We start from the raw sequence: 71,268 nt of genomic DNA on the forward strand, positions 1-71,268 counted from the left end.
GTGTGTGTGTGTGTGTGTGTAAGCCACAAGTATCAGGCAATTGTGACCTGCCTCTTTTTTTTTCTTTTTTTAAAAAAGCCGTCCTTAGAGCGATGTGTTCATTGTGGGTCATCTCAAAAGAAGGCCCCCTTCTTTTGCCGTGTGATTCACTCAACATTGAAGTGTTTCGCTTAACAACGGTGGCACAGAAGGCTGTAAAAATTGAGCACACAAAAATTGAGCACACAGCCTTGTTTAGCAATGAAAATCCTGCTCCTTGAATGGGGCCGCACCTGAAATAGCTCCTTCCCATCAGGACAGTGGAGCTAGTTCTCGGCGTACGACCCCAACGGAGCCTCAAATTTATGTTGCCAAGCAAGACGGTGGTTAGGGGAGCTTAGCCCCATTTTACGACCTCTCTTGCCACCGTTGTTAAGTAAATCCCTGCTGTTGTTCAGTGAGTCCCACAGCTATTAAACAAATCTGGCTTCCCGGTGGATTTGGCTTGTCAAAAAGGTCGCAAAAAATGGGGATCATATGATCCCGGGGCAGTGCAACTGGGATCACGTGACCATGGGGATGCTGCAATGGTCATAAGTGTGAAAAACGGTCGTCAGTCACTTTTTTTCAGTGCCGTTGTAACTTCGAACAGTCGCTGAATGAATTTGGGGTGACCCAAAGGGGCGTGGCACAAAGGCAACACAGTCAAATAAGCCATAAGAGTCCCTTTATTATCTCCAAACTTTGCCCCCAATGTCCAGGTTACCTTTCTGGCTGGAGAAAAACTCTCCCAGGAACAGCCTTTGACTGCAGAAAATTAAGTCTAAAACATGGTCAACACTAACTGTATCTTAAAGTCCAAACAAGCCAAACTGAAGTAATTAGCTTGGCAGGGCAGGAGCAAGAATTTCAGACTTGAAGGCACGGCAAAACTCACACAGCTGGGAAGACCACAGGAGTCACGACGATACAAGATACAAGTTGTTCCCAACAGCCTGCCGTACGCAGCTTGCCTTTTTTATACACTGTGTTCCCAGTTGCGGCTAATGAAGGGAATCAGGGCCCTTTCCTCCCCCACAAGCCACACTGCTCTTTTCTCCATTCTTCCCTGCATGCCCTAGGATGAAGAGCAGGGGGAGGATGGTGGACTGGGTCTTCCTCTGAACTCCCTCTCCCTTGCTCTGCCTCTCCCCTGCTCTGCCCAGCCGGACTTTGCCCTTCCCCAGTTTCCTCCACAGCCAATGGAGCCACACTCCCACTCCTTGTCAGCTGCTCAGCTTCCTCCTCTGAGTCAGATTCCAACAGGGGCATGATAGAATTATTGTAAGTCGAGAACTACTTATAGGACTCGAATGAATGAACGAATGAAGGATGAATCTTTTTCTCTTTGGGGAAAAAAGAGGGCAAGGATTCGACGGGAAGAGAAAAAAAAAAAGCATTTCTCATTTTGAGGCAAGGAGACTAAATTACCTCCCAGCAAGAAAACATAGGCAAAGGGAGCAGAAAGGCTATCTGCAAAACAACCTATGATTAATTTTGACATTTAAGTGACAGGGCATTTAACTGTGACACCATTTCTTCCTAGCGATGGAAATCAGGAACCTGTTTGTTTTTTTTCATTCGGAGGGGGAGCGTGCCTGGCTCAAGGGGATGGAAAACATGTCTTCAAAAAGTCTCAGCCAAAAAAATAAAGAGCACCTGTGTGTAGCCACCCGAAAAAAAAAAATAGGCAGGAAAAGCAAAAAAACAACCAGGAATCTCTCTCTTTTGCAAATCAGTGCAGCTTGGGACTGAATTGCCTGTGTGATTAAGCTAATGAGTCCACCCACGGCATGCTGCTGAGTGCAGCAGGAGCCATTAATGTTTTCCGAGCACTTAGCTTTCAAGAAAGACTCTGCTTAAACTCCCAGTTGCCACCGGGAGGCAAGACGGATGGACGTGAGTTTGCCGGGAGGAAGAGGTGGAGAACGGCGGCCGGCTGGGTAATACGGTTTTCCTGCCGGTGAAAAAGTGATGAAAGGGCTGTAGGAAAAGACAGCCGTAGGGTGGTCAAGAAAGTCCTAGAAATGGAAAGATGCTGCCTTTAAAATCATTATTCATTAAAAGTCCCTCAGCTCCAGAAAGCTACGAGACCTCAGTTTTGCTTTGTGAGACTCAATGACAGTTTCTTTTTTGTCCATTTTGAAGGGCATGGTTTGGTCCTGAGGTGTTTTGGAGCCCTAAAACGTCTACATATATTCAGAATACAGAGGAACAGAATCTGAAGGGAGCTTGGAGGTCATCTAATCCAACCCACTACACCATATTCCTGCCGGTGTTCTTCACTCCTCTACTCGTTGTAGAATACCTTATGCCACCAGACTTGAAATTCTAGAACTAGAAAACCTTGAACTACGCCGTCTTCGGTCTGATTTAAGCATGGTATATAAAATCATACATTGCAATGTCCTACCTGTCAATGAATACTTCAGCTTCAACCATAACAACACAAGAGCACACAATAGATACAAACTCAAGGTTAACCGCACCAAACTTGATTGCAGGAAATACGACTTCAGCAATAGAGTGGTCAATGTCTGGAATACTCTACCCGACTCTGTAGTTTCTTCCCCAAACCCCAAAAACTTTAACCTTAGACTGTCTACTATTGACCTCACCCCTTTCCTAAGAGGTCTGTAGGGGCGTGCATAAAGCGCACCAACGTGCCTACCGTCCCTGTCCTATTGTTTCTCTTATTCTTTTATTTTTCTTATATGTACCCATTTCATGTATTCACAACTATGTATACACTTATACTTATTATCTTGTAAACAATTGGCAAATCAAATAAATAAATAAATAAATAAATATTCCGTACCGATGGCTGTCCAATCTTTTCTCAAGCCTATCTCAGAACCTGTTCTTCTTCTCCTTTTTTCTAAACCTGGAAATCTCCCTCTAGCATCCTAGTTTAAAGTTCCCTGGCCTTGATAGCTTTAAGACGGGTGGACTTCAACTCCCCAGGATTCCCCAGCCAGCCAGCGAGGATTAGAAAGAAAGAAAGTGCAAAGGGGAAACGTTTTTTGAACCCCCAAACGTAGCCAGGATCACCAAGGGGAAGTTAGGATTTGCTCTGCCCACCTTCTGCCAGAGGAGGGCAATAGCGTATAATGAGAGAAATCACAAGGCAGAGTGAGAAAGTTAGGAGGAGAGTCATCTGCCTGGACCTCCATCTCAAAAATTCACCAACCTGCAGGAAGTTTGAAGCCCCCTTTTCTACTGCTCATCGCCTTCAGCCCAAAGCAAACCCTCAATATATGAAAAGAAAGGATTGGATACTTGAGATTCACACGCCTGTAGCAACGATGCTTTGAGTCTTTAATTGTTTAAGAAGGGGAAACTGTACTACATTGGCCGGCATTTTTCACCCCTGCCTAGAGAGTGGGCTAGTTTCTAGCTATTCCCCCCTCCCCTCAAGAAAAGGGAAAGGGTGGGATGAAAGGGAATTTCAATAATTTCTACAGGCAACTCGAGATACATTAACTTAATGGATCAACGGAGAGAAAGAGCTGTCAAAATGTCAGCGGCATTAAACAGGGATTGGCATTCCTCTGGCAGGGAAAGAAATCTTGTCTATCATATTAGATCTGATTTCATTAAAGCCAAGCCATCCATCAGGTGCCTTCAATGCCCCACTGGCCTTTTGAGTTCTCCCAGATCTCAGGCCCTGTTGCCATGGTGATCCTTGCCGCCACCTCCGGTCAGTCCATATGTCCTCCAAGTCGCTCCTTTACAAAACCACTTATTGTTCCATATGGAGGCCCAGTATTGGAGTATCGGGTCAAGTTTTTTAAACTTTGCACATGTGTTTGTCTCTGTCTTGTTGCAGATCTATCCCTGTCTGGGCTTCCTTACAGCATTGCAAATGTTTCTGATGATCCCATTTAAGGGTAAGAAAGTCCTAGGATGCCAATAGGAGAAGGAATAGGAAAGTTGGGAAGGATAAGTAGCCTCCCGTCCTTCCGAGGTGGGTAAAATGAGGACGCAGATTGTTGGGGGCAAAAGGCTGACCCTGTAAACCGCTTAGAGAAGGCTGTAAAGCGCTGTGAAGCGTTATATAAGTCTTAAGTACTATTCCTCCTTCCTCCCTCCCTCCCTCCTTCACAGTGGTTAGAATGCAGTATTGCAAGCTAACTCTGCCCACTGCCAGCAGTTCGATCCTGACCAACTGGCTCAAGGTTGACTCAGCCTTCCGTCCTTCCGAGGTGGATAAAATGAGGGCCCAGATTGTTGAGAGCAAGAGGCTGACTCTGTAAACTGCTTAGAGAGGGCTGGAAAACACTGTAAAGCGGTATACAAGTCTAACTTCTATTGCTATTCTCAGCTCTGGGCTCTCTCACACATCCCCACTCCCCCAGCCGACTTCAAAAGGGTCCCATGCAGGGGTGGGATTCTACCAGTTTGCACCTATTCACTAGAACCGATTGTTAACATTCTAAGCAGTTCGGAGAACCGGTTGTTAGAAGAAATTACTGGGCTAATCCTGTAAGGAAGGCAGGAAGGAAACATTCTGGGGTTGCTTACAGAAACTGACTCTCCGTTAACCCTTATTACATTCTTGGCAGGATTAGACTTCCTGTCTCAGGAACGTCTCTGGAGTTTTTCCCCCGCTCCTTTGCTAGTTCTTTGCTTGTGTGGAGTGACCAATTCAAAGTTACAACGACACTGAAAAAAGTGACTTATGACAAGTGATTTTTCACACTTACAACTGTGGCAGCATCCCCACAGTCATGAGAGGCCAGGCGAGAAGATGTGTGCCTCGATGTGTGTGATGTTGAGTTGGCCACAGCCAGCCAATCACATGACCACCAAGCCACGCCCACCCAGTTACATGACCACCAAGCCACACCCACCATCTAAGCCACGCCCACAGAACGGGTTGCTAAAAATTTCAATCCCACCCCTGGTCCCATGGATGTAAGAGGAGGCTGGGTGGAGGGTTACCCAAGGAGTCATTAAACAGGGGGAGTCCTAATATTTTTCATAGCTCCCTTCTCCCCAAATTCTGCTCTCTCTCTCTCTCTCTGTCTCATGTTGGTCTCCCCACTTCTTCCTAGCGCACGGCCCTCGACTCTGAAGGATTAAGAAGCTCGCCCCCCGCCAAAGCTTGCCACAGTTGGAAACAGTAGCTTTTCTATTATTTTGACACACCCCCTCTGTAGCCTCCCCCACCCCCACCCCCGGCTGGCCCCAAAGACAAAAAGAGCTCTGTTCATCGTTCAAATGCCTCTTTCCACCCCCTCAACCCCAATTCAGAAGTTTCTGAATGAACGGCGCTCTCAATTAAAAAAAATTTCCCATTGATGCCATCTGAATGGGACCCTTGTGGGGAATTTGTCCCCCTGAATGGATCCCGGGCTTTGGCGAAATCTTGAAGGGGCCAAGAGATTTCACACAATATTTATACATGGCTCTTTGTGGGCAAATTTTCCCTCCAGTGAACCGCAACCATTCGCACATCCGCTTCCCAAGGGGCCTCCTTGTTAAGTCACCTTGGTCAGCCCCGTGGGCTGCTGGAGGTATGTCCCCACTCCGCTGCCTTTCTCCCCCCCTCCCCCGGGGCCCCCCTCCCAATATCTCACACTGGAGCCTTTTCCACCCGTTCTGGGCCAGCAGTGGATGATAAAAGCCTCCATCCTCCATTCTTTATTCACGCCTTAAGTGGAGCTGAAGTGCAAACACCCCTCAATGCCCTGGACTTGAGGAAGGAAGGAAGGATTAAAAAAAAAAAACCACAGGGCTTGTTTCACACCCATCGGCCGCCCAGTCTTCTCCTTTTAGAAGAAGAGTGGATTAACTGCGATCCCTTGTACCTAGAATCTGGATCAAAAAGAAGAAGCGCCCACAATTTCCATTGAGGATGAAATGTATGCTAGCACCCTCGGAGCACATGAGTTTTGGGAAGTTGAAAGCTGTGTGTGTGTGTGTGTGTGTGTGTGTGTGTGTGTGTGGTGTGTGCAAGAGAGAGAGAGGGAGGGAGGGAGGAGGGAGGGAGATATGAGAGAGGGAGGGGAGTGATATGAGGGAGAAGGGGAGAGCGGGAGGGAAGGGGAGAGGGAGAGAGAGGGAGAGAGAGAGACAGGAAGGGAGGGAGAGAAAGAGGGAGGGAGGGAGAGAAATATGAGAGGGGTAGGGAGGGAGGGAGAGAGGGAGAGAGGGAGAGAGAGAGACAGGAAGGGAGGAAGAGAGAGGGGGAGAGAGGGAGGAAGAGTGATACGAGAGAGAGAAAGAGAGAGAGAGAGAGAGGAGAGGGAAGGAGAGGGGAGAGAGAGAGGGAGAGAGAGAGGAGAGACAGGAAGGGAGGGAGAGAGGGAGGGAGGGAGAGGGAGGAAGAGTGATACGAGAGAGAGAGAGAGAGAGAGAGAGAGAGAGGAGAGGGAAGGAGAGGGAGAGACAGGAAGGGAGGGAGAGAGGGAGGGAGAGGGAGGAAGAGTGATAAGAGAGAGAGAGAGAGGAGAGGGAGGGAGAGGGAGAGGAAGAGAGAGAGAGAGACAGGAAGGAAGGGAGGGAGAGATGGAGGGAGAGTGATAATTGCAAATGTCAGGATTTCGGCAGTTACCCCAATTAAATCATGAATCTGGAGCCAAACTTCCAAAACTTAAAAAGGATTTATTGGGAGTTAATATGTCCGGCACTGCCGTGTAGCTGATTCTGAGACACATCATTCATTGTCACTCTTGACCCTGGTTTTCCCCCACCCCTCTGGCTGTATCGTAATTCATATTCTCCAATGGGACACATCCATAGCCAATTATGCTCTCCAGTTAGAATTTTGCGCGGCAGAAACTTCAGTCACCTAGTTACTATCTTTGAAAAACTCTTTCATGGAATGCACTTTCGATTTCCAAGCTGCTGCACCTCCCTTTTTGATGGCAACTCTAAAAAGACCATAGAAATATGTTATGAGTTGACGTTAAAATTCAGGGCAAACGAAGACTGATCTCAGAGGCTTGACAGTCCTCTCCAGGGGACAATGAGATGGACAGTAGTAGAAGTCAGTTTGGCCCAGAAAGTTCTCTGAGATCTTCCACCTCTGACGTTGGTCGAAACTAAGTCCTGCTTCTCTATTGTTTAATTATGCCTGGCTTGCTAAGGATTCCATAAACACCTTGGAGCTTCATCTTTCCACTAGGAACAAAGGGAAAAAAAATATGTCCCAGCTGAAGAGAGGTCAGGGCTGATATTTGTCCTCCCAAAAATTGGACAGAAGGGTCCAAGCCATCGCCTACAAAACCAGAGATTGGTGGAGCACCCCATGATCCACACCTTCTTCTGGAATGTCCAATTGGCCAGGTCTTGACCTCTGGTTGTCCTTGCAACTTTGCCCCTTTCTCTTCTTTTTAGCATGGACAACAGGAAAGTCTGTTGAAAGGCGGAGCCTGTGACCTCTACTGACCCACAGACAATGAGGTGGATCAGTGACCCCCAACGGGTCTCTTTGTTATCCAGGTCCTGGGTAGTTGGAGAAAAGATAGAGAGGCTCTCGTGGTTTGGTTTGGTTTTGGTTTGTCACTTTTGAAAGCTTCGGCTCTTCAACGCATCGTGGAGAAGAGCAGATCAGTTTGGAAGGGCTGTGCAACATCTGGAAACCACCACGGCAGTGGTGGGATTCAAACCGTTTTATTACTGGTTCTGTGGGTATGGCTTGGTAGGCGTGGCTTGGTGGGCATGGCAGGGGAAGGTTACTGTGCAATCCCCATTCCCTCCCCACCCCACTAACCTGCTTTCCAGCTCCGTTCTCCTGGGCAGAGCAACCAAAGAAGACCCAGCCGATCAGCTGGGGCTCAATGGGAGGCGGAGAATAGATGGGGCGGGGCCAGTTAGGGGTGGGATTTGCTGGTTCTCCAAACTACTCCAAATTTCCGCTACCGGTTCTCCAGGACTGGTCAGAACCTGCTGAAGACCACCTGTGCGCCATGGGTTAGATCAGGGGTATCCAACCTTGGCAACTTTAAGACTTGTGGACTTCAACTCCCAGAATTCCTCAGCCAGCTTTGCTGGCTGAGGAATTCTGGGAGTTGAAGTCACAAGTCTTAAAGGTTGAACCTGGGTTAGATCAAGGGCCTTCAAACTTGGCAAGTTTAAGACTTGTGGGACTTCAACTCCCAGAATTCCTCCTCCAGTCATGGTAGCTCGGGAATTCTGGGAGTTGAAGTCCACAGTCTTAAAGTTGCCAAGGTTGGACACCCTTGGGTTAGATCAAGGGCCTTCAAACTTGGCAAGTTTAAGACTTGTGGGACTTCAACTCCCAGCATTCCCGAGCTACCATGACTGGAGGAGGAATTCTGGGAGTTGAAGTCCCACAAGTCTGGAAAGCTAAGGAAAGAGTTGGACCGGGTTAGGATCGGGTGAAGGATTCCCGGGGCTGAAGGCCAGACTGGGGTGCCAACAGCACAACCCAGAGGAAGCAAGAGGTTGAAGGACCCCTGTATCCTTTGCCAAAAGTGCCACTCCGACCGATCTGTGTGAAGCCTTTGCTTTTTTCCAATCCCGGCTTTTCTCAGCTCCAGACTGAAGGACACCAAGTCCTCGCCAGACCCAGGGATCTTAAGATCTCATTGTCCTCAAAAGGTGGGATGGAGGGTGGGAAACCTCCCTGGGAATTACTCTTCCATCTCTTTGCTTCTCCCTGGGCAGCCTCATAAGTCACTCCAGCAGCTGTGTGAAGAAATGGGGTGGCTTCCCCCCCACTTCACTGCCCCTATCCTAAACGCACAATAGTTTTGGCTGCCCTCCTCTTCCTGGCTCCTTTGAGCAATGAAAAGGTATGGTTGGGAAAGGCAGATTTTAAAAAACAAAACACACACACACAAAAAAAAAACCAAACTACCCTTCAGCTCTCATTATGTCCTCTACATTTCAGTTTCCAGGGAAACAGACTTGGGCACTGCATTCCTGCCTTGTCCTGCTGAGACTTTTGGCATGTTACAGTTTTCCAAGCTGCTGTTGTGCTTATGCCTTCCAGATGCCTGCGACGTGGGTTCCCAAGGCCAAAGGTGAGGCTGATGCATCCCAGAATAGATGGCTGGCGGCTGGAGGAAGGAAGGCCATCTCTTTCCTCTGGGTTTTGGGGTGTTGTTTTTTTTTTTTTTTTAGCACTTCCTCCAAAGGGAGAGAAGGAGGATGATGCCCATACAGCTTTTTGCAACACAAAACTTGCATTCAGAAAGAATGACCAGAGGAAGAGGAGGTTCTGGAAAGAAAAAAAAGGGGAAAAAAAGGCAATCTTATGCCAGATGGGGTGTATTTGGGGCCTGAAGAAAGTTGGCACCCACTGCTCTCCTAGAAGAATGAAATATTTTAGGAAATTAGAGTTCTCCACTCCTCTGCTCGTTGCCACCAGATTTGAAATTCTACACCTAGAAAACCTAGAACTACGCCGCCTTCGGTCCGAACTAAGTATATAGTATATAAAATCATACATTGCAATGTCCTACCTGTCAATGAATACTTTCAGCTTCAACCATAACAATACAAGAGCACACAATAGATACCAACTCATTCCTTCCTGCCCTTGGGAAGGGTTCCACCCCGTTAAGAATCTACTACAGTAGCCCTCAACTTATAACGGTTCATTTAGTGACCGTTCAAAGTCACAACAGCACTGGTGAAAGGGACTTAAGACTGTTTGTCATACAACCCTTGCAGCATCCCCAGGGTTAGGGGATCAAAATTCAGAGGCTTGGCAAACTGACTCATATTTATGACGGTTGCTGGGATCTCCTTTTGCGTCCTTCTGAGGAGCAAAGCCAGTGGGGAAGCCAGATTCACTTAACAACTTAACAGCTGCAGCGGTTTACTTAACAACGGTGGCAAGAAAGGTTGCCAACATTGATGTTTCACTTAGCAACATAAATGTTAGGCTCAATTTTGCTCATAAATCAAGGACTATTGCCTCTTCCCGGGTGAATATTAGACAGAGTCCCTTTGCATTTAGAGAATGACACAACTTTAAAAAAATAAAATAAAATAAAAGTTCTTTTAAAAACTGCTTTCTCGCATTTGGGGAAGGTCTTGTTGCCAAGTGACCCAGCTTGAATTACTTTCACAGCCCTGCAGCCATTTAGCAAGCAAAGTGACTGCTAAATTGCTTTGTCCAGCTTTTCTCTCTGGCTGCCCCACTGTTCCTCCCCTCCCTTCCTCCTTCTCTGGAAAACACCTTTCCAGCAGCCCCCTGACCAGATGCTGCCTTTATCATTCCTTTCTCAGCTTTTGTGGCCGCCAGAGATTTATCACCCTCTCAGTCCCCATTGCAACAGCACGCGCTAATTTGGCCCCGAGGGGTCAAAGTATCCCGCCCTCCGCTGAATACATGTTCGCATGTCTAAGCCCTCCAGCCCAAGGGTGATGAGGTCATGCTGGCTTAAAAGAACTCGTGGTTTAATGAAGTTAAAATGTATTGAAGTTAATCTGGAGACAACCAGGTTTTTTTTTTATCTGGGGCGGCGTATAAACTATTCTCCTTGTGCTTTCCCACTCTTGCATCGTAGTGTCTGAAGTTGCGTGGCTTCAGCCAACTTCATTTTCATATTGTCCATTTCCATGGTTTTGGGGTGTGTGTGTGGAAAAACCGAGAAAGGACTTTCCATCCTCATTCAAGCCAAAAGTGTGGCCAGAGACCAGGATGAGCAGACTTATTGTTACCAAGTGCTTTGATTTTTGAATTTTTGCCTCTCCCAGTTTGAGAAAAGCTGGCTCTGTTGACTTTGTAATGGAGAGACCAACAAGGTAAAGGAAACAATATTAAGACCCCACAACTGGACTGGGAAGGCGTTATAGGCCTGGGATGCCCCCAGTTGTCCACATTTGGCCTTTAGACCAAAAGTTTCCCATCTTTGATCCAGATCAATGTTTTTCAACTTTAAGATGAGCGAACCACAAGGCTGGGAAATTCTGGGAGTTGAGGTCCATACATCAGAAAGTTGTGAAGTTGAGGGGAAAAAAACAATCTAGAGGAATCCGCACTGTATACCGCACAGTAAGCGAGTCCAGAGGTATTTCACGAGAAGAGTCCTCCGTTCCTCTGCTTGCAACAGAATACCCTACACCACCAGGCTTGAGATTTTGGGCTTGGACAATCTTGAACTACGCCGCCTATGGTTGGACTTGAGAGTTTCCTGGTTGAGCACAGGGGGCTGGACTAGAAGACCTCCAAGGTCTCTTCCAACTCTGTTGACAACAAATAGACTCGTGAGACTTGAAAGGATGCTGCCATGGGTCAAGAAATGGTAGGGAAGAGGCTGTGCGCCACAAAAGCAGAGAGTCTAATTATGTTCTCATTTTTCTACAAGTTCCATCAAGTGTGTGCGTGAGAGTGGGGGGGAGAGAGGGAGGGGAGGAGTATGGCTCTTGGGAGACCTAAACTGCCCACTCTAGCTTGTCCAATTAATGGAAGGGCAGAAAAGGAAGTGGGTTGGAACCCTGTATGTGATTTGAATCAGGGTTGCACAGTAATGAGGATGGAGTGGTATTGCCAGAGATCTAGGGGATTCAATCAGACATTCATTGCCTGCCTGCCTGCCTTTCTTTCTTTCTTTCTTTCTTTCTTTCTTTCTTTCTTTCTTTCTTTCTTTCTTTCTTTCTTTCTTTCTTTCTTTTTCTTTCTTTCTTTCTTTCTTTCTTTCTTTCTTTCTTTCTTTCTTTCTTTCTTTCTTTCTCTCTCTCTCTCTCTCTCTTTCTTTCTCTTTCTTTCTTTCTTTCTTTCTTTCTTTCTTTCTTTCTTTCTCCCTCTCTGTGAACTTAGTTTTAAGGAATGATGATGATCGTTACCTTATCTTCTTATGACTATAACTTTGTGGCTTGTTATCTTATGTTTTGTATTGTTTACTTGGTATCCTAGTATGATTTATATTGATTGCTTATTTAGTATCCAGGGCTATCACTAAGTGTGGTGTCTAATGTTTCACTATGTATTTTTACAACGACTATGTTAATGATCCATCACTATTGTTGTATATACATTGAGAGCTTACGCACCGGAAACAAATATCTTGTGTGTCTAATCACACTTGGCCAATAAAGAATTCTCTTCTCTTCTCTTCTCTTCTCTTCTCTTCTCTTCTCTTCTCTTCTCTTCTCTTCTCTTCTCTTCTCTTCTCTCCTCTCCTCTCCTCTCCTCTCCTCTCCTCTCCTCTCCATTCCATTCCATTCCATTCCATTCCATTCCATTCCATTCTATTCTATTCTATTCTATTCTATGTTTTCCCCCAGAATTCCAGATCTTGATTATATTTCTACAGGCAGATGTAAGACCATCATAGAAAACCCACCGATTCCAACTTGACACCAATACCCAGGGACGGAATTTGGAAGGGACCTTGAAGGTCATCTAGTCTAACATGCTCTAACATCTCTCTATTTATTTATGACAATAAATAAATTTATCTTTATTTATTTATCTCTACTCGAGCCACTTTGGGAGTCGGCTATAATGCAGTCCCACAGATATCAATTCTGAAATAAGCTTTAAAATTAGCAGGGGGGCCCTTCGGTGTGTCCACTGCCTTCAGGGTGCCTTCTCTATTTTTGCTACTCAAGTGAGGAATTGCACCAGTCTGGTTGCAGAAGTAGGAAAACTAGTCGGGCAAGAGATGGCGTTGAAAGGGGCAGGGAAGGGAGAGGGGTTTCCATGCTGTATAAACTAATTGCTCGGAACTAAAAGGAACTCTTGAAATTTACTTAAGTTTAATTTCTGCCTGCCCTTTTCCACTCTTGCTTGCAGTAATTTAGCAACAAGAAATTTGGAATCTCTTTTCCTGCTATGACAAAAGCCTGGCTCTTAGATTAAATAATTACAATCATCCTGCAAACAATTTGCTTTGCATTCACCTAATGTGTTAAATCACAACGTGGTGGCTTAGTGTGTTTTAAAACCTGCTTTACAGGCTGGAGAGACATATAAACATTTCCATTACCGTTTGGTCATGGTTTAATACAAACCATAGCTTAGTGTGATGTATAAAGCCAGACTTTTAATATTAACTCCAGCTTTGCCAGCATCTGCTTTCCTATATGTCCACTAGAGGGCAGGGCAACCTCAATTTATCTGTAAACCAGTGTAAAGCACTTAATTTTGCTTTATGCCTTTTATTTTATAGTTCAGTTTGATATTTGAAAGGGGAAATGGGTTTGAAAATGGAGCAGGGGTCTGGAGCTCTTAACAGGGAACCCTCCGTATTGCTACAATGCTTCCCTCACCCTAAACAGCCAGTTTCACATGTTCTGTTCCAGGTAATCTTTGACATATACAATTTTTCATTCCTGGTGCCTCTCTCTCTTGCCAGATCTTGAGGAACAGGAGTGGGAAAGCTAGCGTCTCCTGAAGGAGAGTCATTCTTTAGAAGAGGGAATTTAAAGAAAAGGGGTTGGATAGATAAGTGGGAGGATATGCTTGGGTTTTTTTAGAATAAAATTTTTAATAGTTCATTTGATGCAAATCATCATCGGATAGCTGACATCCTAAAGTTAAATGTTAAATGCACTGGAGACAAATTCCTTGTGTGAACATGGCCAATAATAAAGTATTGTATTGTACTGTATCATCTCGTATTGTATCGTGTCCCATCCCATCCCATCATTCTATTATTCTATTCTATTCTATTCTATTCTATTCTATTCTATTCTATATTCTATTCTATATTCTATTCTATATTCTATTCTATTCTAATTCTAATTCTATTCTATATTCTATTCTATTCTATTCTATTCTATTCTATTCTATTCTATTCTATTCTATTCTATTCTATTAATTCTATTCCCTGTTCTATTCTCTATTCTATTCTATTCTAGTCTAGTCTCAATTCTATTCTATTCCATTCCATTCCAATTTATATTCTATTCTATTCTATTCCATTCCATTCTATTCTATTCTATTCTATTCTATTCTATTCTATTCCCTATTCTATTCTTTCTGAAGGAAGTGTCAGGTCTCTAAACCTGACTTCTGAGTAAGCCATAAAGTATTTCTTTACCGAATTAATAAACATGCACCGCTGAATTGTGCAAAGAATACAGATCAATTCTTATATTTCCTGGCGCTGCTTTCATTTGCGTGTTGATGTTTCAAGCCTCTGACTTCAAGTTGTCCATTCTGATCTCTCCACCACCACCCTTTGATTTTAATCCTGTCTTCCGGAAGTGAGTGACTTACATCCTGAGAAATCAAAGGACTGAACTGACCATAAAGATGAAAGCCCAAACAGTTTGGTCTGAACTGTTTAGAGTCAATTTAGACCTTGTTTATTTAAACTTACACGGCTGAGCTGTTAGTCTTTGCTTTAAAGAAGGACACACTATTCCTTCCCATTCCCAGGCATAGGTGTTAGCAACTAAAGAATATTCACTGAAAATAAAAATAGTTAAGACTCAGCTCTAAAGAATAGTAGGAATCTCTAAAAGGCTGATTCAGGGTTTTTAAGGGAAGAAAGACAAGACGTTAAGGGAAGAAGCTCAGAGATGCAACTTTGGGACCCTGATTGTCTCGGTTCAGCTTTTGGCATCTCCAAACTGGGAAAAATCCCATCTCAGGACTTGTAAATATAGCCTCAAATGTTACAGCGCTCAAATTATGAATACAGAAAAAACAGTCCAATGTTCCATGATGCATGGGACCCAAACACTGCTTTCATTCTTATCCTGGAGTTTTAAGATCACTGTGGATACCCTTCTTCAAAATCTTCCTTATTTTGATCCTATTTAAACAGAAATGGGTATTTTCTCTCATTGTCCCCCAACGGTGGGAAACTCTCTAAAAAGATTCAGCTGGTATCATCTGATCATCTCTTCTGTATCAGTCTGAAAGCTTCATATTGACCTAGACCTCTTAAGGGAAACTTTACTTTATGGTTTATGTTCTCTCTGTCTCTCTGTCTCTCTGTCTCTCTCTCTGTCTCTCTCTCTGTTTCTCTCTCTGTTTCTCTCTCTGTTTCTCTCTCTCTCTCTCTCTCTCTTTCTCTCTCTCTCTCTCTCTGTTTCTCTCTCTGTGTCTCTCTCTGTGTGTGTTTTTAATAAAAAGAAAAGGTTTAGCAAAAGAAGACCAAAGTTGGATCACGGTTGGTGGGATGCTTGCTATCCTTGCCCCAAATTTCCCCCACTTCTGTGGGGGTGGAAATGGGACCACAATTATCAGGGAGGGAGGCAGTTTTAGCTAGCAGACCCCCATTGATGCTGCAATGGGCGCCCAACGAAGGCCCCTAGCCAAATCCACCTCCTGGTGGGGCTGTTAATGAACTTAATGGAACCAGTTTCCCACCAATAAAGCTTCTGAACCCAGGGTAAAGCCCTAAAATATTCTTTGGATAACTCAGCAAAACTTCCCAAAAGGGAAGCAAGATGTTATAGTCATTCAGAAGGACTGGGCTTTAAAGAGAGGAAGGGTATTATCACTGGAAATCCACAATCTGCATAAATAAAGCAGACCAAGAACCAGGATTATACTGTACTATAGCAGGATTAGAAAGAGGGCTGAGAAATCTACATTTCAACTCAAGATCTTTGGAGAAGGGGATTTCTCTGAGCTCACCCCCAGCCCACAGGGTTGTGTGTGGAGAACTCAAACTAGGAAACCATGCTTACCTACACTATCTTTAACAGATGATTAACAGAGTCGGAAGGGACCTTGTAGGTCATCCAGTCCAACCCCTCCACTCCAGCAGGAGATCCTTCAACCATTTCTAGCACAGGGCAACCCACACTCTTCTTGAAAGCTTACAGTGATCCTCTCAAAACCACCACGGTGGAACAGAAATGCAAGTAAAAAAAAACAGGGCTAAGATTGGAGTTGTTTACTTCGGGGAATAAGGATCCAGAGATTATTATTATTATTATTTTTTTATTTTCCTATGGATTGTATTCAGGTAGGCTCAGTCCAAATAACAGTTTTTTTTTTTTTTTACACCTTGCTGGGCTGGATTAAAATGCAAGGAACTAAGTCATTTTTTCCCCCCCCCCACCAGGGACATTTTTGAAAGGGAGCAATTATCTGGCCAGGCCAACCAACAGCTCTCGGAGTTGCTTTGCTGGGCCCAACATCTGGAAGCAGGCCATTGTGTGAAAAACTTGCTGCTTCAGCATCCCGATTCACCCCCACCCCACCCCGCTGCCCCAGCGCCTTCTCCCGACACCCCTCTCAGGAAACAGGAGCCTGGCAGCCTGCTGAGGAACCAACCCCAACCCTCCAGGCCTGTTAATTAAAAAAAAAGGGGGAGGGGGGAGAAGTGCAGAAAATTTGCTGTAGCCTGAAGAGGTTTCTCAGGGAATGGGAGAAAAGGGGAGGGAAGGATCCAGGCAATATATAGCCCAGGGTCTCATCCGAAGGCTGGGTGGGTCTGGGAGAGAAGTTATTTGGGGGCCCGTTATCTCTGCAAAGGAGACGCCCCCCCACCGTCTCTTGGCTGCCGAGCCCCCCCCAACTCACCCTTTCAACACAACTAATTACATTCCCCTGGAAAGCCAGGGTAGCACAGTGGACTGAAAATGAAAGAAACTTCATTTAGAAAGAAGGTGGGTAGCGTTTTCTAATTGCTGCTCATATGTCAAACTTTGAACAAGGGGCTCGATATTTATAAGGTCCCCCTACTTGCCCCCTGAGGTCCTCCTGTCTCTCTCTCTCTCTCCCACATCAAATAGGAGCCCCTCCTAATCATTTTGGAGCAGCCACTTTCAAATTGGATACCTTTGCAAGATGGCGCCTGTTTTATTTATTACCGGGCTTTGATGTGGTTTAAGTAAAAAAAATAATAAAAAAAAAATCTTATTGATGGGAAGAAGTGAATTGTGGCAACAGGATGTTGGGAAAAGTTAGCTTCAGGTATGTTTCCCCAAGCCAATCTATCCAGAGGCAGACAAATTTATCCGCTACTAGCTATATTGTCTTAGTTAACGTCCATGTTCAGGAACACTGTATCTGAATATCATGAAATTGTAGCTTCCTGCAATAACACCCGTGGAGCTGCAAAAAAACTGAAGAAGAGAAAGGGAGGGAGGGAGGAAGGAGGAGGAGGAGGAAGGAAGGAAGGAAGGAAGGAAGGAAGGAAGGAAGGAAGGAAGGAAGGAAGAAAGAAAGAAAGAAAGAAAGAAAGAAAGAAAGAAAGAAAGAAAGAAAGAAAGAAAGAAAGAAAGAAAGAAAGAAAGAAAGAAAGAAAACCAAACCATTTTCTCCCATCCTAATGGGTAAAACAAATAAATTTTAGAGCAGTCAAAAACCGATCAATCAATTGGCAGCTCTTCCGAAATATTGGAAGTCAAGGGAATGAAAGCAAAACAGAAACTGGAAATAGTTTGAACTGGAGAAACTGGTTCTGGGGGGAAAATGAGGCCAAGCAACCATATCCTTCCACCCCTCCAAGTCTATTTGTGTGTGTAGGGGGTGGGGGGAACCTAAAAGGCCATCTTTCTGAGCAAATTCAGCAGCAGATCCTGCATGGCGACTTTCGCTTAGCTCCAGGAGCCCTGAGTCTGTGAAAAGGGCCTTCCCTTCCAATGCCATTTCAACACAGAGCCCGTCTTCTTCTCCTTCTCCTTTTACAACCTCGGGTTCCTGCGTTAATTCTGACACTGTTCAACTCCCGAGGTTCCTGCCGTTAATTCTGACACTGTTCAGCTCATGCCTGAAGGAATTTCTGCACCTTCTTCCAACTCACTTCCTCATTACCCTCAGCAGGATGGATGTTGATTCAAGGCAGACGGGGTTGGGGGTGGTGGGGGAAACACCAGGTTTCCGGACAGCCACGTTCCTCTTGGATGCCAATAAAAGTGGCCCCTGGGAACGCGTGGCCATCAAAGGTGTAACAAACACGGTAACTTGTGAGGTCTTTTTCGCTTTTTGCAAAGCTGCCTTCGCTTGGGGCTGGTTCTGCTTTTCTGCTTTGTGCTGAATGGAAAGATGATTAACAGAGTTGGAAGGGACCCTGTAGGTCATCTAGTCCACCCCCCCCACCAGGGAAAGCAGGTTGATCTCTTCCTTCTTGCCCCAAAGGACCTCTTGACATATTTCCATGCTAAAGGTCTGTAGATCCATCAAGATTGGAGCCAGGGGCCTTCCGTGACTTAATGCCAGCAGCCTTCCTTTTTAAGACCCAGTTCTCAAAAAAGTGAATGAAGAAGTGGAGAGGGAGGATGAAGGGAGAAAGAGAAATCAGTAAGAGAGGATGTGGGACAGAAACTGACTGATTAAAATGCTCTGGCAAAAAATGAACAGCCACCTGTGTGGGCCCTTGATGCTCTCTGAGCTTGGTTGTTTTCTTGCAGACATTTCATTACCCAACTAGGTAACATCATCAGTGCTAGAGTAAGGAATTGGGTTTGCTCTCAATTTATATTCTAGTGGCTTTCTCCCTGGGGTGGTCTCAGAAGTGCTTTGGTTGGGCTGTTTGCTGTTGGATTGTTTGGCAGTTCCTTGATGGGGTATTGTTTACTTACAAGCCAACGGTAAACAGCCCAACCGAAGAACCTCTAAGTCTACCCCAAAGCAAGTCACTAGAATATAAACTGAGAACAAACCCTGCTCCGTACTAGCACCGATGATGTTATCTAGTTGGGTAATGAAACATCTGCAAGAAAGCAACCAAGTTCAGACAACACCAAGGACCCCTCATGTCCCTGAGTTACAAATATTCTTTTCCTTCCTTCCTTCCTTCCTTCCTTCCTTCCTTCCTTCCTTCCTCCCTCCCTCCCTCCCTCCCTCCCTCCCTCCCTCCCTCTGGTACTAGCATTGATGATGTTACCTAGTTTGGGTCATGAAACGCCTGCAAGACAACAAGCCAGCTCAGAGAGCACCAAGGGCATCAACCCTGATCTACAAACATCCTCCCACATTGGAGAAGCCAACTGTAATTTGGGCAGGTTGATTCCAGCCCGACCTCTGTTTGCCCCATCATGGTTGTCACTCATACATCAGGGATCAAGGGCAGCCTGCCGGTTGGTTTAAACCAGGCCCCACAGGTGGTCTGGGCTAATGAGAAAAAATCCCGTGCATTCCTCGACTTTCCCATCGATTCAAGGAGGAAGAGCAGAGAAGGTGAAATGGGAAAACTTGGAGCAGAGCATTCTTCTCTTGACTGGGGTGAACTGGATCTCAGAAGGTTTTCTCCAAAGCTTGGCTGGTGCATTTCCTTTATTTCCCATGTCTATTTACTAAACTCTGCCTAGTGAAGGATTCAGCATGGCCATATTTAAATGAAAATCAGAGAAGACCCAATAAGATTAAAAACAACTCAAAACAGCAACAAAATTAAGCAGAGGGGAAGAAGAGCAACGGTTGTTTACACTGGAAGTTTTACAGAAGCAAGTTGCCAGTGTGGCCTTTAGCTTAAAACACTGCTTTGAAGTTTAGATATTTTTTTTAAGTCTGTATTACATTATTATATCTTATCTAATTTGTTTATTTTTCACATTTCTGAACCTTCCATCTCCCTCAAAGCGTTTATGGTCAGAGACAAAAAAGCTTCGAACCATAGATTTAGGGAAAACTTACACAAATGCTTTAGAGTAGGATTGAGGAAAACAGGTTCAAGTCTAGCTATGGTTGCTCCACAGAGATCTTCAGCAAGGCTCACCTCTAGAGAGAGTTGTTGCTTTGGAGGTAAAATGAAGAGACATGTCCATGCATGCTGATTTGAGCTGTTGTGAGGAAAGACTATGTCTACCCCGTTTCTCCGAAAACATGACCTACCCTGAAAGTAAGTCCTAGCTTGATTTTTACATGTGCATCCAATATAAGCCCTATCCCCCAAAATAAGACCTAATTAAGATTTTGCCCACTCCAGAGTGCACAGGTAAAAATTAAGCTAGGGTGGGGATGCAGGGGTGGAGCTGCCCTACTACTTACCTTTGGACAGTTGTAGCCAGGCCTCGCACATCCCGGTACCTGCCTTGCCGGCCCATTTCTTCTGCAGCTGGTAAGGCTGGCAAGGCTTTCCTGAAGGCCTCTGTAGCGGATGACAAAGCTCAGGATCGATCCAGAGCTCTTATCGGCTGCAGAGGGGTTCAGCCGCAGAAGTTCCTGAAGGCCTCTGACAGTGAAAAGGAGGCTTGGGGCTACACGCGCATGTGAGGTTAGTCAGTGGATGATATCCCCCCGAAAATAAGACCTGGTGCCTTTTTTGGTGGCCAAAAAAGAATATAAGACAGGGTCTAGGGAAACACAGGTAACAAATAACATGAAATTATAGATCTGAACTGTACCAACAAAAGGGAGCTCCGAAATCAGAAGCAGTCTATCTCCAAATGTTATATGCTTGGAATAAAAGACCTTATTCCTTGTTTTGGCCATGGTTGGGATCCCAAAGGAGGTTATTTTCAGGGGAAAACCTTTGTGGATGCTCCAACACTGGGAGTTTTAAGAAGAGATTGGACAACTGCTGGTCAGAAGTGGTGTTAGGGTTTCCTGCCTGGGCAGGGGGTTGGACTAGAAGACCTCGAAGGTCCCTTCCAACTCTGTTATTCTGTTATTTTTATTCTTGATCTTTCTTCCCTTCTGAAGTTCTTGGTGTGCAGGGGGAAAGAAATGGACCCACAGTTTGAAAAGAATTTCCCAGGAATTGGAGAGAACTAAAACCTGCTGGCTGCCAAAAGCAGGAAGAAGAAGGACGAAGGAGGGGAAATTATTGTGGTTTGTCCTTGATTGATTTTACAAACTGCAAGCAAGGGTTCCTTTAAATCCCTCCCCCCTCTTTTCTTTCCTGCTTAGACAAAATCCACTTCTTTTTTCCCTTATGCCTGCAGTTTTTCCCCCCCTTCTTTCATCCCTTCTTTCTCTCCCCGAGATTTTAATTACGTTCTTCTATTTCCATGCACAGAGCTGTCATTTTCTGGCAGGCTTGATGTAATTATATTGAGCAGAGACTTTGCCTCTGCTTTCCCAAGGCTTCAAGGGCCGTTTTTTTTTTTTTTTTCCTGATTGTGGGTCTTTCTCTCTCTCTCCACCCCCCCATACACTCCACATCAGTCTTTCTTCCAGGTATGTGCTCAGATAACAGATGGTCAAGAGGGCCATTCACTCTCTCTAATGAGCTGGCTCCTTAGTGAGTAACAAAAGGGAGATGTCTTGGTACAAAAAAGAAGAAGAAGAAGAAGAAGAGGAGGAGGAGGAGGAGGAGGAGGAGGAGGAGGAGAGAAGAGGAGGAGGAGGAGGAGGAAGAAGAAGAAGAAGAAGAAGAGGAGGAGGAGGAGGAGGAGGAGGAAGAAGAGGAAGAGGAGGAGGAGGAAGAAGAAGAGGAGGAGGAGGAGGAGGAGGAGGAAGAAGAAGAAGAAGAAGAAGAAGAAGAAGAAGAAGAAGAAGAAGAAGAAGAAGAAGAGGAGGAGGAGGAGGAGGAGGAGGAGGAGGAGGAGGAGGAGGAGGAGGAGGAGGAGGAGGAGGAGGAGGAGGAGGAGGAGGAGGAAGAGGAGGAGGAAGAAGAGGAGGAGGAGGAGGAGGAGGAGGAGGAGGAAGAAGAAGAAGAAGAAGAGGAGGGGAGGAGGAGGAGGAGGAGGAGGAGGAGGAGGAGGAGGAGGAGGAGGAGGAGGAGGAGGAGGAGGAGGTTGTTCTTAATTAACTCTTCTCACTGGCTGTGCCTCAGCCAACAGGCAGATGGGTCTGGAAACCTTCATAAACATCAGAAGAAATGGCTGCCTGGACCGATCTTGGCCAGGCTGCAAAAATTTCCTCTTCCACATGTTTTTACCCCTGAGATGATAGGGGATCCATCTGTGGGCAAGGTCATCTGTTGCCCTACGTTCACCCATTGTCTTCAGATCAAGGCCGAGTCTTCGTTCAACCAGGCTCGATTAGAAAACACATATGGGGACTGGTTAATTTCAACCCGGGACTAAGTTTATTGATTTATTGGGATTGAAACAGACCGTGCAAACCCAACCCATCTGGTTGGCTCATGACTAAACGCATTCTGCTAATCCAGAAAATGTGGGGATTCCATTATAAGTGCGCACGCAGACAAGCATCGGCAAACACCATAAAAAGGTTTCCTTTGAGGTGGGGTGGGGGACTTCCGGGAAGAAAGGACGAATGGAAGACAGCTCTCCTGAACATGAAGCCAACGACCGCAGCAGAGTGAAGAGCTGGCAAGTGGACCGACTCTTTGTAATCCCTCTGGGGACAAAGGGAAGACCGGAGATGGCCCACGAGTCCCTCTGTACAGCTCCATGTCGCAGTCTCTGGAGATCAGGGGAAACCATCTTCAGTCAAACTGCGGTTGGTGCCTTTTTGTTGGGGTTTTTATGAGAAGACAAAAGGGGGGTGGTTGGGTTTCCACAGCTGAACATCTGGAGGAACTCATGCGGAAAAAATGTTTGCTTTTCAGCAGCTGCGGAACTCAGCTTGTGGGCTTCCTTCAGGCATCCGGTTAGGCATTGTGAGAATAGGATGATGGGTTGATCCAAAGCCCAAAGGCCTCTAGTGAAGAAGAAGCCCTTTCTTCATAGAGTAGCTGTTCCACCGACTGACAGCTCCTACCTGGTACTTCATGTCATATTCTCAGGCTGGCCTTCCCTGGCAATCTTTATTTTTTTAAACAGTATATTTATACATTTTCATTTAATATACCCGTTTCCCTGAAAATACGACCTACCCTGAAAGTAAGCCCTAACTGGATTTTTTGCATGTGCGCCCAATATAAGCCCTACCCCCCAAAATAAGCCCTAATTAAGATCCCGCCCATTCCAGAGTGGACGGGTAAAAATTAAGTTAGGGTGGGGATGGAGTGGTGGAGCTGCCCTACTACTTACCTTTGGACAGGTGTAGCCAGGCCTTGCACACCTGCCTTGCCAGCCCATTACTTCTGCAGCCAGCAAGGTTGGCAAGGTTGAAGGCCTCTGTAGCGGATAACAAAGCTCAGGATCGATCCAGAGCTCAGTTATCAGCTGCAGAGGCCTTCAGAAAAGCCTTGCTGGCTGCAAAAGAAGTTCCTGAAGGCTTCTGACAGTGAGAAGGAGGCCTGAATTCAGACGAACAGGCATTTGCCCCACAACACGCCTGACATAACAATAGTTGAGAAGAAAAAGGGTTTGGTTCATTGACATTGCAATACCTGGTGATGCAGGAATTGTAGACACACAGCAAGAAAAAAAAATCACAAAGTATCGGGACTTACAAATTGAAGTTGAGCGACTTTGGAAAAAGAAATAGTGTGTTATCCCAATTGTGATTGGAGCCCTTGGATCAATACTTAGAGGGCGCCCCACTACTTATTAATCCTGAATTTATCAGACTTGAATACCCTGATTCTCCCAAAAACACCCTACTTGGAACAGCTTATATCATCCGACGCTACCTGAACAGTTCCTAGGTCCTTGGTTAGGACTCAAGCTGTTGAGCTACCAACCAGCCCCAAAGGCTGTGAATCTCACCAAAGATTAAACCACCACCACCACAACAACAATAATAATGATAATAATAATAATACCCAAATGGCATAGACTCAACAGCTCTGAATGCCAGCTATAGTCAACACTTGTTGATAGTGGCAGATTGTTCAGATTACAGCATCTTCGAACAATGCCGCCTGAACCAGAACAGCTTCAAGATTACGAGTTGGGAGGGCGGAAACTGGGGGAATTCGCACACTACTTTGGTTTCCTCTTTGAGTGATGTTAATGGAGGTGTGTCGGATCTCATCAGCATGTTAATCTTTTCGGCTTTTGCCCAGGCTTGAATACAACACAAAAGGTAACAAAATTCTCCTTCATTGCTGACCGGGCTTGTTCCTGCACTTCTGTGAAAGCCACCAAAGAATGTTGTTGACTTAATGTATTTCCATCCTGAGTCAGTGCTGCTGAATTTACGTTGCGAAAGAGACAAGAGTGGTTTTCGCTGCGGGGTCTTTTGCCTTGTGGGCACCACATCAGGGCAGAATTGTTCACAGAATCATTAGCAGCATCCTTATGAAGAATGCATCACTTTTTAACAAAAGATACCAGGATTCATTCATTCTCTCTCCGCCCCTCTCTTTCTCCTTCTTCCTCTTTCCTCATCCTACATTCCTTGTATGCTGAACACCATCCAGCAATCAGTATTAAAATAAAATCCAACTGTAGGTTGATGGGAAAGTCAGATAAGAACTTGGCACTCACATTTCAGTTTCTTCCCAGTTGTTTCACTAACATAGGCCTTCATTCTGGACAAAGTAAAATTTCTGACTCTTGGATATTATCTTTCCATCCTATATTCTAAATCTCTGGAACATTTAATTTGTATGCTAAACTCAGTCTGCTGTAGAAGTCCATCTTGTTTACAAGCTTAGTGACTTGTTTACAAGCCAAGTGACTCCTTTTCTCCTCCTTCTCTTTCCCCAATTTCAGGAGCCTGCATTCAAAATGTTTTTTAAGCTACGCCATCTTCTTGGTGCCTCTTTTTTTGGAGACTCTTCTGAAGAAGTGGCTCAAACTTATTTAACTCTAGGATTCAGAGAAGATTCAGCAACGTTGGCAGAAAGCTTTTACTTTGTGTGCAATTTGGAGAGGGGAGGGAAAGCCCATTTTGCATCTGGGAGCAGCAACTCCAATCTATGATGTTAGACCCAAGAAAGTGATCTGCTTCCACTAAGAAAACTGGAAAAGGGGCGATGAGAATCTTCTCTTTATTCCCCCTCTTACAACTTTACAAGCTCTACAGCGTCCATAAAAACTGATTTATTTAAGTATTTGGAAAGTCTGACTTTCTTGGAAGGAAACCACAGATGATTTAGTTGAGCTTCTTTAACGAAATGGAAGAAAAGAAGAAGAGAACGTGAGATCGAGATTTTGGAGTGAGAAGGATTCTACACTTTTCAGAGTTGCTGTTCAGACATCAATGAGACAAACAGGTTTTTTTTTTTTAACTTCCTCTGCCTCTCCATTAATTGGTATCAGTTTTGCAAAATGGGGCTTTTCACCTATCTAAGAATTCCTGGGGCAACTTGCTTATGGGTGAATTAGAGAGGCTATTTGTTTTTTTTTTTTAATTTTTAACATTATTTTTTTTTTTTTTTTTTTTTTTTTTTCCCCTAACCTTTTTTTGTTTTAATTTTATACCCTACCGGGGGAAAGAAAGAAAAACATATATATTGTCCTAGCGTTGAAAGTACTAAAAAAAAAGCAGGGAGAAAAAGGGCTTGGAAAGGGAAGAGCTTGCCAAGGGAAGAATGTCAAGAGTTACCCAATGCAGAATGCTCACTCCTTTTAATTTGTGAGGTAGGAAAGCCCAGGGAAGGGCTCAAAAAGATGTAGTTATGGGCTTCCTCCTTGGCAGCCATCCTTCTTATTTCTGCAGCTTTGTATTTGCCAACCTTTCAGAAAGGTCAACCCCAAAACAAGAGCAATAGAGAATCTTGGCTGAATGGGGGGGAAAAGGAGACTGAATTGGAAAACCTTAACAATGCAGCATTTGGAGCATTTCCTGGTCCTTATTTATAGCCTGTGGGTGAGATATGCCTGAGAAACCAAGCAAAGAGGTGGAAAAACTCTAAGCTTTCCCACTCACTAGCATCGCTCTACAAACTCTTTTCCAAAGAAAAGCTTTTGGCCAACATTGCCAAATCTTCTTTGAGCCCTAGAGTTAAAGACGTTTTTGAGCCAGTTGCCCAGAAAGAGCCTCCCAAAAAGGCACTGAGAAGATGGTGTAGCTTAAAAAAAGCCATTTTGAATTCAGGCTCCCAAAATTGGAGCCGTGCGTAAAAATTTGGCCAAAAGGAAAGGAGGAGAAAAGGAGTCACTTGGCTTTCCCAACAAACCATCCAAATGTTTTATCTCATTAAGCTTGTAAACAAGATGGACTTCTACAGCAGACTGAGTTTAGCAAGCAAATTAAATGTTCCAGCGATTTACGGGATTGGACTGTGGTCTTTCCCCTAGCAACCCCATCCAACCTCAGGACTGAATGGTTGGCCTGGTTGAAAAAGAGGCAGCGTCCCACTGTTTGTTCCAATGACCCATTCTAACTGGCCTCCTTTGAGGAGAAGCGTGGGTCCTTTTTCAAGAGTTCATTGGATACAGCTTTTACAAAAGATTGTCAACCGGGGATGAAAAAGTTTTTAAAAACCCTACCAAAAGAGAGAGAGAGACAGAGAGAGAGAGACAGAGAGAGAGAGAGACAGAGGGGAGCGGGTTTGAAAAGGAGAGAGGGGGAAAAAAATAGCAGAGCCTTTTCAAAAAAAAAATAAAGAATAAATTTGGCTGTGTCTGGGTTGAGCTAATCTGATTAGGCCAAACTCATGAACGGACCGGTGAAAAGGGGAGAGCAGAGAGAGAAAAAGGGGTTAGAGGAGCCATATTCCAAAGAGAAAGAAAACTAGTAATGTTGGGCAGGTTGAAACAAAACCAAGATCTCTCGGAGCTTGACGATCAATGACAAGTTGATAAATCATTTGAGAACCAAAACCAAACGTAATGGATGAGTTTTTTTAAAAAACAAAAACAAAACAAAACTCCTGCCTCTCTTCTTCTTCTTTTTTTACCCTTGCTTAAAACTACAGGTATGGAAACACAGGCTTAATGTGATTAAGGGAGGCCAAAAGGAAAGTTCTGTCTGAATATTATAGACCTTCGTAATGGATGTTTGGATAACATAGGCATTTGGGAGTTCCTGAATAATCCCCGGGGGTGAAAGGAGGGGCTATTGGGATTAATTAAATTAGCAGGACTTGATTTCTCAAGAACGGAACAGTTTGTTACCCAGTCGTGCTATCTATGTAATGGAAAATATGGGGATGATAAATGCTGTAGAGTTAAGCAAGTGGCAATTGTTTGCTGTGTTGGCTTGCTGTAGCATCACAAAAAATGCAGGAACATTTTTACCACTCTTCCATAAGCCTTTTTTGAGATTTATCAATCCATTCCCTTCCCTCCCCTTCCTTCCTTTGATAGCAAGGATAACATGATAGCAGTTCCAATATCTAAGTGCTTGCCACAGAGAAGAGGGGACCAATCTATTTTCCAAAGCACCTGAAGGCAAAACAAGAAGTAATGGATGGAAACTAATCAAGGAGAGAAGCAACCTAGAAATAAGGATAAATTTTCTGACAGAGCCATCAGTGGAACGGCTTGTGTCCAGAAGTTGTGGGTGCTCTATCACTGGAGGCTTTGAAGAAGAGATTGGACAACCATTAGTCTGAAATGGCGTTGGGTCTCCTGCTTGAGCAGAAGGTTGGACTAGAGGACCTCCAAAGTCCCATCCAACTCTACTATTTTCTTTCTTTCTTTCTTCCTTTCTTTCTTTCTTTCCTTCCTTCCTTCCTTCCTTCCTTCTTTCTTTCTTTTTCTTTCTTTCTCTTTCTTTCTCTTTCTTTCTTTCTTTCTTCCTTCCTTCCTTCCTTCCTTTCTCTTTCTTTCTTTCTTTCTTTCTTTCTTTCTTTTCCTTCCTTCCTTCTTTCTTTCTTTCTTTCTTTCTTTCTTTCTTTCTTTCTTTCTTTCTTTCTTTCTTTCTTTCTTTCTTTCTTTCTTTCTTTCTTTCTTTCTTTCTTTCTTCCTTCCTTCCTTCCTTCCTTCCTTCCTTCTTCTTTCTTTCTTTCTTTCTTTCTTTCTTTCTTTCTTTCTTTCTTTCTTTCTTTCTTTCTTTCTTTCTTTCTTTCCCTTTCCTTCAGATTAGCTCACTCCTCTGGCCTTCCAAGGTGGCCTCCCATCCCAGTAATAAACAAGGCTGCTCAGCTCTCTTGATAAACAAAGGATAATCTCCTTTAATTGAGGATTTGGTTTCTATCTGCGTGCCTTTGTTTGTTGTTGTCCTCTGAATGGTGAACATCTATGTAAGTCAATTCTTTAGTATGCATGCATTAGTAAAGCAGTATAAAACAGCAAAATAAAAATGCAACTGAGCAACTCGTTTAAATGGAGTAGTTCTGAACTGTTATTTTGCGCCTCCTGCCTTGCCTTCAAGAAACTTAACTGGGTTAACTTTTTATTTGCAGCAAACATTTCCCTGCTTTTTTCAGATGACTTAGGAGGACCAAAATCCGATCTCAGATTGACTACATGAGAAATGCTTTTGGTTTGCTTTGGTTTTTTTTTTCCTCCTTTTTGTTCAGTGCAAAGGGATATCAAAAGCTACTTAAGGCTGCCATGTGTGTCTGTGCACTGTTTTCTTTTTAAATTCTTCCACACACCGGAAGAACACGGCCTGTCCCTTAGCAAAGGAACGGTACCCTTGGAAGGACATGTAAGGAGATTTCCCCCTTGAGCCGATCTTAATACAGATGTAATTGACTCTGCTTTCTGCCGTCCGCATACAGATTGCACCGGCTCTGTTGCTATTATGCATCAACAAATTAACTGGCAACCTTTTGAAAAGGCCCTCTCTAGCCAAGAGTGGAGCTTGAGGCTGTGTTAAATCTGGACATTGGGTTTCCCTTTGATCTTGGCCGCCTTTTCAAACATGTTTTCAAGCGGAGGAGAAGTCAGCAAATAAGCACTTGGGGGAACCAGGCGGCTGCTTTTAAAGGAAGCCCACATCTGTTTCATTCAGAAAGTCAACACACAGCTAATGTTGCCTTGTCGTCTTTTCTTCCTGCCTTGGGTGGCTGCACTTTGCAACTTCCCTTTAAACTTTCCTTGGCTCGGTGGGGAGACCAAAGAGGAGAAAAGAAAATGCTGGGGGAGGAGGAGGAGGAGGAAGGGGGAAATGTGGTTTTGAGGTTTCCTTCACTTCTCAAGGGAATAGGAAGACCCGAGGCGGTTTGAGAAAGCGAGAACTCTTAATTGATAGCATTTATGACCTGTTTATGATCATGACAAAATAATTCTAGGGACAGGCTCCATTTTTAGAAAGAAAGGAATACTGTATTATATTTCTTCCTTCCCTTAAGATCTTGGTGAACTCCTTCTTAGGATTAAGATTTTGCAAGTCACTAGCTTTAAACTTGCAGTCTGTTAGTTAATATTCATATTGTCTGTGTCAGAACACAGATTGGTACAACCCAAACGATGATGTTTTTGTTCCCAAGGATAAGTGCTCTTGGCGGAGGCTGAGGGTCACCCTTGAGAGCAAATCCAGAAAAAGGGGACTCCAGAGGTAGACTCCTAGGTGGAAGTTCCTATTTTTCTTGGTGGCTAGGCTAGGAAGTATGTTCTCTCTCTACTTCTTCCCCTCCTTGTCCTCATCATCATTAGCTTTGTCTTTCTTGGATTTTGAGTAAAGAAACCTGATTTCAGTCAAACAGGCTAACAGAATATCTTCCAAAGCACCAGAGATCAGGACAAGAAACAATTGGATGGAAACTAACCAAGGATAGAAGCACCCTGGAATTAAGTAGAATCTTCCTGACAATAAGGACAATTAACCAGTGGAATAATTTGCCTCCAGAAGTTGTGGGTGCTTCATCAGAAGAGCCACTTGTCTGAAATGGTATGGGGTCTCCTGCTTGAGCAAGGGACTGGACTAGAAGACCTCCAAGGTCCCTTCCAGCCCTATTCTGATTGATTGATGACAGGTCAACTGCAAAAACATCTCATCTGTAAAATATGGAGGTTTTCTCCTTCACTGGCTATAGGTTAAGTATCTAGTTTTTTAATTATCTCCAATTAGGATGCTGCCATCAGCTCTCACTGTATATAAAAATCTGAAGAGATTCCTTCGGTACCATGTCATCACTTGTTTGCAGTATCACCACCAGCGTTGCATCTTTTCCTTCTCCTTTCCCTTCTTCTCTTCCTCCTCCTTCTCCTCCCCCTTCTTCTTTTCCCTGTTCTTCCCCTTCTTCTTTTTCCCTTTCTTCTCCTCCCCCCTCCTTTCTCCTTCTTCTCCTATTTCTCCTTCTCCTTCTTCTCTTTCTGCTTCTCCTCTTTCTCCTTCTCTTTCTTCGCTTTCTTCCTGGGTGAATTCTGACACCAAACTTTCCTTCCTTGAACATTTACACTATCTCCTGAAACAGGCCTGCATGGAGACACAACGCACAGCAGCCTTCAATTCCTGGCAGGCATGAATGGAAAGTGTCACACAACTGAATTGTGTATAAAAAAGGGGGGGAGGATTTGAAGAGTGCAGTATTTTTTATTGACATTGTCCTGATAACAGAACTGCTTTTAGTCCAAATACTGGGCTGCTGTCCTTGGTGCTGGACATGTAAAAAACATGAGAGGTCATCAAACAGGAACACACACACACACACACACACACACACACACACACCCTTTAAAAAAAATCAGTGCCACAACTTCACAACTATTGAAGGGATAAATTACAGGGAATCTTTGGTAAACTCCCTCCATTTGAACAACCATTTCTTTTTCCTTTCCTCACACGTACACACTCTCTCTCTCAAACACACCTCTGTCCACAAGAGATTGCAATGCTGACAATGATAAGAATAATTGTTCTACGGAGCAAAATTCTTCAAAATAAGGGAATTCTATCAAAAGTAAGAAGCTAATCAAAACAGCAGAACCACCCAATAAAACCATGCATCTGGACTCCCCCAAACCTGGTCTTTTTTTTTTTTTTTCTTCACTGTAAGCTTTTGAGCCTCTGCTTTAAGAAACAAAAAAGTTTGACTCTAATAAAGTTAGGCTTAAGGATCAAAGAACAGAAGTGGGGAGTTTTCTAAGGGAAAGGAGGTGTTTTGTGTTCTGAAGAACATAATCCAAACACAAATAACTCGGTTAATGGCATGTTCCTTCTTATCTGCAGGGGCCAGATGGCTAGAAAAGATGGTAGGGCATCTAAGCCCCTTGATTTCTTGAAATCAACCAGAAGAGGTTTTCTGGAATGGGAGGAAAACAGCCATGTAGTCTGGAGATATGGAACTCAGGAAGAATCAACGATGGAATGCATATCAATGAAAGAACATCTGCATTCCCAAATTCAACACCTGGTTTTTCCAAGAGTCAGGATTTGAAGAAGAAGAAAAAATCTACAATTCTAGCTAATTCTTGATCTAAATGTGCTTGGGGTGAGCACATTTGAGTTAGAAAGGATCTGAACTGGAACAATAGGCAATTGTTCCATCTAGCTAGCCATAACTTCCTAGTCCTCATTAGCTAAGGGTGGAAATAACAAAGGGATTTCTCCTTTGGGGCTCTTTCAGGGCAAGTAAGAGAGCACATCACAGGGAGAGTTGGGAAATAAACCACAGATGGCAATACTTTCGCTGCCATAAACTAAGACGGAAATACTTTCGCTGCCATAAACTAAGTTCAGAAAACTCCCAAGAGGATTTGAAAGCATTTCGACAAGGCAAAAAAAATGGACTCTCCTTCCATGGATAAAATCCAAGAACTGATTTTATGTCTTAGATCTGCTCCCTGGACTAATATGCGTTGTTTTGAATTTCATTTTTGGGAAGTAAAAAACCGAGGCCATAAATACACTAAATACCCATTCTATGAAGGCCTCGGTGCCGTTTCCTGTCACTACCATTTTCTTGACTGTTGACCCCCTCAACAGATTTTGGTTGTTAAGTTCTTTGGTCTGGATTCTCTTTCCTTACATGTTCATTTAAACCCCCATTCAGAAATAACGAATTTGTTGTCTATAAATACTAAAACACAGGTTTCTCAAAGGCCAGGAGCCGGATCGAGAGTGTGAAAATGTCTTGTTACATAAAATACATCGCTTCTTGGTAGGCTTGACTTGAGAGATTCTTGGAAAGCTTGCAGGGGACTTACTCGTAGAAAATGCACCAGGACTGGGTGCATTCATTGGGTGCAGTCTTGTTCTCAAGCCAACATATAAATGTGATCATACTTCCCATCATATAATTTTGCAATATGGCCCAAAGGTGGCACTGTTAACCTTCTCTCTTTCTCATTCTCCCTGCAGCCATTTCTCAGGCAGTAATTGTTCCCAAAAAGGAAGAAACGGAGGAGGAGGAGGAGAGGAGGAGGAGGAGGAGGAGGAGGAGGAGGAGGAGGAGGAGGAGGAGGAGGGGGGGGGGGGGAGGGGGGAAAATGTCCAGACATTCTTCCAATATACAACCACATACAAGGCTAAGACTGTTGGAGGGGGTGTGTGATTTTTTCTTCCCCTGGCTTAATCTTTGGGTTGTGCCTGCAGATTGGATTATCAGGGAGGTCTAGAATAAGAAGAGCTGGAGCGAAGGGGTCGAACCAATACATGACACAGGATCGGTGCTTACTGGTGCCCCAGTTAAGCATAAATATTCACAGGTAGGTTTTGGAGCCAACAAAATATAGATGCAACTACTGGGGTAATAGGTCTTCCTTGCTACCCCAGATGTATTTGGTTCTGCAAAACCCCTCCTTGTGCTCCTCACTTCTTAATACTGAGTATATTTTGCTACTGGTTCTGGTTGGTGGATCTCTGGGCAAAAAACATCACTTTTCTTATGAGCCCGACACCTGCCTACTTCTATGCTCGATTATGTCCTTACGAAGGCGTATTCAGAAAAATTGCCAATAAGTTATTCTCCCCGTGTAAGACATTAAAGGAATAAAATAATATATTAAAGATCCTCAAGAGTGCAATTAAGGACAGGGGAAAACTTCACTCTATCTCGCCACCTGGTGGTTGTCCTGGGTTTCACAAATCACAGTATATTTGCCCTAAAAATTGAGTTTTATTTTCTGGGTTCGTATAAAATACCAATCCACAAGGCAACTGAATTGTCTTGGTTCTCCTGACATACTAAACCAATGGAAAATTTAATCAACTGTTGAGAGGTTGACCAAATGCAATTACTAAGTTTACAACGATCTGGTTAAATCTACTGAATAAACAAGAGGCACAGTAAAAAACAAAAAAAACAAAACCATAGGACACCAGGACTTGATTTCTGCTAGTTCTAGTTAATGCCATAGCTAGCAGCAATTAACCAGAGCCATTTCCAGACCTGCCTCTAACTAAGCCTAACTAGTCAGGTTAACCGGATCCCCTGGTTTACTAAATTATTTTCTAAGTCTTCCCGGTGCATTGAACCATTAAAAAAACAAACCCAGATCAAACTGTGAGGTTGGGACAACATATACTTAGTGGCGACCCTCCACAAAACTCCCACCTAAAGTGAACCCTCGACCAAATTTATTGCCTTGTATAAACGCAATCCTCAGATCCTTTTTATTTATTTTTTCCCCCCACCCGTACATCCGCAACCCGGCCTCCCCTTTGCAAAAGCTTAATCTTCGTTCCGTACCGAAGGTTGGACAATAATAAATAATAAATAATAAGGCGCAGGGGCGGAGTTTTCCCAGGACCTGGGCTGCTGGGTTTTTTTGTTTTTTTTTTTTCCTTTCCCTTCTCCTCCTTCCCTGTCTAGCTTTGCAAACCGCCGGGAGCTTTCGCGGCTGGAGCCGTGCCACCCCAAGCGCTTCCTCCCTAACCAACTCCGGGGGCTGCCGGGTGCATGTGTGACTGCGTGCGTGCGCGGCGCAGGAAGCCAAGAAGCGCTTTTGGCACGTGCTCCGGCGAGCCGGGAGGGAAGGGAAAGGGAAGGGAAAGGGAGGAGGAGGAGGAGGAGGGCAGGAGGAAAGCCCAGCTTGCAACCGCGCGCGCGCCAGCGAACGCGCGCCCGCGCGCCCCGGCCCGTCTCGCAGGGTGGAGGCACGACAACATTTGGCGGCTGTTTTAGCCGCTGGGGGTGGGAGGGAGGGGGGGGAGAGAGAGAGAGAGAGAGAGAAAAGGCTTCTTGATTGACAGCTGCGAAGGCTGCCATCCAATGGGAAGCAGGTTGGCTTGCAGCCGTGCCCCGATTGGCTGTCAGCCTGGCAGGGCTTCGCGTGCCGGGCAGCAGCAGCTGCTGCTGCTGCTCTTTGCTGTTCCATCCCTCCTTTTTATTTATTTATTTGTTTGTTTTATTTTATTTTTTATTTATTTATTTACTCTCCCTTCCCCTGCGTTGTGTGCGCTTTTGCAAAACAGCTGGAGGGAAGCGCGAGTCAAATCCCCTTCTGGGAGCACCTCTCCTGTTTTTTTCCCCCCCTGCTTCGCGCAGCCCCCCCCCCCCCAAAAGGAGGTTTTGCTTTGGGTCTTGTTCAGCTCCCCAAGACGAGCTCTAGGGGTCCCCTCCGTGGGGCTTCACTTCTGGCTAAACCGGGAACGGCGTTGCAAACAGATGCGCGGTGCCAGGAAGGAAGGGTGGGTGGGTGGGTGGGTGCAAAGCACCGAGGTTGGTTTGCTTTGGAAAGCCGATGCCAGGGGGATGGGATTGGAACCGAGTGAAGGGGCAGGTCAAGCCAAGAAAACTAAAGGGGAGAAGAGACGATCCGTAGAAACTGTCCTGCACAAGAGCTCACTTGCCCTGGGCCAAGCGATTCGGTGGAGGGAATGTGGTATATTATTACCTGGGGGTTCAATACGACGGCTTTCCCACCGGCGCTGATGTTGAGCGGTCTTCGGTGGGCTCAGGTGGGGGGGAGGGGAGCAGGAAGCCGGCCGACCCTTCAACCAACAGCTGCACCCCACCCTCCGCCGATACCGTTCATGATTGAAAACCGGACACCTGCCCAAGAGCCGCTAGGGCGAAAGAGAGCCAAGAAATACAACCAACCTGCCCACCCAATTGCAAAAAAAAGCCAATTACCACCTAATAATAATTGGAGCAGAATCCAATACAGGGAAGGCACATCCTAAAATCGGGGTCTTCTCCACGTCCCTCCCATTTGGGGAGAACCTCTTTCTCTCCAACCCCCCCTCCTCCCCCACAAAAAAGCACCCAGCCTTCCTGATTTTTTGTTTTTAAAGCGCAATTGGGATCCAGGCATTCCAGCACGGGTAGCGCGCGATTCTCCTTAACTGGGGCACAGAGAGTTCGACCCCCGAGATGCAGCCCCTGGGGTTGGGGGTGTGGGGGAGGAGGAGGAGGAGGACTGGGGCGTGTGGGGGTGGGGAAGAGGGAGAGAGCCTCGCGCCTTCTTGGATTGCCCAAGGAGGTGCAGCCCGAGCTTAGCGATCCGTACCTAATAGACCTGCATAGTGGCGCCCAGGTACCTAAGTTCAAGAAGAAGAAGAAGGTGTGGGGGGAGAAATAGCAAAGCAATAAATTGGAGCGGAGTGGGAGGGGGAAGAGAGGGAAGGAGTGGTGGGGTGGGGGGAGACGCGAGGGGGACAACTCTTGGCGCGTGACTGACAGCTCGCGGGGGCGTCGTCCAATCGGCGAGCCCGACGGGGAGAGTCCCGCTTCCCATTGGCGGACGGGAGTGTGGGAAAGAATGTGGAGAAGGTTTCACACGAATTGGGAGCTGCCGTCGGCTATATAAACCCAGGGGGGAGCGGCGCGCTGCAGCCAAAGCAACGGGAGCCGGAGCGGGGGCCGGGAGGCGTTTTGCCACTTGCCGGGGCGCGATCGCTTCTTCCTTCTTCTTCTTTTTTGCAAAACGCCAGCTCTCTCTCTCTCCCTCTCTGTCTCGTGGAAGCCGGCCCTCTTCAATCTTGGAAAAGAAAAGCAAGCAGCTTCCCGTCGGATATACCGCCAAGTTATAGAGCCCTTTGATCCGCCTTTCCCTGGCCGGCCTTCCGCTTCCACTTCTCTTTTCTTGGAGGTGGGGTGGTGGTGGTGGTGGAAATTCACGAGATTGCCAAAATGCCAGCCGACACGATGGAAAAACCCACCGCCTCGCCGATTGCCGGAGCGCCGGCCAGCTCCAGCCAAACTCCAGATAAACCCAAAAGCGCCAGCGAACACAGAAAGGTAACATTTTATTTTTTTATTTCCCCCCCCTCTTGTTCCCACGAAATTAAAACCGATTCTTCTTTGCCCCAAAGGATGGAACCCCTTTAAACCGCAGGCGCGCGCGCGCGGATAGATAGTTCGTTAAACTCCTCTCCTCTCGATCGGGGGCTGATTGACATCTCCCCCCCCCCGCCCTTCCACGCCCCACCCGCGCGCGCTCCGAGCATTTCTCCCCCCCCCCCACTTTAATGCTGAGATTTTGAACTGCGTGAGAGATACCGGCAAGAAAAGAGAGGTGGGGATGCGCTGGTAGGGAAGGCATAGGTGAAGAAGAGGAGTAGATATATATAAAGGGTGGGGGGAGGAAGAAGGGTGCAAGCCAGGACAGCACCTGGGTAAAGATTTGGGGGAGGGGGCTGGGAACTGGACATCCAGCGCAGTTTAGGGATCTTCTTCCTCCGTCCTTCCAAGGCTTGGAACCTTGGACACCTTGCCATGCTTAGAGAATCCAACAAGTTTGCTAACCACCCTGAATCTCTGCAGAGGGGAATTAACCGGGGCTGCAGGATCTCAATTGCAAGATGAGGAGGAGCCACCCCCACCCCAATGAAGCCTACTTGGATTTTCTAACCTTTCTCTCTCTCTCCTTTCCCCCCCAAAAAAAACAGTCATCTAAACCCATCATGGAGAAACGACGGAGGGCCCGGATTAATGAAAGCCTGGGACAGCTCAAGACTCTCATCCTGGATGCGCTGAAGAAAGATGTAAATTGGTGGGGGAGGGGATACGTATTGCGTCAGCAACCCTTGAAGGGGGGGAGGAGGAGGGAGGAGCCTGGGGTCCCTACAGTTTTAGGGATACCTGAATCGGTGTGGTTGGAGGCACAGCTCACCTTTTCTTTTCCCCCCACCCTTTCCTCCAGAGCTCCAGGCATTCCAAGCTAGAGAAAGCAGATATCTTGGAAATGACAGTAAAACACCTGAGAAATCTCCAAAGAGCCCAGATGACAGGTGAGTAGCAAACCTCTTGCCAGCTAAGAGTGTATAAAGCGTTGGCCTCTGAATTGTTCTCCTCGTGAAAGCAAAGAGTTTTCTTCTCGAGAAAGAAAATAAAATTATATATTATGGAAAATCTAGCCACTGTTTTTCCACACACACAGAGATATACTCTGTTTATATACTCTGTTCTTGCTTGGCAATAAATCATCTTAGTATCTCCTGCAAGGCAGGATAGAAACCAACATGCCAAAAGGTTTTGTGGCTTAGGATTTGAAGCCCATCTTCCTGTTCCAGGGCCCTGGGGTGGGGTGGGGGGGGAAGTGTTTGGTCCTTCTCCACCCAGGAAAATCCCACAGCTGACCCGGTCTCCAAGCCAACATCTTAAAGATCTTTAGTAGGAGGATCTTTTAGTAGGAGAGAGACTGGCCAGAGAAAGCAGCCCTAAGGAAGCAATTCGTCCCCAAGAGCAAAAAAATAAAAATAAAAGAGGCTTCATTCCTGGTTCAGGTTATTAATCCTTCACCCTTTTTCCTTCCCTTGGCAGCTGCTCTGAGTGCAGATCCTACCGTCCTGGGCAAATACCGAGCTGGATTTAATGAGTGCATGAACGAAGTGACTCGTTTCCTCTCCACCTGCGAAGGGGTGAACACGGAAGTCCGCAGCCGCCTCTTGGGCCACCTTTCCACTTGCCTGGGTCAGATTGTGGCCATGAATTACCCCCCACCGCCTCCCCCTCCCCCTCAGGCCACTGGCGGACAGCCTGCGCATTTGGCGCAACCTTTGCATATCCAGCTGCCGGGCTCAGCAGCTGCAGCAGCTGGAGTCCTTCCCGGCCCGTGCAAACTCAACCCTGGTGAAACTTTGTCCCCAAAAGTCTACGGGGGCTTCCAGCTGGTACCTGCGACGGACGGTCAGTTCGCCTTCCTCATCCCCGGCCCATCCTTCCCACCTAACGCCGGACCCGTGGTTCCGCTCTATGCCAATGCAAACATGCCCGTTTCCTGCAACGGTTCAACGACGACTCCTTCGGTATCACCAGTGCAGGGGCTCACATCCTTTGGGGGCAGCTTAGCCGCCGTTTCTCAAGCCGGAGGAGAACGTCACCACGAGACTGTCTGGAGACCTTGGTGACTTCCCTCCCCCTCCCCCCTCTAGCCCCCCACACAGAAAAAGGAATCCTGACTATTTTCAACATTGGTTCCGTTGTATGGAACCTGGACCTCTATAAAGTTTTATTTTGTTGACTGAATCCCACCCTCCCCTCTTCCCTCCCCCACCCCACACACAAAAAACCTTTCATATTTATTCCTTTCCAAAGGTTGGAATGCCAATTTGTATTTTTCATCCTTTTAAACGTCATGTGAAATATTTCTTTTTTAAAAAAAGAAAGAAGTTAGTTTTGTATCAAATATTTGCCATGTGCTATGCCAAAGCTTGTTTATGACTGTCTCGAGACTTTTGTTTTTAAAGAATGCTGGAAGATGTTTGTACAAATAAAAACTTTCTTGAATTAAAACATGCTGTTGTGTCGTGGCCAGAACGAAGAGTGGGCAAGAGTTTAAAACTTTTTAAATTAGTGGACTTGGACAAATGTGATTTGGTTATCAATGCTATCTCCTTCTTTAGGGGCATCGCAGACACCACGCAATGTGTGCAAGATAGAGGAAAGTTGCAAGGATTGTGGGCTCCTTTAGCAAATCAAGAAGGCAGAAAATGCTTTGGATTCAACTAGAATGTTCCAGTTACATTATTAAAGGTCCATTTTTTTCATGGACAAATACAAAATTAGGGTGTGATTATCTCAAAGGCGTTCCCATCTGTGAAAGAAATGGGTGGGGAGCAGTCTTTATCTGTTATACTTGCAAAATCTAAAAGCCCCCCCCTTTCCCCCCCACTTAAATACTATTCAGATTTAATTGGGTAATCTTAAGTAGGCTTATAGGGGAGAAATTTGCCACCCAGTGCAATAAATGCCCATGGATGTGATGGACAAGCCGTATTTTTTCCTTAATTTGGCAAGAGCTGCTCCAAACAGCTGATAGTGCTTTCATGCTAAGATTCCTCTTTCAAATCACACAAAATTAGCTTCCAAGAAAACAAACTTGCTTCCCTTATATATAACAGAGATGAAATTTAAGCCTTGTGATGTTAGCGAAGTTGACAATTCGGCCCAAAGCTTATGCACTTAGCTAGCCAAGATTTAAAGAGTCAACTCTGTTCTCCTTCTTCAAATCTTAGTCCCCCAAAACCTTGGCTGCCCTCAGCAACTCCAAACAGTAAACGCTAATATGGGAAAAGGAAAAAAACATTTTAATTACTAGGGAATCATTGTATTAGTTACCTCTAATTGAAATTCTGTTCAAATGAAGATTAAATTCAGCTTTGGTCCTTTCAGAAAGCAGTTCTAGGCTGGCAACCACATCTGGTCTGCAAAATTGCAGACAGCCATTAGATGGCAGCAAAGGTATACACTAGCACCCCCTACTGGCCATCCCTATTTATGCAACCCAGTTCTATTAGAATATTAATTTCAAAACGGGAACTAGGGAAAAACAGTTTTTCCCCCTAGCATATACATTTAGAAAGGTTTCTAACTTAAATATTCTTTCAAAAAATGGGTTTCCGAATGAGGTCTTGAGCAACAGCTGAGTTCTTATAACTGATTTAACCTGGTTATTAAAATCCATTTTCGGACAATAACCAAAGGTGCTGGGACCATGCAATATCCTAAGCCACAATATAAGCAAGGTTAAAATAAACCACATTTATCATGTATATTCAACTGCTGTATTATTTAGATCCCTCTACAGAAGCAGCCAACGAGACGTTGCCTGTATATCTTATCTTCCTCCATTTCTCTAAGTTAAGGACCAGGTACCATCTGCAGTTGTGGGGATTAGAGGCATTATAGAAATTCTTATTTTCTAGTTGCGAAATATGCAACCTGACAGCCTGCTCTATTGACCTGGAAGGCTGCGCCAACATTGTCTTGCGCAGAACTGCCTTTCTGCAGTTTTTAATCTGAGGCATGGAAAGATGCAAAAGCAGCCTAGAAAAGCTACGGCATCCCCTCATTCTCAGAAAAGGCAGGTTTACCTTCTCTAGAAAACAGATACAAGACCTGAAAATGGGGGTGAAGGAAACCAATATCCCCTTAGCTGAGAATGGCGGGGGTTGTGGGGTGGGAAGAGACTTGGTTTTAGACAGGGGGCTCTTGTAGCTTCGTAATACAAGTGTGTGATATTTGCTTTCTCTTGGTATCAAATGAGCAGTTTCTTGACTTTGGAAAGGAATTGTTTCAGGTTGAAGACGTGGGACAGAAGGGGAGAATCTTTGCATTCAGGCCCTCTGCACAAAAGCAGCCATTCTCCTTACCACAATTCAGCTAATCCTGTGTCACAGATGAGGTTGGCCAGTATTATCATGATGATGAATTCCTGCCAGAAAGCAGTTAGGCCATTCTCCTTGTCACTTTTTTTTCCCCTCTCTCTTCCCACCCCCAACTTTCCATTCTGTAGGCCGAAAGGCACCCGTTTGGTATCAAACGAGGGAGTTTTGTGCCAAAGCGAAGGACCTGAAGATCAAGACCCAATGCTTCATCTTAGCCTGCCTACTTACCCACCACGTAAATTGGGTGCTGTTTGGAGTCATGAGCTGATTAAAAAGGAGACCCCCCACCCCCCATGGAAGCAGGCTTGGCCTCCCTGTAGCTCTGCTTTTTTTCCCCCCCTCCCTGGGTTTGGAAGAAACAGGAAAAGTAACTCTCCCACCTTATGGGATGGGTAGCTGTCTTGGCCTCTTTTGTGGAGAAGGGTAATTAAAAGATATAAAAGGTCTCATTGAATATGCAGCGGGTTCTTTTGCAAGGCCGAGAGTCTATTGAGAGTCTGGGCCCTTCTTCCTCCTTCCCTCCCATCCAACCCCCCCACCACCCCACAGTAGCCCCCTTCTCATTGACCGGAGTGGGGGGGTGGGCGCGAGATGGACTCTCTGGACTCAATAGTGTTGTAAATTCAGTCGGTTGCCTTCACAAAAGCCTTCCTCATAAATGAGAATGATTCAACCCTGTTCTTCCTCCTCCCCTCCCTTGCCTTCCCTGTCAAACCTCCCCCTCTCTCCCCTGCCCACTCTGCTCCAAACCTCACCCACACTGCAGCAAAGAAGGCAGCAAAGAAGAATTGAGGAGAAAACAATTTTACCACCCATTATGACACGCACAGCATGGGAAGAGCAGCCAAAGGGGAAGCGTCATAGCAAGCCCAGAGGAGAGAAAAGAGGGTATTCCCCAAAATGACAGGGATGGGGGAAAGCTATAAAAAAAGAGAGAGAGAGAGAGAGATGCTTAAAAGTGCAACAAAGCCCTTCCAAGGCATTATTTCAGAAAACCTTACAATAACCCTCTGAAGTAGGTCAGGTAATTATTAAACCCCATGCAGGCAATCAAGGAAGTATTCTGTCACTAAACAGAGACGGGGAAAAAGTCCCAAGTGATCCAAAGGGACCAGTCCGTGAGAACAGAACAGAACAGAATAGAATTCTTTATTGGCCAAGTGTGATTGGACACACAGGGAATTTGTCTTGGTGCAAATGCTCTCAGTGTACATAAAAAGAAAAGATACTTTCATCAAGAGTCAAGAATCACCAGGTACAGCCCTTAATAACAGTCATAAGCAATCAAATCATACCAGGAAACAGCAAATATAAATCGTAAGGATGCAAGTGACAAAGTTACAGTCGTACAATCACAAGTAGGAGGGGAGGGGCAATAAGGAGTGATGAGAAGATTAATAGTAATAGTAGTGCAGACTTTGTAAATAGTTGGACAGGGTTGAAGGAATTATTTGTTTAGCAGAGTGAGGAAATAAGCAAACTGACTAAGGTGCAAAATTGTCCTTTTTTGGGGGGGGGGGGAATGTTCTTTCCAAAAGGGAAAAGTTAAAGGAGAGGCCTAGAAGCTAAAGCAGAAATACAACCAGGCTGAACAGGAGATACAAATGCGATGGATGATTTGATCCTATCTGGAGGGGGAAAGGTTATTTGGAGTTAACAGCCACATTCCCCCCCCCCCCATGGCTGCAAGTCAGGCCCAAAGTTTGTGATGGTCTCACCCTATGGCGCACTAAATATGGGGTTTATCCTTAGAGCACACAGTTAATCACTCACAGTGCTTACAGCACATTTAATCCAAGGGAGCAGCTGTTTATTTATTTAACTGTATTTTTATCCTGCTTTCCAGGGACCCTGTTCTCCCAATATACTCCCAAGTCTCACAGCAGCGTTTTGGGGAGCCTCTTCACAGCTTTGTTAAATGTGGAAGGTGGATATGGGGAGTGGGTAGAAAAAAACCCGCCCTCTCACAATATTAGATCAGCGGGCAAATATTATTATAAGGCTACTGGAGCACAGCTGCAAAAATGTGGTTGGTCACTAGGAGGCAGCCAAGAGAGGTCAATGTGCTTAGGATAGGCCTGTGGCTGGCAAGAATGGGTGGGGGGAAAGGCTTGTGGGAAGACCTTGTTGGGAAGGGATGAACCAATTTCCACTAGACTGAACAAAAGGAAGCTATCGTTATATTATTTATTTGACAAATGCATATAGCCACCCATCGACTGAAGGAATATTGGTCTGCTGAGATCTTCCATCTAACCTACAGTCAACATTGCCAGGTTCAGGTGTAGCAAGATGCTCAGCTTTCGGTTGTGTGAACCAGGGGCTTATTTAACCAATCCTCGCTGTAGGGGGATGCCTTCCCTAGGAAGGAGCTCCTAGTCCACAACATTTAAGATTGACTGGAAATGCCAAGGAAGGAATCTATAGTGTTCTGCGTGCCCAAAGCCTCGAAACGGGTGTAAGGTTTCTGAAGCGGGTGGGCGCCAAGGTCAACGAGCCTGCTGGCAGGGGACGATGGGGATTGCACTCCACACCCATCTGGAGGCCAGGAGGTACCGGCGGTTATGTATCACCTGCTAAAGAAAAGGCCTAACCACGGTTCGGGGTTTGCTGGAAAACCTCAGCCAGGCAGATTTGCACGAGCCTTTCGGCTTTGAAGTGAAAGGAAGCCCTTCCTGAGCCAAGCTGTGCGGCGGGGCCGGCTGCCCTGGAGCTGGCGGATGCGTTGGGGTTTGGCGGCCGCCCCATGTCTCCGCCCTGCCGCGTGCATTTAGCTGAAGGTCGTGAGAACAGAGCGAGTTCTCTCGCTCCCTTCCTCCGCAGAGACTGCGCCCGGGCGCGCCGCCAAGCCAACCAGAAATTCCCTCCTGGTTTGGACTGTGTGCGGCGGCGGCTGGCTGGCTGGCTGGCTGGCTGGCTGACTGACGGGCTGTCCGTCCGCCCGCCCGGCCTCCCTCCCTCCCACCCGGCGCGGGCTCTTGGCGAGCCGACGAGCGTTCAGCCGCCCACGCGGGGCCGGGCGCTGGAGCGTTGAGGGAGTGACGGAGCCCTCGGCTGGCTCAGCCCGCGGCTGGGTGGCCCGGCCTGCTGGAGGAAGCTTGGAGGGTGGAGCGCTTGGCACAGCCACCGGAGCCGCGCTGGCCTGGCGCGCCGGATCGCAGCTCGGGGAGCCAGCGCCACGTCGGCCTGGCCAAGCTGGCAATTTGGGGGGGTGGGCGGGGGGGCGCCGAACCCTGCCTAAATTCCGGGGATTTCTTCTCCCCATGCTCCGGATCCTCGGTGCAACAGCCTGGCACCCAACCTGGGGGCGGGCTGGCGAGGAGCGGGTGTCTGCAATCAGGTTACCCCGCGTGAGGAAGGCAGCCTCCTCCCCGACCCGCGTGGGGCAAGGAAGGTTGGCCGAGGCTGGGCGTTAAGCTGGGAGCGAGCCTGGCGCGCGCTTCTCCTCCGCCTTTCTTTCTCTTTTGCAAAGGCTTCCTCGCCCCCCGGTTGCGCGGGTTTTACCTCTCGCCCCTGTTCTTGGAAGGATAAACAAAGCCGTGGGCCCTGGCCTTAAAAGAGAGGTAATTCTCCCGATTCTGTGTTTGATCCAGGGCAATAAAGCAGCCCCGAGGGGACAGGGCAGTTTGGACTGGAGGGAAGATGTCCCGCCAGGCCTTTCCAAGGTTGGCATCAGGCTGGCTTTAACCAAGAGACTAAAGCAAGAGACTACAACCCAACCACCAAGGCGCCCAGTTTGAAACCCTCCTAAAATCAGCCAAACCACCTTCTCCAATTCAGTTGGATTATTTCTCCTTGCCTCATCAGAAAAATCCTAGGAGTTTGTTGTTCCTTTGGAAACAATATATATATATATATATTTAAAACTGGAAAAACAAGGGCGAAGGTTGCTTGTAATCTGCTATGGAAAAATACCTATCCTGAAAAAATAAGGGTATCCTTGGCCATCCTCCTCATCGCTGTCGTGATAAAAAAAAGGATCATAGGGAATGATAACAAATCTACAAGTTAGCCAGCTTGCCTTCCCTGGGATTGCTGTTGCGCCTGGTAGTCAAATTGATAATAAACCAGATCCATGTTTGGTTTAGAAGGGGATTGTGCCAAGCAGGCAGAGCAATGTCCACCCACCCCCAAAAAAAGTCCCGATCCAAGAAACTCGCAAGCCGGCCTTGCAGCCGGTCCCAGCTTGCCGAGGGACGGGGCAGGCCGACTCAAGCCATTAATTTGATGAATTGAACTGAAATGCCCCCCACAGAAGCAGGCCTTCTTTCTGGGGTCAGGGGTTCACTGCACCCAAGCCCTCAAATCGGGATTCTAGCCTCCCTCCGAAAGGGGAGAGGAATGCAGCCCTTTCAAAGCAGGGCAGATTGGCGCCAAAATTCTTGCTCCGCTCCTCCCTGCGCTCCAGCGAAGGGACCCACTGCTCCAGACAAAGGATGCCGATCCCCCCTCCTCCCCCTGACTCGAGAGGCCTGTGGCCGCCCGATCCCACCAGAAGAGCCAGGGATGGATAAAATAAATAAACTAGCTTGTTTGGCTCCCCTTTAAGACGCAGGCCGGTTTGAGAGGATTTATAGGCCAAGGCAATATGCTCCTGAACTTGCAAATACATTTTGAAGGGAAACACCCTGCGTTTCTCCCCCCCTCACTCCCTCTCCCCACAAACTCCTTGGAGCTCTGTTCTTTCTGGTTATAAAGTCTGGAATCTGTCAGATTCCTTTCAAATGTGTCAAAGCCGGAGTGCCTGGTACGCTGGTGCTTTTTTTTGCTTTTTTTTAAATTGCCAGGATTTAACAACAACTTAACTAGCTTTGGGTAAGTTTATTGTAGTTACCTTTTGCTGCGTCCACAGGGCTTTCACCATCTTTTGGATGTCTTTGAGTTTTCTTGATCAGGCCACACGAGGAATATGGGAATTGCGTTAGGCTAAGATTGTGGCAGCTGAACAAAATCATGGCTTGTGAAGCCAATTCCTAGTTTAAGTTTCCCCCCACTCCCGCTTTTAACAAAAGAATCGCTGGGAGTCAAGTGGCAATATAAATGTGATTGTTTTACATTATTATTATTCTCTAGCAAAAGCGAGGACAATTACTCAATGGAGCAAGTTGCCTCCAGAAGCTGTGAATGCTGCCAACACTGGAAGTTTTTAACAAGAGATTGTACAACCATTTGTCTGTGGTGGTGTAGGGTGTCCTGCCTAAGCGGGGGGTTGGACTAGAAGATCTCCAAGGTCCCTTCCAACTCTGTTATTCCATAATTCAACCCTACTACCTAGCCTCCTAATTCAGTGGCTGTATTCACACTACTTGTTAAACCTAATGACTAAACCAACTCATGTTCCAGCTGCCCACAATTCAAATGTACTCCAAAGTAGCCCGGTGGCCTGAATTCACACAAATCTATAAGCCCCACACATATCCAGGTTAACACTAACCCATCTTAATATGCTGTACAATTGCAATAATTATTTGCTCGGCCTTGCTCCGTGAATATAATCCTTGTTCCACCTTTCTATCTGAGAAAGCCATTTCCAGTCACCCGAGGCTCTTCAATTCTATCTGAGAAAACTAGATCAAATCTAATTTGTACACCAGGCACCAATAATGTGTGTTTTTGAAGGAGCTTTTACACTATCCCCCCCTCCCTTTATTCCATTTGATTAGTAAGAACAGCAGGTTTTCCATTGATTGGCAGGAGCTCTTGGGGAATGTTCCTCAGCCCTGTATAGAAATGCAAACTATTGAATCTGGCAAAATTCTGCACTTTAACCCTTCATCTAATGACCAGGGTGTATATATGCAGGAATAATGATAAAATATTACTGACATGCTTCAACATACAGAATGCCATTCTTTAGTGTTACTGCAGGTACCCGCCAGAGATCCAGCAAATTGTTGGTCAATTTCATTTCGGAAGTTTTGATTTTTCACTAGACTAACCTTTGTGGTTTTTTAAGAGATCATCAGCAAGCAAAACATGGGGCTTTTCTGGCTTGTTTAACCCAGATTTTTAAAATGCTTTTTTTACTTCTGCTGGTGCAAAACCTCCTCCTCATTCAGCCCTCTTCATTTTAGAAAGGAGCAAGGTTTTGATAGAGAGGAAGGTTGTTTAAAAGCTGAACAGAGTAAAATATCATGGCAGAGGGCAGGGGAAATCCCCCCCCCACACGTCTGTTCAACATATGTGAGGGTTGGATGTGCCTGTGCAATTCTTCCTAACTTTTAGGAAGTTTTCTCAGACACCAGAACAAACTTTGACTGATCTGTGGGCTGCGGATGAGTTCGCCACCATCAGCTGAGTGGGACAGGTGAAGAATTCCTGCGGCATACAAAGAGAAAAAGAGACAAGAAAGCAGTTGGGCCTCTTTTGACACGTAAAGCTAATTAGCAGAGCAGTGAGGTTGTGCCAGCTCGCTTGGGAAAACAGGCTGTTCTCACGTTTATGGTTCCAAAAGGGCTTAAAGATTGTTGCTCTGTCTGGCTGTCTCAACCGCAGGCAGAATTTATCTCAAGGAGATAACAGCAGAGTCTGTCTGAAGCAAAAGGAACCAGAAACGGTGCATTTGTGGGAGAATGAATGGAAAATTAGACCAGACATTCCTCAACCAGTTCACTTTTTTCACTTAGTGCTGAAACCTGTTGTCGGCAGCTTAAGGGGTAGGAAAAAAAAATGCTGTTCATTTCACGACCCTTCTAGATGTTCTGTTTCATATTGGATCTGGCGTCTACCTGGTTACTGTTTTTATTTTCTCCAAAGCTGAAACATGTTAAAGAAAGCTCAGGGTATAGATTTGCTTTTTAGATGCAGAAACAAATCGATTTCATACTGGAAAGGAAACCATTAAAAAAGAAATATAAGTCCTTTCTTGCTTTGCTGCTCAGAAGCCTTTCTGGTTTAATAAACAATCATAACACTGAAACTGCAGATAGATAGATAGATGATAGATAGATAGATAGATAGATAGATAGATAGATAGATAGATAGATAGATAGACAGACAGACAGACAGACAGACAGACAGACAAGAAGATGGAGAAAGATTGATAATAATTAAATCGCAAAGTAACGCAAAAAGGTGCAATCCCCTTTACTCAAACATTTAAATCCATTTTTCCCATTTGACACCGCCTTTCCGATGACCCAGTCAGCAAAGTCCCTCCCCTTGAATTCACATAACACGCCATGACCCCTTTCAAAATACGTGTCCAAACTCCATGCTAAGACCCCTGCTAAACAGTTCAACGGTCCACTAAGCCACAAGTTCTTACAACTTTGTTTTCGACCCGATGCCTGTAATGAATACATACACTGCTCAGTGGTGGCAGTTTCTAACCTTTGCATTGTAAGGAAAATAGCGAAGAGATGTCCCAGCGCCCTCCAGAAGCCACACAAAATGGCAGCTGAGTTGACTTGATGGACAGCAGTCCCCCTGTATTTCTTTGGCCAATGTGTGGCCCCATTCGGCCTCAGAGCACATTCTCACACTCACACCCATCCCAGCGTACATTTTGCATGGACAATGAAGCTGCCAGCCTTTCCTCTTAATGAGAAGTTAAGATGCTATAGGAAATCGATGGTTTAAGAGCATCGCTTGGCGTAGCTCCCGGGCAAAACCCTCTGCAGGAAACCACAGAAGCCGTAGAAACCAGAAAGATTTTAAAAGCATTTACGATCAAGCCAAGTGGAAAGAAAGAGAGAGAGCGAGAGAGAGAAAGGGAGTGCCTCGTCTCTGGAAAAGGACACAATTCTTTAAGATGGACAGCCTCAGATTCAGGCCAACCTGCTCATCATTCCAGGGTTGGCTTGGCAGAGTGGGCCAGCCTGAGTTAAGAATGATATTTGCTATATTGAGATAAGGATCCAAACTGTTTTCAGCCATGGAGAAAAGTAACAATTTTGGGAAGAATTTCCCTTTGGGAGATACCCTCATCCAGGGGTGGGAACTCAAATTTCTTAACAGATGGTTCTTTGGGCATGGCCTAATTTGTGGGTGTGGCTTGGTGGTCATGTGACTGGGTGGGCATGGCTTGATGACTGGGCATGGCTTGGTGGTCACGTGACTGTCTGGGCGTGGCTTGCATGTAAATATTTATGTAAATATTGAATTTTTTATTAAAAAAGCAACTTTTATCCAAAAGTAGGCAAAGCAGGCAGGCAGATTGAGTTGCTTGCAGAATCACAGATTCACTCAGAGATCTACCTTTCTGCAATCTGCTGCCTGAATCTGAACTGAAAAATAGAAGCTTCAGTCCTAAGAAAGGTTCAGCTCTGCTTTTAGAATTTATAATTTACCTTTATTGTCATTGCATTACAATGAAATGTGAAAGCTACTCCAGCACAGTGCCCCAGACACCACATCACAATCACACTACATATTTAAAAATTAAAATAATTAATAATAATAATTGAAAACCTAGTCTAAAACCTATCTAAAACATTTAGTAAGTTAAATAGTTTAAAAATGCCACTATATACATAGGACTAGATCACAAATGCGCTGTTTGATTCAAGACAATGATTTCCTGCTTTCTAGCTAATCTAAATCGCCTACCACAGATGATAGTTGGAACAGCTGATGATCGGAGGAAAAAAAAAAGGAAAAATTAGGACAAGGCACAATGCAGGCAAGTTGGATGGCACGCATGCCAGGTAAGGAGTGAATGGGCGGAGAGGGGCCAGTCAGTGGGACGATTTTCTGGTTCTCCGAACTGCGCAGAATCGTAACAACCACTTCTATAGAACCGGTCCGGTCAGGTAGAATCTCACCCCTGCCTGGTCACACATTCCAAGCAGAAGTCTACTTCTGAGAGTCCATTTTTTTAGGCTTACTCTTGGTTGATATTTAAACTAGAATGACTTGCCGCCCACCATTTGATATTAGTAAACTTATCACAACAGATGGACATTTTGCCCAGGCATTAGCTAAAAGAGATTATTTATTCTTAGGATCCCTCAGAGTCTCCTTCACTAAGTCAAGAGTAAAATTAAGGATATGGTGGGCTTGCCTTGGGTTAGGCAAAGGCTGAGCAAACACCTGTAAAGGATTTTTCATTGCAGGCCCTGCCTGAAGCAAGGGGTTAGACTGGATGCCCTCTTAGTTCTTTTTCTCAGAAGAAATGACTGCTGGACCAGAACAGCCTTTTCCCCACTGACTAATCCTTTCCTGCCAACCCTGTTTGCTCAGAGTGCTAAGAAAACTCTGTTAGCAAGGTTTTGCCTTCCACGTGTCACAATAAGAAAGCATGCTAAAGAAGGCTCAATCCTGCCACCAAGTAGGAGAGAGAGAGAGAGAGAGAGAGAGAGAGAGAGAGAGAATAAGGTCGGCTTTGATGGGCTGTCATTGGAACCTCTGGCCACAGTTTGGGGTCCGTATCAATCACAAATACTGCCCTCAACCTGATGTCCCTGAAGGAGCATGGGATGGTTAAGAAGTGAAAACTGGCACTGGTCAGAAAACAACACCAAGGATGCTCATTGGGATATTAAAATAATAATGCAGGTTGAAGCTTTTGAACTCTTCCTTCTAAAGGTGAAGAGGAGACGGAAGGCAACACAATCTTTAATGGGATTAGGTACTCTTGAGTGGATCAATAAAGGCCAATTCTGACATCCTCTGCCACATGGTTGTCACCTTCAGAACACCAGCCTTAAAGATTAACCCATCTCTGCCCACAATTTCCTAACATGGAGAAAGCAAGGACCAATTCATTAGTGTAGAATTAAACCTGCACAACTCCCTGCCACTAGAAGCGGCCATTAGCTTCACTCCCAGCAACCGAATAAGTATTTCCTTTTACCAAGGTTGGGCAGTTTAGAGTCCAATAAGCCCCTGTAGGTGAGCCAACACTAGAGTTTTTTAGTTTAGTTTACTTTATTGTCATTGCACCTCCTCATACAACAAAATTAAATGCCATCTTCAGTGTACATTAGAACTATAAAAAATAAAACACGAACACACATCCTCCACGTTCTGTACAATTGAATTGAAAACCCCTGATATTGCATTAACATTGCACTATAGAGTAGAATTCAATATAGTTACTGCTCTGGGATTGAAGTTGTTTTTCAGCCTATTTGTCCTTGTTTTTGTTATCTCACCAAAAATTATTTTGGGGAGAGATTGGAGAGCCATTTGTGTGGAGGATTTAAAGAAGAGATTGCACAATCATTTGAATGAAATGGTATAGTCAAGTGTCTCCTGCCTGAGCAAGGGGTTGGACTAGAAGACCTCCAAGGTCCCTTCCAACTCTGTTATTCTGTTGTTGTTGTTATTCTATTCTGTTTCTATTCTATTTCTATTCTATTTCTATTCTATTCTATTCTATTCTAAATTCTATTCTATGTTATTCTTCTATTCTATTCTTCATTCCTCTATTCTATTCTATTCTATTCTATTCTATTCTATTCTATTCTATTCTATTCTATTCTATTCTATTCTAAATTCTATTCTATGTTATTCTTCTATTCTATTCTTCATTCCTCTATTCTATTCTATTCTATTCTATATTTATTCTATTCCTATTCCTATTCCATTCCATTCTATATTTATTCTATTCCAATTCCAATTCCAATTCCAATTCCAATTCCAATTCTATTCTATTCTATTCTATTCTATTCTATTCTATTCTATTCTATTCTATTCCAATATTCTATGCTATGCTATACTATGCTATGCTATTCTTCTATTCTATTCTTCATTCCTCTATTCTAGTCTATTCTCATTCTCATTCTCCTATTCTATTCTATTCTATTCTATTCTATTCTATTCTATTCTATTCTATTCTATTCTATTCTATTCTATTCTATTCTATTCCAGTCTAGTCTAGTCTAGTCTAGTTTATTCTAGTTTATTCTAGTCTAGTCTAGTCTAGTCTAGTCTAGTCTAGTCTATTCCTATTCTAGAACCAAGCCAGTCCTTTTAGAGATATCAGCAACTTGAACCCGGAAGGTCCATTTCTCGCTCTAGGAAAAAAAAAAAAAAAAGGACCGGTCCAGCCCACATCCTTCCAGATAGGATTGCAAGCCTCAAAACTTCCCAGGCCGTGGGCTTAAACATCCGGAAGGCAGCTGGCTTAGCGAGGCAGGGTGAGATAAAAGGCATGGAAAACAGGTGTTTTGGGGCTGCTGTTGTAAAACCAAATCTCCACGTCGTACTGGAGGAGAGAGGGGCCTGTCCATCCACCCCACCCGCCCGCCTGCCTTGGAATTTCTCTGCCTCTCGAAAAGGAGGTCAACTTGCTCGATCTCTCCTCTTCCCTCTCCAAACCACGCTAGTTTATTTTCTGCCATGGAATCCGAGCAGGGTTGCTTTATTTTATTTTATTTTCCTTCCCTTTCCCACAAGGGCAATGAAGAGCGTTGGAGGAGGAGGAGGAGGAGGAGGAGGAAGAGAAAGGGCATTCAGCTAATAGGCTGGCCACAGGCTCGAGGCTTGTTTCTTGAACGTAGCTGGGGGGGGGCGCAGGGGGAGAAAGTTATTCATCACTTAATTCCTCCCTAGAGATTTCCTCGGCCTCTTTTTTCCCACCACCAGGCCTATTATTTCAGTCACTGAAGGTATCCGGTTCGGGCTGTCCGACCGGGAGCCGCCTCCCTCCTCGGTGACAGAGGACACAATGCTTGAGGGGGGAAATGTCGGCCCGCCCCAGCCCGCACACACAGCCTCTTTGCCTCACACTGGAAACTCAGCCTGCTGGTGGGTGGTACGATGTCATTACAACAGCTGCACGCTGCCGGCAAGCCGCCACCCCGCTCCCCCTCCCTCCCGCTGTATGGGGGTGGCGCGGCGGCAGGGGAGGAGGAGGAGGAAGCCAACCAACCAACCCTACAGTTGACAGGCAACCAAAAGCAATAAGGAAGGTGGTGGGGAGAGAGAGAGAGAGAGAGAGAGAGAAAGGCCGCTTGCAGAATTTATTTTAACGCGCTTGCAGACGGATTCCTCCTGCCACCCTTCCAAGGAGTTTAAGAGTCTGGATTTATTTTACAATTCTGTGTGCAGATGGGATTAGTTACTGGCTGTGTTCACACAACCCCCCCACACGCACACACAAAACCAGCTCAGGTGTGTTTGGAAAGTTTGCTTTTGGTGTTTCAACCTGCTTTCGTGTTTAGGTTCTGATTTAAGGGCAAGATGCCAAGCCAGGAGAATGTGTTCATTCAAGAAACGGATTGCATCATGCAGACAGACACTGGGTGGGGAGAACTCCAGATGCTGATTATTGTGAATTTAAAATAATAACAATGAGGAGGAGGAGGAGGAGGAGGAGGAGGAGGAGGAGGAGAGGAGGAGGAGGAGGAGGAGGAGGAGGAGGAGGAGGAGGAGAATGGAGAATGGAGAATGGAAAAGTCAAGATCTTGTAGGACTTCAGAATTCAGACGGACAGCATTTGGCCCACATCACACCTGACATAACAATAGTTGAAAAGAAAAAGGGTTTGGTTCATTGACATTGCAATACCTGGTGATGCACGAATTGTAGACAAACAGCAAGAAAAAAAATCACAAAGTATCGGGACTTACAAATTGAAGTTGAGCGACTTTAGAAAAAGAAATTGTGTGTTATCCCAATTGTAATTGGAGCCCTTGGAGCAATAATAATCATAATAATAACAATAACAATAACAACAACAACAATAATGATGATGATGATGACAGGTTGCTAGCCTCACAGAAAGGATCGCGCTAAGCACAACAGTTTGTTGAGTGGCCATTCAGAGTTACACAACGGTACTGAAAAAAAAATTGGCATATGATCCGTTTTCACACTTAATGACCATTGCAGGATCCCCAAGGTCACATGATCAAATCTCAGACATTTGGCAACCAACTCATATTTATGATGGATGCAGAGTCCCAGTGGGGGTGTCACGTGATCCCCTTTTGCGACCGTCTGACGAGCAAAGTCAGTGGGGAAGCCAGATCTGCTTAACAACCTGTGTTGCTAACTTTAACAAGTGCAACGATGAGCTTAACCAATGTGGCAAGAAAGGTTGTAAAACGGGGCAAAATTCACTTAGCAACTGTCTCGCTTAGCAACATAAATTTTGGCATCCGAATGTGATCGTAAGTCGAGAACCACCTGTATAGAATGACAAGCCAGAGGAAAGACTGAATTAAAATATTCATAGTAGAGCGAAGTTACTGGGTTTTTTAGCTTCAGCTATTCAGTTCTGCTGCAAGAAATCGCTCAGTGCTAATTTGGGGTACTTGACTCTTTTAATTGGAAAAGTCTGCAATTAACCCTGGATTTATTTTTTTGTCACCACTCTTCAGTTCGACTTCTTCTCTGTAATTAGCGCCAGAAGAATAGACAAATGCAGACCAATTTTAACTTGTTTGGTTGCAATACTGTGTATTGCATATCTAGGTGTACATCCTTCCAGCCCAATGTACCAGCTGGCTAGATCTTTTAATGACATCCCGCAGAATACATGTGTCTTTTTAAAACAAAATATTGGTTCTTCCTGGAAACCCAAGCCCATAAATGCAAATTCAAAGCCAGAAATAGAGAACACTTTAGATATCATTCTTGTCAGCCAGACTGGGAATTTGGGGAAAAAGAGAGAGAGAGAGAGAGAGAGAGATGGTCAAAACATTTCCCTACAGCGATGGGGCTTAACTTAACAAGAGATTAGTTTACACAGCTGAGCGACAAAACCTGTTCTCACATCTAAAAAATCAGAACCTCAAATTAATTATAATAATAATAACAAGATCAACAGCAGAGAGCGTAAGGGTTTCTATGGCTGGCTTCACGCAGGTCAGAATGTACTATAAAATTCTTGTCATTCAAGTAAAGTCAGTCATTTATAGCTCATAAAAAACTATGTTGCCAAACCAGTCCTTGCCTTAGTCCTTGCATCCTCTAGCTAAAATGCCACTGGAGTTGAATAATAAGGAGGGATAAAAATGCAGCTGGAATCTTAAAAGTTATCTTCTAAACTAGAAACATGCCCTTAAATAGAAAAGGTAGCTGTCCCCGGAATTCTGGCCTGCACAGAACTCTGCACATTGTTTAAATTGAGCCCCTTGAATTAAAAATGTGCCCACAAATAAAATTAATGCTACTAAAAGTTGTATCAGTAATTGTTGTTTCTCAAGGATGGGCAGTCAGCGGTTCTCTAGATGTTTCAGGCTGCAGCTCCCATAATGGGCATGCAGCCTACAGATTTGGAAATTGCAACCCAGAACATCTGGAAGACATCAGGTAGCCAACTCCTGGTTTAGAAACTACACCTCTGTGGGGGGGAAAAATAAATCATATTTCCTGAATGTTTGTAGATACTTGCCACTCTCAAAGCTTCCTGTGGGCCCTACACACACTGCAAGAAAATCGGAGTGAACAAACTCCTCAACCTATACTATGTTACACATTTATAACAAAATAACCCAACATGCAGTGTGCCAGTGTGAGAGCATAATGGCCTCTTTGGTCCAATAAATGCTTGTGTCACTTTCAGTTAAAATAACTACAACCGGAAGATTTAGGATTAATTATTGGTCTCTAGCTACTCAATTAAAATACATTGAAGAGTATAACGTATTTTGTAACACAGAGAAGCATCAAATTCTGTTGCAAGAACAACATCAATACACATGCTCGTCACCAGCTGCCCTTCAATTGTCCCCCAAACCATGGTGGATATTTTGGGTTTATTTTCTCATCCCTGCAATCAAAATATTCCCTCCGCCCCTCCATGCCTTCTCTTTCCCACTTACCATCATAAGCTGTTTAGACAGAATGCCAGAAGCAACTCTGGGGTTTTCATGGCAAGGGTGGCAGAAGTTGAGGAAAAGGCACAATATCCATGAAAGGATGCCAAGCTTAATACAGTTATCCTTTTTTTCAATAAAATTTTCAACAAAATTTAAACAAACTTAGCTATGGCCTGCTAAATTGACTAGTATGTGCCAGTGACTGGAAGCACTAGGAAGGGCTAACATAACTGTGATTTCTGTGCCATTTAGGCAGGGGGGAAAAAAACCCTCATGAAAAGTGCCTGAAAAAATCTGGCATCCAATACTATAAACGTGTTCTTGCCACAAGCAAAGCCGTGGTTCCTTTAATTAATTACTGTGGCTGGATTAGCTAATGCCCTAAATTGCTGGCCAGCATTCCCAAACCATACAATTCATACAACATGCTAAGCTGCACATATTTTATTTAATCATTTTATTTATTTTCTTTGTCGAGCATGTATTAGACAACAGATATAAGTGTAAACATGATTATTAATACATGAAATGGATTATGGATTGTTGGACTGTTTTACTGATTGGTATAGCAATAGCCCTTAGACGTATATACCACTTTTTACAGCCCTCTCTAAGCAGTTTACAGAGCCAGCCTATTGCCCCCCAACAATCTGGGTTCTCATTTTAGCCACCTCGGAAGGATGGAAGGCTGAGTCAACCTTATGCAGACCCAACTCAATTTTCTTGCCCTTACAGACGGTGAACGCAATCAAAAAGGAGGCAGACAGAAACAGGTCTGTGTCTGTCTCTCTCTCTCTCTCTCTCTCTCTCTGTGTCTCTCTGTGTGTGTGTGTAGATACCATTACTGATGGTTACAGACAGGAATTCCACTGGGTCATAAAACGATGCAAACAGCTAAACAATACCACCCATAGCAGCATGCTAAGCTACAGAAAGATCAGGCATTCCTAGCTTGTATGCATACCTGCTTTATCCACACCAGAACAACTCAAGCTTTTAAGGTTAGCCTGTTCAGTGCAGCCCTAACCATGATGTCATCATTTTATGAGCTCAATTACTTGCTTTAAAAAAAAAAAAAACAGTTTTAAAAGCCATGTTCAGTGCCAAGACCCTTCCACTGAATTGAGGTTCACAAAAATGAGGAGGAAATGGGGCAGAAAGTAAATTCAGGAGAGTGTTTTTAAGAAAAATAAAGGCAATAAAATTCTCTTGTATAAAGACACCTTATCTGTGGTAAACCCAAAGGGCTTCTTGAGTTATGGTCAGTCTGAGACGACCCATCTTTTTCCGCATAACGGCTTACCTTATCTTCCCAGAGTTTTGATTCTGCATGTTGGACCTGTTTGAAGTGAAGATGGGAAGCAGAAGGTGGGGAGGAGAAAAGTTCTCTCAGATTCTCCTGTGGAATAATGCCTGGCACCTGCCATTTATTGGATCTTGATTTTGGAAAAGGTTCAGGAACACATTCTGAGGGGGGGAAAGTGCAAAGAAGTTGTTCTTATTTTAAGTAATCAAGACCTATCTTCCTAGTGCTGTTCCTTGTCGTGTTTATACATCATTTTATGTGAAGCATTTATGCTTGTTAAACTATTATTTAAACCAGGGGTGCCCAGTCCAGGTTGCGCAAACAAGTGAAGCCCCATCTAGGGGATGCAGGCAGCACACAAAACCACACACACACACACACACACACACACACACACACACAGTCCACAGAAAAAAACTTTCTCCGATCCCTGCTGCCCAAAAGATTGAGGGCCATTGTTGTAAGCCATCCCTTACACCCCCACTTCAGTTCTTCCTGATGAAATATAAGCAAGCACAGTGCCTAAATTATTCAGTGTTGTTTATTCAGTTTACCCAAAGTGGCTGAATTGCATTCAAATCTGGAGCTATAGTTTATTGGAAACAAGCAAGCACTTTTTATGAAGCACCGGCAAATCTTGGATAATCCTGGCTTACTTAGGTACAATAATCTTTAATAATAATAATAATAATTAATAATAATAATAATAATTAAATTAAATTCACATATTGCCCAACTCTGAAGCATCTCTCACTGGATTATTGTACCCAAAGAATCTCAACACGATTATTGTGCCCAAACAATTTAAGATTCATAAACCAAGCTTAGGTGCTTACTCTAACTTGTTTAGGCACCATAAATAATCAGATTATTTGTTTATGGAGTTTCTTGATCATCCAGGACATGATTGTCCCCAAAATGCTTTTCCAAAAGGCAACTGGACGTTCTTGGTGTTCTTTTTTCTCCTTGAAAACATTTCACTTTTTATCCAAGAAGCTTCTTAAGTTCTGAACCGAAGCAAAACGTTTTCAAGGGGGAGAAAAATCAAGGAAGTCTTTTGTAAAAGAACCTCTGTGATGATTCTGGTTATTTGGGGTCTATTACTGGGAAGAGTTGGAAACGCAACTGAGAAATAAAAAGACTAGGAAAAACAACCCCAAGCAAACCACATTATGGCTTAGGGTGTTGTCCAAATGTAGACACAAACAGGATTAGCTTTTATATATTTTAAATTCTAGGTGGTGCTTTCTTTTTTGGGGAAAAAAACCCAGATGCTTTGCTTTCTGGCCTTTTGTACCATTTCTGCGATAGAAATGGACTACCCTTGTTGAAAATACAGAAAGAAGGTTGACCTGGATTCCAGCTGCGTTTCTACTCCTCCCAGGCTTTGCAGCCGCCATCCTGGACAGAGTTAAGCCACCCTAAATAAAATTAACTGGATGGACTAGGTGCACCTAATCCAGTCTAGGATCAGGTTACTTTAGGATGCCACTGCTGGGTCTTCCCTGTTTCTAGGTTTAATTTCCTTGGGTTGTTCAGCTGCTGTCAAAACAAGAAGAAGAAGAATGCCTTCCTGTGGCTAAAAAAAGAGAGCTCTTTTTCACCATCAGAAACAAAAGGCTTCTTGTGTCAAATTTCATTCCATGATTTCGTTATTCCACACACCCCCACACACATACACACAAAACCCCAACAACCTGTGACTGCTAAACTCACTAGCAGAACCTCCCAGGTGTGATTTCTCATAAAAGGTGTTTATGTGTGTGTGTGCAGGATGGGAAGGGGATAGATGGATGGATGGATGGATGGATGGATGGATGGATAGATATAGAGATATAGATATAGATAGATATAGAGATATAGGTATGTATATATATGGAGAGAGAGAGAGAGAGAGAGATCTGCATCCTGCCTTTATTATTTTTACAATTATTTTTACAACAAAGGCGAGATACAAATAAATATCCTGCCATAGATAGATAGATAGATAGATAGATAGATAGATAGATAGATAGATAGATAGATAGATAGATAGATAGATAGATAGATAGATAGATAGATAGATGGGTAGGTAGGTAGGTAGGTAGGTAGATAGATAGATAGATAGATATAGGTAGGTAGGTAGGTAGCAGAGGTAGATAGATAGATAGATAGATAGATAGATAGATAGATAGATAGATAGATAGATAGATAGATAGATAGATAGATAGATAGATAGATAGATATAGGTATGTATATATATGGAGAGAGAGAGATCGAGAGATCTGCATCCTGCCTTTATTATTTTTACAGTTATTTTTACAACAAAGGCGAGATGCAAATAAATATCCTGCCTTCCTTTTTTTTGACACCCCCCCCCCAAAAAAAATTGAGTGCCAGAACAACAAACCTGCAAGGTAGACCAGCCTGTGAAGGACCAAACAAAACAGACCAATGTCGGCTTGCAAACCTCCATGGGTGGTAAAGATGGACTTGAATCTGGCTCCCCCAGACTGGTTTCATCTCCTTCATCCACCACTGACTCTCATTCGTGGCTTAGAGCAGTACACAAGCCCAACCCAAACTGGCTTGTTCAGAAAACCAGGTTTACCATCCTTAAAAACCATGGCTGGTTTTTAAAGGTAAATTAAAATTCTCCTCGGGCGCTGCTGCCCCGAGAAAATGGCCATTTCCCAGAAGGCTGCTGGGTGCCACAAGGGATTGTGGGATACAGTCAAATGGACCAGAGTGGCTGAGAGGACAACAAAGGCCATTTTTCCCCCTCAGGAGAGGAGGAAAGGCGTTGGTGAAGCCCCCACAGTTTTGGAGGGAAACACATTTGGGCAAAAAGTTTTCCTCAAACTGTGAGGCAAAGGGGCTCTGAGGGAAAAAAAGGGGGACCCCCTCCTTGCCTTTGTGTGTGGGGGGTCTCCTCTCTTTCGTCATCCCCTCAGAGGGTGCCAAAAATGGCGGCGTGGGGAAAAATATTACTTTTTGTACTCCTCTGGTCTGTGAGAGGCTTCACTGCAGCTGCCCAGTGCAAGGAAGCTGGCCCTCAAAGGTGGGAAAGTTTGGCTCTTTGGCTCTAGAATAGAAAAGAATAGAAAAGAATAAGGAATAGAACAGAACAGAACAGAACAGAACAGAATAGAATAGAATAGGATTAGGAAAGAATAGAATAGAATTAGAATAGAATGGAATGGAATAGAATAGGAATGGAATAGAGAATAGGAATGAGGAATAGAATAGAATAGAATAGAATAGAATAGAATAGAATAGAATAGAATAGAATAGAATAGAATAGAATAGAACAGAACAGAACAGAACAGAACAGAACAGAATAGAATAGAATAGAATAGAACAGAACAGAACAGAACAGAATAGAATAGAATAGAATAGAATAGAATAGAATAGAATAGAATAGAATAGAATTTTTTATTGGCCAAGTGTGATTGGACACACAAGGAATTTGTCTTCGGTGCACATGCTCTCAGTGTACATGAAGAAAAATAAAATACATTCATCAAGAATCATAAGATACAACACTTAGTGATAGCCATAGGATACGAATAAGCAATCAGATCATACTAGGGAACAAATAAAACAATATAAATTGTAAAGCTACAAGCAACAAGGTTATAGTCATAAGTGGAAGGAGATAGATACTAGGAAGGATGAGAATAATAATAATATAGTAAATAATTTGACGGCGTGGGAACTAGTTGTTTAGCAGAATGATGGCATGTGGAGGGGGGGGTAAACTGTCCTTGTGTCTAGTTGTTCTGATGTGCAGTGCCTTATAGTGTCGTTTTTGAGGGTAGGAGTTGAAACAGTTTATGTCCAGGATGTGAGGGGGTCTATAAGTGTAAAGAAGGGTCATAAATCACTTTTTTCAGTGTTGTTGTAACTTTAAACGGTCACTAAAAAAATGATTGTAAGCCGAGGGCTACTTGTATGGATTGACTCACCTCAATTTCAGCCTCCTGCACTAATATATGAGTGGCGACAGCAAAGAGAATGTTCTCCTTGGCTTAAAAGAAGTACACAAACACACACTGCATAGCAGCAACCCTTTTCCGCCTTGTGAGAAACCAGGGGCCTGCTACACAAAAGGACAGCAGCCTTGGAACCAGATCCGCAGAAGGCACACTAATGAGAAACAAATGCGTGTTTATTGTGCCATAAATGGATTATGCAGGAAGGCAGACTCTGGCTTCCCAGCTGCTTTCAAATCCCCAAAGGGACTCATTTCCCGTCCTGGTTTATTGGCTATGCAATGTTGGTTTGATTGCTCTGAAGGGAGGTTGGGGAAAACAACCGTGGTAATTAGCTAATGAGGAAAGGACGGTGAGAAGCAACTTTGAAGCCCAATAAAGACCAGGATGTGGATGGTGGGTTGGTGTTATTTCCACTTCAAATTCCCAAGCCCCTTTCTTCCTTTGCAATCCCTGGGAAATAGAGTTTATATTGCTCTTTTCCCAAACACCCAGTCCATTTGGTGGACAGAAAATATCCCTTGTTTCTAGAGTCTTTCTTTCTTTCTTTCTTTCTTTCTTTCTTTCTTTCTTTCTTTCTTTCTTTCTTTCTTTCTTTCTTTCTTTCTTTCTTTCTTTCTTTTTTTCTTTCTTTCTTTCTTTCTTTCTTTCTTTCTTTCTTTCTTTCTCTGTCTTTCTTTCTTTCTTTCTTTCTCTTTTACTTTCCTTCCTTTCTCCTTCCTTCCTTCCTTTCTCTTTCTTTCCTTCCTTTCTCTTTCTTTCTCTTTTCTTCCTTCCTTTCTCTTTCTTCCTTTCTCTTTCTTTCTTTCTTTCTTTCCTTCTTTCTTTCTTTCCTTCTTTCTTTCTCTTTTTACTTTCCTTCCTTTCTCCTTCCTTCCTTTCTCTTTCTTTCTTTCCTTCCTTTCTCTTTTCTTCCTTCCTTTTTCTTTCTTTCTTTCTTTCTTTCTTTCTTTCTTTCTTTCTTTCTTTCTTTCTTTCTTTCTTTCTTTCTTTCTTTCTTTCTTTCTTTCTTTCTTTCTTTCTTTCTTTCTTTCTTTCTTTTTGGCTTTCTGTGTCTAGTGCTTTCTCCACATTGCATATCAACAGTTAAATTGTAGACACAAACTCTTGCAATTAAAAATGAAATCCTTGGACGTTTGGAATGAAAAGTCCAAGGTTGTATATCATTATTTATATACAGTTGGAGATTTTGAAATAGCCTAGGCAATTTGGTGAAGTTTCACAAAGAGGGCAGGCAGGGTGCAGGGTACGATTAAAAAAAAATCTGTAAGTATGTAGAGTTCTCCGATTTAGAAATTGAATTTTAGAGCATTCTACACTGTGGATGCATCTATGACCATAATTAGAGGGACTGCCTAATAATCTGGGAGTAGTTGTCCTAAAATAAAATCCTTCTGCTTGAGAATTCTCTACATGCTCAAAGATACTTTTCTGTAGCTAAATTTACATCCTGCATTTAACCTAAATTAACTTGTTTCTAGAGCTAAACAATAAACCGAGAAAGTTAGAATGCACAACATATTAGGACATAAAGAAATTAACAAGTTTACGTACTTTTATCCAATTGGTTAATAGAGAGTCCCTGATAAGATGCCTATGGAAATATGATTGCCTGGGTTATGCAGGAAACCATATACCATCCCGTCCAATCTATTTTTGAAAGCCTCCAGTGATAGAGCACCCACAACTTCTGAAGGCAAACTGTTCTGCTTGCTAATTTTTAGGAAATTTCTCGTAATGGTGAGAACAATTGTGCCCATGCGCTTGTTAAGATTTAGAGTGATTGTGCTTGGTGTGTTGTATAAACCTCATCTGTAAGTTTTGGGGTTAAAGCCGCAGGTTTTAATTACTAAAACCATCTTAAGGATAGTTTTGGGGCAAATTATTATTGGAGACTGAAGGAGACGAACTAATTCATCAGATGTATTACTTGTTTATTAATGAAGGCTTTGTTTTTTTTAATTTAAGTTGCTGGAAAAAAAACAACAATGGGTGATGTAACACCAGGTGGTGTCTAAGGAAGAATATCAGGCGAATTGAACATAACGTAAGTAGGTGGCAGTATATTTATTTCCCTCTGAAAGATTGATTATACGGTTCTCTTTGCACATGTTTATGTAAGAATAAATCATGCATTTGAACCCAGTCCTAACTGAGGAGTGACTGAAAACTTGCCTATTCATTTATCTAAACTGGGAGTATGTAGGTTGTTATAGTCACAAAATGTGTTGACATGTTCGTCTGCTCCGGACAGCTCATATTTGATGGCTGCATTGGTAGTATCTCAATGTTGGCTTTTTCCATTACAAAAAGCAGAGAATTTTTTTTTTCTTCATGGTGCATTATGGATTTTCTCGGCCATGCTGAAAAAAAAGCTATCTTGGGCGAGGATCTCATGTTAAGCCAGATACCTAGTTTACACAGCTCACTGGCTGATTTTCTACAAAACAGAACAGAACATGACCACATTATGGCTGAGCGAGTGGCATGAATCCAGGAATTAACATGGTGGACGTTATTCTGACATTCACCAAATCAGCCTTCCATATTCTGATTCCCTCCAGATACTTAAGGTATATGTTTATTGGGCAGTGGTGGGATTCCAAAAATTTTTACTACCAGTTCTGTGGCCGTGGCTTCTATTCTATTCTATTCTATTCTATTCTATTCTATTCTATTCTATTCTATTCTATTCTATTCAATATTCTATGCTATGCTATACTATGCTATGCTATTCTTCTATTCTATTCTTCATTCTTCTATTCTAGTCTATTCTCATTCTTATTCTCATTCCCTATTCTATTCTATTCTATTCTATTCTCCATTCATTCCATTCCATTCCATTCCATTCCATTCCATTCCATTCCATTCCATTCTATTCTAAAGACATGTGTCATTTTAAATGCAAAAATCAAAGACACCTGTTTTTCTATTCCCACGGGCCAGTGAGGGGCTTTGTACTATTATGGTGGTGATAGCACCCCGCTTTTTTTGAGGTGTCCAGGAAATCAGCGATGCTTTTTCCAGGTGCTTGATGTGGTTTTGCCTGCTTGACTGACCCCTCTCCTAGCCAGGAGAAACTTCTGTGCATGCGTCGAATGTTTTCCTGCTCTTAGAGGAAGGCCTCCAAAAGAGGCAGAGCAGAATGAGAGAGCAAAGGTGGGGCAGGACCTCTGGCTTTGTCAAGCCCCCCAAGCCCCCTTCTCGAGCTTTCTTTGCATGGGGCTGCAACTTCACCCTGTTCCCCCAAGGCAGCAGAAAGTAAACACGAGCATTTTTGTTACTCTTTCTTTCTTTCTTTCTTTCTTTCTTTCTTTCTTTCTTTCTTTCTTTCTTTCTTTCTTTCTTTCTTTCTTTCTTTCAGCATCGCCTGCCACTTCACCTTGCCTCTGTTTTCCACTGGTCAACATTGGATGTTGGCTTTTCCTTCTATCCCTCCCTGCCCCGCGCAAAAGAAAACAAAGCCACATTAAAAAATAATAATAAAAAAAAAAACACGGAGGAGGCATGAATGGATGGCCATTAAAAAAACCCGAATGCCCGGCTCTTGTGCCGAGAGGTACAAGTTTTCGCTATTGAAAAGCTACGGCTTAGCTCCGAGGTGGACCATATGTCACCATTCCGGCCGAGAGTGGGCCCACGGTCTCCTTGGAGCCAAATCATCTGGTTCATTGTCTCCTTCTCCGGGCCCTTCTCCCCTCCCCACCTATTCATAAGTCAGGGAAGAGGATCTGCCTTGGAGAGAAGGCACAAACAAATTGATACATACGCCCACCCCATCCCCATGGGGGTGGGGGAGCCCAGCATCGCCTGTTTTAAGCGGGACAATGAACAGCATTTCAGGCTGTTTAAAATCTCGAGAAAAGAGCAGTTGCCACGGGATCAGATGTTAAAGCAAGATGCAGCCTATTAAACTCCAATTGTACCTTATTCATTAGAGCTGACTCTTAAGAGGTGAAGGAGGAGGGAGAGAGAGAGAAAGAGTTTTAAAATGAAGTGGGCCTCCAGAAAAGATTGGTGCAACTACCAGTCGGTTCATCAAATTGGATGGCAATTTAATTTGTTCTCTTCCTTTTGTTTAAAAGTTATGCACGCACAAGCACCTCTTGCTTCGTAATTTTCCAGGGCTCCTATTAAGACAGATTTCTTCCCAAGCCTCAAACCTTGAAGGGTGGGGGGAAAAATGGAGAGTCAAAGAATAAATAAAAGCAAGCAACTCTCTCATTTTTAGAACTTGCTGAGAGAAAGGCTTATAATTGCTGAAATGCCTCTGGGTTAAAAGTTTCACCGAGGCACATACAGCGAGGGATGTGTTTTTTCTTCAGTCACTTTGTGGAAAGTATGTCTCTTAGGACCAGCATTTAAACTTCGTTATTTGTGCCGTCAGGATGTTGAGTTCGCTGTTCGCAGTTGCACTTATCTGTATCGGGTTGCAAGCTCACTGCTAAGTCGAGCTTCCATATCCAAGAGCAGTCCTCTATTCTTCTAAATTACGTGATGAAACGACTCCATTCCACAGTTAAAGTGTTATCCCGGTGGATTATGAAAGGCCTCCAATTTTAAGAAGAGAATCAGAGAGCCATTTTGTGTGAAATAGTATAGGGTTTCCTGCTTGAGAGGGGGTTGGACTAGAAGGCCTCTAAGATCCCTTCCAACTCTGGTCTGTTTGGAGTTGGTCATATTCCCTGAAAGGAAGAATGCAAAAGAGCCTTTAGTGCAGAAAAACTTTAAGTCTGCAGAAAGTTCACATCCTGCCGTAGCTTTATTATTTGATGTGTAGTTTAAATTTTTTAAATGATTTAAATAAGCCTTGCAAAAAGGGAAAATGTTTCAGTCTGTGACCTTGTGGGTTTTTTTTTTTTTTTTTTAAATCTCTGGGTAAGAACTAGTAAAACACAACCCACCCATCCCCATTAAGGATAGCCTCAGGCCTTTTGCAAGATTTGGCCAGCCATGAATCCCTTCCCTCGGGTGGTTTTGTTAGTTTCACTGAAACTCTGGAAAGGTATGCCTTGGGTGTAGTGAGCTGCATGGATGAAAAAACAAGCGATTGTTACGACGTGACTGGGGACCGTTTTCACACTTTCTGTGTGGAGAAACTTTCTGACAGTGAAACAGAAGTTGCCCTCGGAAGTTGTGGGAGCTTCATCCCTAGAGACCTTCAAGAAGAGATTGGACTGCCATTTGTCAGAAATGGTGTAGGGTCTCCCGCTTGGGCGGGAGGTTGGACTTCCAACTCTGATTACCTGTTATCTGTTACCCTAAACTACAAATCTCCCAACACCATTTTTAGTTGGAAGACGGTGCAAACTCAGCTCATGAACTCTGCTTATGGTTCAGTTGCGCAAGGAGAATCCAGACAATTGAGTTAATTATGTAAACGAACCTTGTTTAAGTCACCCTGCATAAACGCCTCCCAGCTAAGTTAACCAAGTACGCCTTGAGGTTTTGCAGAGACTCAAACCAGTTGATCCAGAGTGTCCGAGGCTAATCTATTTATTTAAATTATAAATAAAGTCAGAGAAGCGGGAGGCGAAAGGATCCATAGTTGCATCCCTTTTTAGGCTGTTAAATGTCTTTAGGAGCTCAGAACAAGAGAAATCAAAGCTTTCGGTGGTCATTTTTTCCACTGGAAAAAAAACACGATGTCAGATCTTATTTACATGCCAAGGCGAAGTGCTCAACTGACCCAAGCTGTTTTTTTAAATAAAATAAAATAAAATAAAAATAAAAGCAGGCTTTCTATTCTCACAATCAATAATTGTCAGCATTCCTGGGAGCAGCTACCCTAACTCGGAGGTCTTTCCTTGTGAAGAGGAGACAGCAAAAGAGCCCTTAATTGGCAATAGATTATATTTATCTGACTGACAGCAGTCTGGGCCCGTCTCTTGTGCCTGAGAGGTGTGGAGGTGGGGGGAGAGAAAAAGATTCAAGGTTGGAAATGGGGTGAGGGGGGGGAAGGGAACAGGATCCTCCTCATAATCTTACATCCTTCTGAATTATTCATAAGTGTCTTTAAAGAGGGTTGATAAATCCAGGAGCAAGCGGATCGGAAGGTCCTATTCACCAGAGGCCAACGTAAAGAGAAGAGGCAGGAGAGAAAGGCTCTGGAGGTCATTTGGCAAATGGGGATGGGGGAGAGGTGATATTAAGGAGTGTTTAGGAGACGAAACTCTAGATCTTTGGATTAACCTCAGCCTTGCTGAAGAGGCCCCTGCCTGGCTTCCCTCTGAAATAGAGGGGTGCCCTTTTCACACAACCTGGGGTCGGTCTGTCTGTCTGTCTATCATACCCATCCATCCCTTCATCCATCCCTTCATCCATCCATCCTCCCTCAATCCATAATATTTACCTAACTATATCCACCCATCTATCCATCCATCCTCTTTCCCTCTCACCTTTTCATCCATCCATCCATCATCTTCTCTTTTTCTCTCTATATCTATCATCTATTCACCCTCCATCCATCCATCCCTCCATCCATCCAATCTATCATCCATCCATCCATTCAGCATATCTATCTATCTATCTATCTATCTATCTATCTATCTATCTATCTATCTATCTATCTATCTATCTATCTATCTATCTATCTATCCCATCCTTCATCCATCCCTTCATTCATCCATCCATCTATCCTCCCTCCTTCCATAATATCTACCTATCTATAATCCATCCTTCTATCCATCCATCATCCTTCCCTCTCACCCTTTCATCCATCCATCCACCCTATCTATCATCCATCCATTCAGCATTATCTCTATCTATCTATCTATCTATCTATCTATCTATCTATCTATCTATCTATCTATCTATCTATCTATCTATCTATCTATCTATCTATCTATCTATCATCTACCCACCTACTTGTCTGCCTATCTGTCTACCTATCTACCCATCTTATTTATATGGCCATTGATCTCAAACAAGTGGAATTTGAGGCGCAACCCCCCAGACAGACATTAGATGGGAGCTGAGAGTACCATTCACCTGTCTCTCTTGGCTGTTGCCACCTGGAATTTGGCAACCTAAATGTAGTACCCCTTATGAACTGCCAGTCTCGGTTATAAAAAATAAAGAGGCACCTGTTTCCCCTACTTATTTCTGTCTCAAGGCCCTAAAGTGCCTTTTCTTCTTTAAAGGACACTTCATTCCATATCGCTCTTCAACCATAAACATCCAGGGGTGCACCCACAGCCTGTGTAGATCGCTGGGCTACCTATTACTAACTCATCTGCGTTTGGGAATTGTAGCAGACTGCACACATTTTCTTATTTTACACAACCAAATTAGAATTCAAACCACATTATGGTTTGTGCTACAGTCTGTGGCTTGCATTCGCGCAGATTTCGATGCGTCGTCTTAGCCACAGCAACTGGGGTCTTACACTTGCACAATGTCACTCTCTAACCACCCACACTGGGGTTCAAACCCAGCTCAGGTGCCCCCTTTATATTCCTCCCGAGTCATCTCTCTCTCGCTCTCGCTCTCTCTGCCCCCTTTCAGCTTGCTTCAAAATGAGTGTTTGCTTTTTCCTCGCTCTTCTTCAGTCTCTTTCTCCCCCCTGGGTTTTGGGAGGGGAAAAAAACTACATCCCTCTGTTGTCTAATGAAATATTTAAGATTTGGATGGGCCCTCCACCTCTCCATGGCATTGTTTGCTCCTCCTTTTTGTCAGCAAGACTGCAAGTAGGTTGCCAGGGTCTCTCCAGACTGACCAGGACGGTGTTTGCATTGGTTACAGCTGTGTCACCGGGAAGATTCCTAGCTGAGACACCAGGTTGGTCCTCCTTTGTCCGGCATTGTGAAGAGAACACCAAAGGGGCCCCTACGTTTATACAAACCAGATAGCTGCTGTTGCCGGACCTTATTTTCATTTCATTTTATTTTATTTAGTTTAGTTTGTCAAGCATGTATAAGAAAACAAGTAGAACATATAAACATATAAGTATAAATGTAAGTGTATACATAATACATGAGTATGAATAAATAGGAACCATAGAACAGGGACAGTGGGCACGCTGGTGCACTTACGCAAGCCCCTTACAGGCCTCTTAGGAATGGAGTGAAGTCTGTCAGATATGGTGTAAGGGTCTCCTGCTTGTGCGGGGTGGTGGTGGTTGGACTAGATGACCTACAAGGTCCCTTCCAACTCTGTTAATCTGTATCTGTAAACAGTATTTAATCCTCACCACTTGGGAGCCTCACATCCAAGGCTCTGACAGTCCAGTCTCTTCTTGAAAGCCTCCAGGGATGAAGCTCCCACAACTTCCGAGGGCAACTTCTGTTCCATGAGTTGATTGTTCAATGGTCAGAAAATTTCTTATTTCCAGGTTGAATTCTCTCCTTGTTCAGTTTCCATCCATTATTCCTTGTCTGGCCTTCGGGTGCTTTAGAAAACAGCTTGACCCCCTCCTCCTCTCTGTGGCAGCCCCTCGAATATTGGAAGGCCGCTCTCCTGTCTCCCCTGGTCCTTCTCTTCCCTAGACTAGCCAGGCCCAGTTCCTGTAACCGTTCTTCATATGTTTTAGCCTCCAGTCCCCTCATCATCTTGGTTGATCTTCTCTGCACTTTTTCTAGAGTCTCAACATCTTTTTTTATAGTGTGGTGAACAAAACTGGATGCAGTCCTCTAGGTGCGGTCCTAAGTTTGTTTTAACCAGGTTAAATGTTTCTTTGTGAACAGGTTGATACTGTCTCAAATTTTACCATTTTTAAAGTAACATTTACACTTCGCATAGCAACATTTGGCTTTTATTTATGTATTTATTTCCTTTCCAGACCAAAACTGGAGAATTTCTTTACTGGAATGCCAAAGGCGAGAGGACTCCAAGAGGTTATCTTTATAGAAGGTAAGGCAATTTGAGATTTTCTAAAAGTTCATGTACATAAAGGCAAGCAACACCTGTCATTCCAGCTGTTGTTGAACTACAACTCCTAGCATCTCTCAGCACTCGCTGTGGCTGCTGGGGACAGTAGTTCAAGAATCATGGGCAGCAGCCACAAATGCATCCGAATTATCTACAGTATTTGAAGCCAGCTGTGCTTTTTAATAAAGAAGGATTAAGTTGTATTATGACCACAATTCAGACCAATATTTCCACTGCTAATCAATATAGCTATTGAGTTTGGTGACCATTTGATGATATTTCTTGCCACCGTTGTTAAGTGAATCAATGCAGTTATTAAGTTACCAACACTGTTTTTAAGTCAATCTGGCTTCCCCGTTGATTTTGCTTGTTCGAAGGTCGCAAAAGACGATCACAAGACCCTGCATAAGTACAAGTCAGTTGCCAAGCACCTGAATTCTGACCACATGACTATGAGGATGCTGCAAGGGTTGTAGGAGGGGGAAACGGTCATAAGTCACTTTTTTTTCAGTGCCAGTCACTAAACAAACTGCTTTAAGTTGAAAACTACCTTTCAAGGTATGCGTGAAAGACCTTGGGGGACTGAAGAAATGGTGCTTAGGGAAACAGTCAGAGAACTTAGCCCTCAGATGCATAATGGGTTGAAAAGAGATTCAGAAGGGACCCTCCCTAATTTCTAGGGTCTAAAGGGACATTTGTACTTTCAAACTTGCAGATTCTGTTAATATAGCCTTATAATGAAGTAGAATTAGCCATTCTGGCTCTGTTTCCTGTCTGCTCCACCTGGGAAGGCCAACCGGGGTGTGGACCAGTGGTGGGATTCAAATTTTTTTTACTACGAGTTCTGTGGGTGTGGCTTGGTGGGCGTGGCTTGGGGGCGTGGCAGGGGAAGGATACTGCAAAATCTCCATTCCCTCCCCACCCCACTGACCTGCTTTCCAGCTCCATTCTCCTGGGCAGGGCAACCAAAGAAGACCCAGCTGATCCTTGGGAGGCAGAAAATAGATGGGGTTGGCGGTGGCATTTGCCGGTTCTCCGAACGACTCAAAATTTCTGCTATCGGTTCTCCAGAACCGGTCAGAACTGGCTGAATTACCACCTCTGGTGTAGATCACCATTTGCTCACAAGCCAGGTTGCCACTGTCCTACCCTGACCAACAGCTGTGAGGCCTCTGTTTAAACATCTCCGGCCCGGGGAAGGAGCCGCTGGCAATCTAAGACAAGTTTACCCTACTTTGTCATCCCTTCTGCAAATTTGCTAGCTCCTGCTTGCACATTTTCATCCCTCCTCGAGCGATAAGGGGCAACGACAGTTGCCATTATCTCCCTGAGGGGCTTTTCAGAGTGTCTGGACTTTGATTGCATCTTTGATTGCAATCTCCACGTTTCCAAGTAAGCGTACCCAATTTCTTTTCAACGTTGAGACAGCCCTCCAAGCCATTTTTGTTTACTTAACTACTGCCCTTGCCCCAGAGCTGAGCTGGACATTTACATGGATGTCTTCTGGAGGGGGAGAGAGAGCGACAACATTAGGGAAATTGTTTGTCCTTCTTCTGCTCTATTGTTTTTTTTTTCTTTTTTAACTTCCTATCTAACCAACAGTTCTCCCGGCATTTCTGAGTGGTCCCCCTTTTTCATTTCAAATACTTCGCAATTGTGCACCAAGAGAAACGGACTGTCCGGGCAACTGCTTTGATTCACTTTTTTGGTGGGGGAAAAAAAAGCAGTAAAAAGAAATGGTAATTCCCTTGCCTACTCTGGAGAATTTTAGTCAAATGGAGAAGATCAAGCTTGGGGTCAGATGAGTATTATGGGCTGTGCCAGGCCTGGGTAGTCTCGCCAGTTCTCAGAGCTCCTTGGCTATCCAGGTCGTCCTCAACTTACAACTATATGAAGAACCGGTAGTAATGCCGCTTGAATCCCACCCCTGGGTCAGACCATAGGCAGGTGGTTCTAGGTTGTCCAGGTTCAAAATTTCAAGCCTTGTGGCATAAGTGTTGCAAGCTCAGGAGTGACGGAGGCCTCGGCTGCAAGTCCCATTTTTTCAGGGCTGTTCTAACTTTGGCCGCTAAACGAACGGTCGCATGTCTAAGACAACCCGCCTGTACCGTATTTCTCCTTCCATGCTGCGTTGCTGTCTTGCCTGCTTGCTCGCTCTTTCCACGCGGGCCTGAAGAGATGAGAGCCAGGGCAAGGAAGAAAAGAAGGAAGGAGCAAGGAAACGCCCTTTTGTCCCGGGTTCAAAGCAGCGCCGCTGAGAGAAGCAGGGATGGGGGTGGGGGAAATGCCCCCCCCCCAGGAAAGCTCCACTCTCCAACCCCAGCCAATCCTGGATGGGAAGGCCTTCCCTGCAGTGCAATAATTCAAGGTCTTTTTCCCTTCCTTATTTTTTTCCATCTCTGCTGTGTCAGGAATGGGTTCCAGCCTTTTGGATGGCTTCCTCGTCCCAGATCAGGGAAGAGAGGTTGCAAAAGTTAT

The 71,268-nt window shown here is 44.4% G+C and overlaps 1 protein-coding gene and 1 long non-coding RNA gene across 2 annotated transcripts; both read left to right on the forward strand.

Moving 5' to 3' along the window:
* Positions 1-35,151: 35,151 nt before the first annotated feature.
* Positions 35,152-38,054, forward strand: HES4 (hes family bHLH transcription factor 4). Its single transcript, XM_026681589.2, has 4 exons — positions 35,152-35,558; positions 36,209-36,304; positions 36,463-36,550; positions 37,083-38,054. The coding sequence occupies exons 1-4, from the start codon at positions 35,451-35,453 to the stop codon at positions 37,667-37,669; spliced, it is 879 nt and encodes a 292-aa protein (XP_026537374.1). The 5' UTR covers positions 35,152-35,450; the 3' UTR covers positions 37,670-38,054.
* A 4,998-nt stretch (positions 38,055-43,052) lies between these two features.
* Positions 43,053-50,190, forward strand: LOC148129397 (uncharacterized). The gene is made up of 3 exons (XR_015745481.1): positions 43,053-43,491; positions 48,461-48,576; positions 48,985-50,190. It is a non-coding gene; the product is annotated as an uncharacterized LOC148129397 (long non-coding RNA).
* Positions 50,191-71,268: the final 21,078 nt, after the last annotated feature.

This window comes from Notechis scutatus, chromosome 16 (genome assembly GCF_049901735.1).
Source record: "Notechis scutatus isolate UNSWTSFEM ecotype Mainland chromosome 16, rNotScu1.2, whole genome shotgun sequence".
In the NCBI taxonomy this organism is placed as follows: Eukaryota; Metazoa; Chordata; class Lepidosauria; order Squamata; family Elapidae; genus Notechis; species Notechis scutatus.

What these genes read in the sequence shown, in the direction of transcription:
- HES4 (XM_026681589.2), top strand. Translation starts at nt 35,451, where the DNA reads ATGCCAGCCGACACGATGGAAAAACCCACCGCCTCGCCGATTGCCGGA. An exon ending in TGGATGCGCTGAAGAAAGAT is followed by an intron (nt 36,305 to 36,462) that starts GTAAATTGGTGG and finishes CCTTTCCTCCAG; the next exon opens with AGCTCCAGGCATTCCAAGCT. An exon ending in CCAAAGAGCCCAGATGACAG is followed by an intron (nt 36,551 to 37,082) that starts GTGAGTAGCAAA and finishes TTCCCTTGGCAG; the next exon opens with CTGCTCTGAGTGCAGATCCT.